General features: G+C 48.0%; 1 protein-coding gene across 1 annotated transcript; it reads right to left on the bottom strand.

Moving 5' to 3' along the window:
* Nucleotides 1–26,059: 26,059 nt before the first annotated feature.
* LOC112673179 (RNA polymerase II subunit A C-terminal domain phosphatase SSU72-like) lies at nucleotides 26,060–27,016 on the bottom strand. Its single transcript, XM_035712224.2, has one exon. It carries the CDS (start codon nucleotides 26,921–26,923, stop codon nucleotides 26,339–26,341), a length of 585 nt encoding a protein of 194 aa, XP_035568117.1. The 5' UTR covers nucleotides 26,924–27,016; the 3' UTR covers nucleotides 26,060–26,338.
* Nucleotides 27,017–71,477: the final 44,461 nt, after the last annotated feature.

Raw genomic sequence — 71,477 nt, forward strand, 5'->3', positions numbered from 1 at the left:
GAGAGAGAGAGAGGCAGACACAGGCAGAGGGAGAAGCAGGCGACTCGCAGGGAGCCTGATGTGGGACTCGATCCCGGTACCCAGGATCACACCCTGAGCCAAAGGCAGACGCTCAACCACTGAGCCCCACCCCCACCCAGGTGCCCCTTATTGTTGTTAATATGTTCACGTTCCTGGCATCGCTCAAACTTCAACTCACCACCCGCCCCGGGGGGTACCAGGGCAGGGGATTGTCAGGGGCCTCTGACAAAATGGGTGAGGAGGCTGGGCCCTAGGTCAGGGCCACTTGGGTCCCGGTTGGGCCCCAGCAGCAGATTTTCAGGGCTCCAAGGGCAGGACGGAGGCAGAGTGGGGGCGAACAGGCCCCGGCTCCCAGGGTCCCGCTCAGCCGCCTGCGCGGCCAAGAGCCTCGTGTGGGTCACGCCCCCTCCAGGTGCCTCTGCGTCCTCAGCTGTAAAATGGGCGTTCGGGGCGGAGAGCTCTAAAGCGCCCTCCTCACCTGCGCTGTAGTTGGTGCCTAGGGCAGGTCCCCGAGACCCTGCTTCTCCCGCGCCCGGGGCCCAGCTGCACTCTCACAATGAGAAATCTCTGAGGACAGGACCCCCCCCCCCCCCCCCCCCCGCATGTGCCTGCTCTGGATCTGGCTGCCACTTCCCATTTGCCCCTCTGCCAGGTTCTGAGGTCGTGTTCCAGTGGTTTCCACGCCCCCCGTCCCCGTTGGCAGCACAGGCTGGACCCCGGTTAGCCCTGGCTTGGGCTGGGCTCGGGGAGCCCAGGAACCCACCTGGCCCTCCAAGGCTGGTCCTTCGGGGCAGGTTCTTTTGTGTCGGGCTGGACCCGGGATAAATAGGTGCGATTAGGAGATCAAAGCGCTATACCACGGGTTTGGCCGGAGGGGGCGCTTTGATCTGCCCATCCCTTCGCTTCCCCCCCCCCCCCCCCACCAGCCCTTGAGTCCTGGCAACTCCAAATCTCCCTGCTTTCATTCTTGTCTTATCAAGCTGCTGCCTCAGCTCCCCGCACCGGGCGCGTCTTGCCTGTTGATGAGGAGCTGGGTTTTCCCTCCAGGTTGTTTACTAAATCACCAGTTCGAAGCCGAAGCCAGCGCGCTGCAGCAGGTCTGCAAAACCCCAACGGTTTCATTTTGAGCCTCGGTTGCAAAACCTGAAATCTTGATCTGCTTGTAAATGATGGGCGGGTGAATCACGCCTGCCTCTCGGGGTATCTAATTAGATGCAGGTCCTGCCTGGTCTCCCAGAACTTGGCCTAGTGAAGGGGGGGCGGGGGAGGATCGTTATGAGTCTTCTTTCTTTTTCCTTTGAAAGGGATTGGAATTCCTGTAACTGCTTATGGCTGTGAACCTGTAGAATTTTCCTCCAAACTTGAGTGATGGCTTCTACCGATTGTGCCGTAAGGGCTCAGAATGCACCCTCTGCCACTCGCCGGCAGCTTGTCAGGCTACTCAGGCTGCTAAGGACCCCAAACTAGAAGAGAGATGTGTGGTGAGGAGGTGAGGTCTCATCCAGCCTTCCGGGCCACATTCCAGGACCCGCCACCAATGCTGGCAGGCAATCGGGGCCTCTGCTGGCCTGCTCCCGCGGGGCTCTAGTCTTGCCTCTGGGACTTAAGCCCTGCTTACAGCTGATGATGCGCAGGGCGACTGGATGTCTGTGCGGGGAGAACTTCTGGTGAAGCAGAAGCAGCTGCAGGGGACATGGGGGAGGATTTCTAGGACACCCTCTCTGGGAGAAGAGAGATCACTATCCTAAGCTTCCCTGGGAGACTACAAATGGGTGGCTCTGGCTGCTTTTATGCTTTCACCTGCAGGAGGACCAGCCCTGGGGAAGCCTGCTTTTCCTAATCCTAGTGGAATTGACAACCTAGGTTTATGTATTCAGCAAATATTTAGCAAGTGCCTGCCCTGCGCTCACTAGGAGCTGGTCTAGGCGCTGGGGACGTATCAGTGAGCCAAATGGACGGGAGGTTCCACCTCTCATGGAGTTTGTGTTCCAGGAATGGAGGAAGGCAAACAAAAAATATAACAACCGAGAACATAATCTTCTCTCTTAAAAAGGTGAGGAGCACAATGGGAAGATGTTCAAGGAAAGAAGAAAGTAGATTGGCAGTAAGAGTTGGGGTGAGGGCTAAACTCGACAGAGTGGGGAAGGGGGAACAGAAGAGGTCACCCCCAAAATCCATCTCTCTGGTGTTAAGGATTATGGTGAGCTGATTATTTTTAGGAAACAACAGAGGCGGAAGCTCTGAAAAGCTACCCTCCTGAAAGACACATTTCCAGGTAGGAGGGAAATCTCCATTTGCAAGGGTGGCTCCCTTGCTGGACACGGGAAGAGAAGGGGGGAAGAGAAGGATGAACAAATCTCTAGAAACTCTGATCAATGGAGGAGACACTGACCTAAATCTGCATAATAGCCTGCATAAACTGAATGACGTCCCCAACCTCCCCAGATGTCCACATCCTCATTCCAGGAACTGTGAATGTGTTTGTCACCTTACTTGGCAAAAGGGACTTTGCAGATGTGATTAAACTAAGGATCTTCAGGGGCACCTGGGTGGCTCAGTGGTTGAGTGCCTGCTTTTGGCTCGGGTCATGATTCCAGGATCCTGGGATCGAGTGCCGCATTAGGCTCCCCACAGGGAGCCTGCTTCTCCCTCTGCCTGTGTCTCTGTGTCTCTCATGAATAAATAAATAAATAAATCTTTAATAAAATTAATAAATAAATAAATTAAGGATCTTCAGCCAGGGAGATTATCCTAGATTATCTAGGTGGGCCCAGTGTAATCACCAGGGGCCTTAAAACGGGGGCAAGGAGGATCAGTCACAGAAAAAGATGTGACAAGGGAAGCCGAGGTCAGGGTGATGTGGCTGCTGGCTCTGAATATGGAGGTAGGGGCCAAGAGCCAAGGAATGCAGGTAGCTGCTGCATGCTAGAAAAAAAACAAGCAAACAGATTCTCCTCTGAATTCTCCAGAAGGAATGCAGTCCTGCCAACACCTTGATTTGCAATATCTGACCTCCAGAGCTATAAGAGAATAAACCTGTGGTGTTGGAAGGCATTAAGGCTGCGGTCATTTCCTCCAGCAGCGATGGGAAATAATACTCCTCTGAAGGTGAGTCCAGATCCAGAGCTCCCTGGGGAGTGGGGGCAGGGCCACAGAGGCTGCAGCCTGCGTCTCCTTCTGTCCCATCCTGCTCTGCCCCATCCTGCTCCCCGCTTCCCTCCTGCAGACATCGGTGCCATGAGCCCCCTAATGAACACCGTGCACCGTGAGCTCCACCTCAGAGTTTGCCTCCTGGGGAACACGACCTGCTACACAGCCAGCATATATTTATTATAAGGCTTTGTTATGAGCAATTTCAAACAGACACAGAGGTAGTAAGAATAATATAATGATCTCCCACGATCCCACCGCCCAGCCTGGGCACTGGCCAACTCATGGCCAATCTTATTTGATCTCTATGGGAACGGTACCTGAAAGGGAGATGCAGAGCTCCTGCCCTGCAGACCTTCCCAGTCTAGGCAAGGAGTTCAGATGGTGTTCACATCTCTGAGGTCAAGAGAACGCCAGGCAGCAGACCCCACGTCAGCAAGTGTGGGACCAAGGACACAGAGAAGCAGGGTTAGAGAAAGACAGGAAAGGGGGCAACTAACCAGAACCGATGGGGCCAACCATGTCACCAAAGGGTGGGTCCTACAATCATGGGCAAACTCATCTAGAGTCCAGAGTCCAAGGCAGGAGGCAGGTGACATGAAAAGGGGGATCCCTGGGTGGCGCAGCGGTTTGGCGCCTGCCTTTGGCCCAGGGCGCGATCCTGGAGACCCAGGATCGAATCCCACATCAGGCTCCCGGTGCATGGAGCCTGCTTCTCCCTCTGCCTGTGTCTCTGCCTCTCTCTCTCTCTCTCTCTCTCTCTCTCTGTGACTATCATAAATAAATAAAAAATTAAAAAAAAAAAAAAGAAAAGGGACATAGCTGAATAGAATAAGCGACCATTTGCCTGTCTTTCTTTCTTTCTTCCTTCCTTCCTTCCTTCCTTCCTTCCTTCCTTCCTTCCTTCCTTCTTTCTTTCTTTCTTTCTTTCTTTCTTTCTTTCTTTCTTTCTTTCTTTCTTTCTTTCTTTCTTTCTTTCTTTCTCTATTTTTTTTAAAAGCAGGCTCATATGCCCATCATGGGGCTCAAACTCATGACCCAGAGATCAAAGAGTCCCCTGCTCTACTGATTGAGCCAGCCAGGTGCCCCCACTCAGGTGCCCCCACCTGCCTTTGGTTTATTCCATTGTCTTTCTAATGTTTGTTTGTTTGTTTAAATAGGCTCCCACTTGCTTCTACATGACTATTAATAATAGTGATGCTAGAATAGTGCCAGCTGCTGAGCTAAGCACTTCCTGCAGGTTATCTCACCCATCCACCCGGCACCCCAGAGGCAGATACTATTTTTATCTCCATCACACTGAGACTCAGTGAAGTAAGGCCATTTGGCCAAGGTCCCATGGATGGTGTATTTGCTTCCTGGGGCTGCTGTAACAAACGATCACATACTGGGGGGGGGGGTTATAATGACAGAAATAGATGGTCTCTCAGTTCCGGAGGCCAGCTGTCTGAAATCAAGGTGTCAGGCAGGGTGGTGCTCCCTTGGAAGGTTCTAGGGGAGGATCCTTCCTGGCGTCGTCCAGTTTCTGGTGGCTCTGGGTGTTCCTTGGCTTGTGGCCGCATCCCTCCAAGTCTCTGACTTCACATGGCCTTTTCTCTCCACCTATGTCCTCCCTGTGTCTCTTATAAAGACACTTGTCATTGGATCCAGGGGCCACTTGGAAAATCTAGGATGATCTTTTCTCAAGATTTCTTAAAAAGATTTTATTTATCTATTCTTTTTAAAAATTTATTATTATTATTATTATTATTATTGTTATTATTAACCTATTCATGAGAGACACAGGCAGAGGGAGAAGCAGGCTCCATGCAGGGAGCCCGACATGGGACTCAATCCCGGGTCTCCAGGATCAGGCCCTGGGCCAAAGGCGGCGCTAAACCGCTGAGCCACCGGGGCTGCTCTCAAGATTCTTAATTATATCTGCAAAGACCTGTTTTCCAAATAAGCTCACATTTCCAGGTTCCAGGGTTTAGGACACAGATATAGCTTTTTGGAGGCCACCACCCACTCTGCTACAGGTGAGAAGAGGCGGACCAGGGGTCTGAACCTAAGAAAGATGATCTGTTGTCTGTGGAACGTGATGCAACTTTACCGAGAAGAGCTGGAAACTCCTTGTACTGGTTTTACAATATGCCACAAGCTCTTTGACACTCCTCCCTTTGAAAGGTGGCATCACTGAACCCCACCCCCCTCAAATCTGGGCAGGCTTGTGACTCATTTGTCACCAAAAGAGTGTGACGAAGTGGTGCTGCGTGACTTCCAGTAGTGCATCAGAAAAGGCAATGCAACATTTGCTTAAAAAAAAAAAAGATTAATTAATTAATTAATTTATTTATTTGAGAGAGAGCATGCACTCAAGAGAGCATGAGCAGGGGGAAGGGGCAGAGTGAGAAGCAGACTCCCCGCTGAGCAGGGAGCCCAAGGAGGGGCTCAAACCCAGGACCCCAGGATCTGACCACCTGAAGGCAGATGCTTCACCTACTGAGCCACCCAGGCACCTCAGCCATCTGCCCTTTTTCCAGAAACATTCACTTTGGGAGCTCTGAGCTGCCCTGTGAGCCATCTGACTGCCCCGAGGCTGCCCTGCTGGGAGGAGGCCCAGGCCAGTGGAGAAGTCCCATGGAGGTGTTCTGATCACTAGCTGGAGCTGAGACAGCCTCCCCTACCTCCAGATGGTTCCAGCCCCCGGCTGTCCAGTCACTCCCAGCCACGGAGCCTCCCCAGCTGAGGCCTCAGAGCTCCTGGAGCAGAGACAAGCTGTCCCCACTGCCCCCTGTGAATTCCTGACTCACAGAATCTGAGCATAAGAAAACTGGCTGTTTTATGGCACTATGTTTTGGGGAGGTTTGTCACACAGCAGTAGTGATCAGGGCACCCCTCCGTGTCTAGAAAAAGCCCCAAATCGGGGGGGTTAGTAGTTCCTGAGAAGTAGATCTGACTCAGAGAGAGACAAAGAAAACATGTCCTGTCTGAACAAGCACACCCCCCACCCCCAATTCCCGGTGATTTCCTGAGAGGTGAGGGGTGGGGTGGGGTGGGTTAGGCAGAAAATTGAACCAGCTCATCCGGGCACCAGAAACCATCCCTCTCAAAGCCCACGTGCAGAGCTCTGCGGCCTGAGGCTGCAGCCAGGCCTGGGCAGCCACCAAGTTCTGCAGCTCCCCCCGCCAGAGCAGGGCTCCCCAACCCGCTGCAGCCACTACAGCTTCCCATGCAGCTGCTGCAGACCGCAGGCCCCGGGGCCCCATCCCTCCCTAGGTCCTGGCCACCTAACTGAGTGCCCAGTTAGGGAGTGGGGGCGTCTGGGGTCGGGGCCTAGCCTGCCCTACACTGGAGGGAATAGCAATGCCCCCCGCCCCCCGGGGTCCGCCTGCAGCCCTGGCTGCCAGTCACCAGAGCAGGCCCATTCATTTGCTGGATTGGATTTTGGGATTTTGTCATTTGCTATGCGGGGTTTTCTTTCTGACTAATTTGTTTACCAGGTTTAATTCTTCAATCATGTTTTCATTTTAAGAGATTTCAGGGTAATTATGAACTTTGAATAAATCCATCTGAGGCACCAAAGTGCTCTCAGCTCAGCTCTGCTAGGGTCTCTGCTGTTCCACTGCTACACTTGAGATCTGGTGTGAATAGGACCTCTCCTGTCTGCCCACTGCCCCCCACCCCCAACTCCTGCGATTGAAAACAGCTGGGCCTCTGGGAGCCAAGGTCAGGATTTGAGAAAAAGCCACAATTGAAAACCACACCAGGGTGGGGGTGGAATCAGGCCGGTGGGAGACCGAGGCTCCACAACCTGCCAGGATCCGGCCCCTCCCCACCCACCTCACCCACGCTCCCCCCCGCCCCAGGCCGAGGCAGGGCTGCCCCAGCATTGCCAGCTGAGCATTTGCCAAAGTGAGGTGCAGGAGTGCCTGAGAGAGGACCAGACACAGGCCAGAGGCTGGGGATCTAGTTCCAGTCTCATAGCCCCTGAGCAGTGGGGCCATGTGCAAAGTTTCTGAGCCCTCTGGAGAAAAGTAGAAATATATCGAGGATGAAGGGGAACCTGGGGGGTGCAGTTGGTCCATCTGCCTTTGGCTCAGGTCATGATCCTTGGGTCCTGGGATGGAGCCCCACATTGGGCTCCCTGCTCAGTGGGGAGACTGCTTCGCCCTCTGCCTCTGCCCTCTCCCCTGCTCCTGCCTCTCCCCCTCCTTGTGCTCTCTTTCAATCTCTCAAATAAATAAATAAAATCTTTTAAAAAATATTGAGGATGATGAGGACAGTGCCTATTCCCTCCACTTTGCAAGCTTGTCACAATGGAGCTGATGTGTGGGGGTGGGGGTGGGGAGGGGGTGCATTTTCTAAGCTAGATCACATGACACAGTTGAGAAGTGGCAGTGTTGTGGAACAAAGTCTTTTGGTTGTATCAGTGGGGTCACACTGGCAGGCTGGGGCGATGCGACACCCGAGCAACTGATATAAAGGCAGGAAATGCCACCAGGCTCCTAGATGTCTTGACTCCCTCACCATTTCTCAGCCAACACGTCCTGGCTCCTGGGTGTGCTGAGATGGTCATCTCTATGGAGTGTGTGAGCCTATGAACTGTGACTCCAAATCCCAGTTCCAGGCCCCAGTACCTTATCAACGCCACACAGGGAGGCTGCTGTGTCCTGCATCTTATCAGCATCAACAAATTAGGGTTGCCGAATTTGCATATCCGTATCAAACCTGCAGCCAGCCTGGGGTGGGTGGGTAGTGCAGTGTGCACGCTAATCATAACTAGGATCAATGGATTAGGCTTAGCTAATTTATACGCGGCCAATCACAGCCGAGGTATGAACAGCAAAGCTTCTAGGGGAACCAATCCCACTAAGGGAATTCTCTACCGCACAGTGTATGTAAGACGCTTTGCTTCATGAGCTTGATGGCACTTGCTCCCACCTCCAGGGAGAGGCTGTGTGGGGACCCCAGACTTGCCCTGACAAGAATCCAGCACAGGATCCTGTCTCCGGGGACGGCATAGGCAGCTGAGGGTAAGAGGGAGGGAGTGGTGGTACTGTCTTTAGTTTGGGTTCTCCTAGAAGCAAGTCTACACGAAGATTCGAGAGCAGGAGGGACTCGGGTTATGCCAGAAGGCAGCCAATAAAGGCTGAGTGATCAGACCAGGTAGTTGTAGGCAACTGTTCGGAGTGAATTGTGTTCCCTGCAAATTCATATATTGAAGTCCTAACCCCTAGAACCTCTGAATGTGACTATATTTGGAGATGTGGTCTTGAAAGAGGTGATGAAGTTAAAACGAGGCCATCAGGGTGGCCCCTAACCCAATCTGACTGGTGTCCCCATAAGGAGAGGAGGTTAGGACACAGAGGCACCCAGAAGGAAGACCATGCAGGGACACAGTGAGAAGGTGGCTGCCTGCAAACCAAGGAGAGAGCCCCCAGGAGAAACCAACCCTGCTGACCCCTTGGTCTGGGGACTTCCCAACCTCCAGAACCATGGGAAAGTAAGTTTTCTTGTTTAAATACCCCTGTCTGTGGTCCTTGGTTATGGCAGCCCCAGCCACGAAGTCATTTCCATCCAGGAGACCATGTGGAACATGGCTCCTAAGTTATCCCATCTGAGGGATGAGGCTGGGGTATTTATCTACCAACTGTGTCAGGCCTTAACTAGGAGCTGTTCCCAGGGGAGGGCATTAATTCCCACACCCCCAGGCTGCCACAGGGCCAGGCAGAGCAGCTTCAGTGACCAGTGGAAGCCCCCAGGTGATGAGGTTGCCACTTGAAAGTTGGGCATAAGAGTGAAAAGTTGTCATAAGAGTGAAGGGACCTGTGGGTGGCAACAACAGTGGCATGTACCTGTGAGAACAATATTGGATTTTCTTAAGTACCCCCTTAGAGGCTAAAGTACCATGGCCTCTACCCCAAAGGAATGTGCGTGTGTGTACACACGCGTGTGTGTTGTGTGTGCATTACTAGGAAGGTTGAATCTAGATAGAATGCACACTTTTATATTGGATAATCCTGTGTAATGATGTATGACCCTCTAATGAATATAATTTGCAAAGGTTACCTCTGGTTAGTTTCTATGCCAAAGCCAGTGGGGTGAACAGAATGTGTAGCATGGCTCACCGTCTTCTCAGACCCCAGTGGCTTTGGTGGCCTCTCTAATGGGGGCCTGGATGAATTCAGTGCCTCTTGCTAATTTTAGACTCACATTCTGGGCGCAGCTAGGGTGAGGGTGCTTTGAGTTAGGCTTCTTGGTTTTAAGCAACTGAGACTAATGATAGCCAACTTCAAGAGGCAACAGATTTCTAGAAGGTATGAGATAGTCCAGACTTGTGGGAAGGTGGCAGGACTCATAACTAAGAACACTCTTGGGGAGCAGAGGGGACTGACTTGCTAGCAACCCCCTCACACACAGCCTCCATAGGACACTTCCACTGCTGGACCCTTGCCACCATGAATGGTGTCATTGTCCCTGCCTCTTTATTTTATTTCCTTGAGATTCAAAGTCTCCGGCCCCTTGGCTGCTGGGGTTGGGGGAGATTTCAGGGAGGGGAACTAGGCTATGAGCTTCTCTAAATGGGAGGTGGGGGGCAGGCCATTTGTTTCCTCAGTATTACCCAAACCAGGGGATGCCTCCCAAATGGGTGAGACACTAGCCCTTTTTTCTTTTTTAAAGATTTTATTTATTTATTCATGAGAGACACAGAGAGAGGCAGAGACATAGAGAGAGAATCAGAACCCCTGTGGGGAGCCCGATGCGGGACTTGATCCCAGGACCTGGGGATCATGACAAGAGCTGAAGGCAGATGCTCAACCACTGAGCCACCCTGGTGCCCCGAGACACCTGTCCTTGCCGCGTAACACATGGTTAGGTGAAAATCCCAGAAAGGGGGGTGGGATTTATTTTTGTGAGTCTTGGCTCATTTGGGCCAGGCTAATGGAGATGGTGGGTAGACTGAATGTCAAGCCAGGTGTGGGGTGGTTGCCCCTGACCAGGGACCCCTGCGGAGATCAAGAGGAGCCATTGGGGTCAGAAGCAGGAAGACTGAGGATGCTGGGAGTTCTGCTGAGCTATTACTGCATAATAAGCCACTCCAGAACAGTGGTTTAAAACCATAGCAATCATTTACACTGCTCACACATCTGGGGCTTGACTGGGCTCAGCCAGGTTTTTCTTGATTAGGGGTCTCTTAGGGTACAGTGACATGGTGACCAGGCCTGGAGTCATCAAAGACTTCTTCACTCACAGGTCTGATTCTTGGGCTGGGGGCGTCCCATAGTGAGGGGTGGACCAGCTAGGGTTCCCCAGGCCTCCCTCTCCATGATCTTTCCAAGATGGCAGCTCAGGACAGCAGGATTTCTTATGCATCAGCTCAGGGCTTCCAAGAAAGAGAATCTGACAGAAACTGTATTGCTTTTTTTTTTTTTTTTAAGATTTTATTTATTTATTCATGAGAGACACACAAAGAGAGGCAGAGACACAGGTAGAGGGAGAAGCAGGCTCCATGCAGGGAGCCCGATGCTCTGGGATCGTGTCCTGGGCTGAAGGCAGACCCTCAACCGCCGAGCCACCCAGGCGTCCCTGTCCCTGTATTGCCTTTTTAAAACCTAGTCTCGGATATCATGTAGTATCACTTCTGCCGCATTCTATGCATTCCATGCAAGTCTGGAAGGCCAAGCCCATCTTCCAGAGGAAGGGGCTAAATTCCTCTACATTTTGATGGGAAGGCTGTCAAAGACTTTGGGGACATATTTTGAACCCACCACAGTGGGCAAGGAGATGGCAAGCAGACCCTTGGCTTGACTGTCGGACTGGACGAACACATTTCTTTCTTGATTTTCTAATTTGGCTGCTCGTTTCCCACGATGCAGAAAGGCCTTGGCTCAGATTCCCAGCAGCATGTTCACAACTAACTTGCTTCCACCTGGTGGGCTGGACCTACCGACTCCAGTTAATCCCGCTTCATCATTATGCCAAGAGAGCTCATTCCAACTGAAATTTGACTATTGGTTTTTAATTTTGGTGCCATTTTTCATGCTGATGGCTCTTCTGGCTGACAGTGAATTACCCTGGGTGCAAATTAAATACAATAGAATTGCTAATCAGGCCATTAGAATACGCTGACAGGAGGAAATCTACAAGTTGTCAGGACTGGGTGGGCTCTCCCCTGGCCTTTGGGGCAGAATTCGCTTGCCTTCGAATGGACCCGGACCTGGGACCCCTCAGAATATTGGAAGTGGACACCTGTAGTCTGCCGGAGGCACAGAGCAAGGCCTGAGATCCTACTCTGGTTCAGCTGGTTGTCTCTGCAGGAAAAATCTTGCCCTGGAAGTGCACATGCCCCTAGGGATTACTATCTAACGTTCGATACACTCTTCTCAGGCAAGGAAGTGTCTCGATTCAATTCTCAACTTCCAGACCCACGAGGAAGGCACCAAATATCTGGCATAATGAATAATGTTTTCAGATTTCTAAATTTAGGGGGAAGGTGAGAAGACAGCCAGCGGTTTTCCTCTTGTGTCTAATTCCGAGCAAAGATAGAAAGAGTTTATCTGTTGAAGACTTCAGGCTGCACATTCAGTCACAGTTTCTTTGTATTTTTGTGTTTTGTTTTGTTTTGCAATCCCTACAAAAATGACTGAGAGGAAATAGATTCAGAAGCCACTTCCTACAGGTGCCAATAGCAATGCCAAGAAGCGGTTTCTGTAAATCAGGAGGCGTGGGGCCCTCGGAGAAGGCTAGAATGTGGTCTTCAAGGGTGAAGAGGCAAGCCTGGACTCCCAGCAGTGATTGTGCTTGGGAAGAGGAGGAGGACGGGGGGGGGGGGGGGGGGGGGGGGGGGTGGGGGGGGGTGGGGGGGGGGGGGGGGGGTGGGGGGTGTGTGTGGGGGGGGTAGGTATTTACAAGTGAGAGGCAAAACCCACTGAATCCACACTAGCTCACACTTGCTGAAAGCCACCAGCCCTATCTGGCCACTCAAAATGCTTGCAACATTTCACCTTCACAACGGTCTCCTGTGGAATGGGTTATTATCACCATTCCCATTGAATAGACAGTAATCTTGAGGTTAGGTAACTTTCCTAGGGGCAGCCGACAAGTTAGTGGTAGGGCCAGTGTTATTAGATTGGGTTCAGCTGCCAGAGGCTGGGGGCGGGGGTGGAATACTGGCTTAGAGAAGATAGATATTCTTTCTTTCTTTTTAAGTAAGCTCTACACCCAATAGGGGACTCGAACTCATGACTCCGAGACCAAGTGTCACATCTTTTTTTTTTTTAAGATCTTATTTTATTTATTCATGACACACACACACACACACACAGAATGAGAGAGAAAGAGAGAGACAGAGAGAGAGGCTGAGAGGCAGAGACACAGGCAGAGGGAGAAGCAGCTCCATGCAGGGAGCCCGATATGGGACTCGATCCCCAGACTCCAGGGTCAAGCCCTGGGCCGAAGGCAGATGCTCAACCGCTGGGCCACCCAGGGGTCCCAAGCTATGCAACTGCTGATCCTAGGGTCCTGAGTTCAAGCCCCACAATGCGCATCGAGCCTACTTAAAAAAGAAAAGGTCAAAGAAGGGCTTCTCTCTATTTAAAGACACTTCGTGGAAGTCAAACCCCAAACTACTGCTCACTTCATATTGACCACACATGGCTTTTTGGGAGGCTGGACAATCTGGCTTTTATTCTGGGCAGCCATGGCCTAGCTGACAATCAGAACTTTTGTACTAAAAAAGAATGGATATCGGGGGTGGGGGTCAACTCAGCATCTGCCACGGCTGGGATTGAAACTCAAGTTAGAATAGCTCCTGAGGCCTGAGGCTTAATCACTCTGCTGTCTTGACTTTTCTTCATCTCGTGAAAGAAAGGGCAAGGCAGACACCGTGGGTTTTCCCCACAGCCCTTTTTAGATCATTTTTACAGTTTCTAGGCACCTCTTCTCTGACTTAAGTGCTTTTTGCTGCTAACAGCTGGCCCGTGAGACATGCCTCAGAGGTCGGCCCTGAGACTGCTGGGGGTGCTCTGCCCACATCTGGGAATTTGGATGGCGCCTACCAGTGACTGGCTGGGTGGGAGGGTGCCAGCCCAGCTCCCTGGCCTGGAGCCAGGACGACCACCAAAGTGTCATTTCCAGGTCGGCAAGCGGGCAGGGCCAGGCCAGGCCAGGTGTGCTCCCCTGCTTGGCTGCTTCCCGTTTTGCGTCCTGCTTTCCCCACTCCCTTAACTGGTCTCTCCTGGAAGCACTGCCTTCATAAATCACGTGCACACAAATTCTCGTCATGGTGTCTTAGTGGCCTAAGGGTTTACCCTGGAAAGTATAAATAGGAAGTGGGCCAGCACTTTTGAAGACAAAGCGGTTCTGTTGTCACATGCCCCTCCGCGACGAAGAGGCCAAAGTGACTGGCAAAGCCCTTGAGTTTGAATTAGGTCACACCCAGCCTTCCTGGCAAATCCCTAGCTGTGACAACTTGCACGAAGCTGGACATTTAATATGTAGTCCAATCTTCCTCCAAGCTGTAGGTTTTTAAAGAGAATGTGTATTATTAGTCAGGGTTGGGCCGGGAAAGCAGACGGCACTCTCTGCTTCAAATGGAAGCAGATTTCATTCCGGAGATTAGGCACTCATAACACAGCTGGAAGAGCTGGAAGAGCAAAGGGATGCCAGCTCTCAGATTTCCTCCAAACTTCCAGAAAGTTCGGAGGAAAGTGTGGTGAGCTGCACACCGCCCCATAAGACCCAGAGGTCGGTGGTTTTCAGGGAAGTGCCTGTGAGTTGCTGCGAAAATTTCTGCATGCTGTCCCCTTCGTGTCTGCCTGCTGGTTTTGGACAAGCGATAATAATTATGGCTTTTTGCCTCCCTCTGTCCTTCCAAGTCTTGTGCAAGAACGGGAGATGCTCTTTATCCACGAATTCCAGATTAGCAGATTTGCCCACTCGCTAAAATGTATTCATCACCCCCAAAGCAATGCTTATGGGTATGTTCACAGTTATTCACGAACTTGGACAGACCAGCACATCTCTCCTAGCTGAGGATGAACAAGGTGATGATGCTCTGACTTCTTGTTTTTGCTCTCCGACTGTAAACAAGGGCCCTTTTTCGGGACCTAAACTTGTATCTTCACTGGGAGCAATGGGTCAGTATCCACTAACTCGGGTCACAGCGACTTGGCATAACATCGCTACCATGAGTAATGATAGACTATTGGTAGAATCTAATTGGTGACCCATTTGGCTTAGAATGATGGAAAATGTAGTTCCCAAGCCTCCAGATGCTGCCATACTTGGGAGACCATAGAAGGGGGAATAATGTTAGGTTGCTGACAGACAATCCAGGACAGCATATTAAGCCATTTAATGCTGTAAAAAAAAAAATTTTTTTACAATTGCCTTAGAGTGTTTACAGTAATTAATTAGCATCTCCTTCAAATAATATTATACTATTTCACATGTGAAGACTTTATAAGAGAATATACTACCGATTCCTTGGGCCCATTCTACATTTTATTTTTTTAAACGTTTTATTTATTTGAGAGAGAGAGAGAGAGTGAGCATGAGTTGGGGGAAGGGCAGAGGGAGAGAGACAAGCAGACTTCCCTCTCAGTGGGGAGCCCAACTTGGGCTGATCCCAGGACCCCAAGATCATGACCTGAGCCAAAGCCAGATGCTTAATCAACTGAGCCACCCAGGTGCCCCCATTTTACTTTTCTATATGCTCTAAGCTCACAACGCATTGCCATCAGCATGGCAGCCAGGCTGATTTAGACAGTTATCTTTTAGAGCAACTCCTCAAAATTATATGAATTTTTATTTACCTTCATTTGTTCCATTTCTAGCTCTCTTCATTTATTTGTATAGATCCAAGCGTCTGCCCAATACCATATTCCTTCTTTCTATCACATTTCTTATAGTACACTTCTGCTGGCAAAGAATTCTCTCATTGTTGTCTTTGAGAAAGGACTCATATATGTATGTATGTGGTTTCTTTTTTAAAAAATTTTAGTTATTTATTCATGACAGACACACAGAGAGGCAGAGACATAGGCAGAGGGAGAAGCAGGCTCCCTGTAGGAAACCTGATGTGGGACTAGATCCCAGGACCCTGGGATCACAGCCTGAGCCGAAGGCAGACCCTCAACCACTAAGCCACCCAGGCATCCCTGTATGTATGTATTTAAATGGCAGTATGTTTATTGCATTTCATTTTCTCCCAGCTTTATTGAGGCATATTTGATAAGTAGAACAGTAAGATAAAGTATACAATATGATGATTGAATATACATATACATCGTGAACGGATTCCCCCCATCAAGTTTATTAACACCTCCATCACTTCGCATATTCACTTTTATTGCATTTTTTAAAAGTCAAAATTTCAAAACTGAAACAAGTGATTTTTTAAAAAAGATTTTATCTATTTATTCATGAGAGACACGCAGAGACACTGGCAGAGGGAGAAGCAGGCTCCATGCAGAGAGCCTGACGCGGGACTCGATCCTGGGTTTCCAGGATCACACACTGGGCTGAAGGCAGTGCTGAACCGCTGAGCTGCCCAGGGTGCCCTGAAACAATTTTTAGAGATCCTTTTGCTAATTCTCTTTAACTTAAAAAAATATATATATACATATATATTTAAGTGATCTCTACACCCAATGTGGAGCTTGAACTCATCACCTCAAGCTCAAGAGTCAGATGCTCTACTGACTGAGCCAGCTAGGTGCCTCATTTTGAAAAAATATTTTTGCTGCAGGGGCACCTGGCTGGCTCAGTTGGTTAAGCATCTGCCTTTGGCTCAGGTCATGATCCTGGAGTCCTAGGATCGAGCCCTGGTCATCAGGAAGTCTGCTTCTCCCTCTCCCTCTGCCCCTCCTTCCCACCCATTCTCTTTCACTCTCTCTCTCAAAAACATAAAATCTTTAAAATATTTTTACTGGGTATAAAATTTTGAGTAAACATGTTCGGTGTTTTTTTTTTTAATAAAATAATTTTTATTGGTGTTCAATTTACCAACATACAGAATAACACCCAGTGCTCATCCCGTCAAGTATCCCCCTCAGTGCCCATCACCCACTCACCCCCACCCCCCGCCCTCCTCCCCTTCCACCACTCCTAGTTCGTTTCCCAGAGTTAGGAGTCTTTATGTTCTGTCTCCCTTTCTGATATTTCCCACACATTTCTTCTCCCTTCCCTTATATTCCCTTTCAGTATTATTTATATTCCCCAAATGAATGAGAACATACACTGTTTGTCCTTCTCCGATTGACTTACTTCACTCAGCATAATACCCTCCAGTTCCATCCACGTTGAAGCAAATGGTGGCTATTTGTCGTTTCTAATGGCTGAGTAATATTCCATTGTATACATAAACCACATCTTCTTTATCCATTCATCTTTCGATGGACACCGAGGCTCCTTCCACAGGTTGGCTATTGTGGCCATTGCTGCTATAAACATTGGGGTGCAGGTGTCCCAGCGTTTCATTGCATCTGAATCATTGGGGTAAATCCCCAACAGTGCAATTGCTGGATCGTAGGGCAGGTCTATTTTTAACTCTTGAGGAACCTCCACACAGTTTTCCAGAGTGGCTGCACCAGTTCACATTCCCACCAACAGTGTAAGAGGGTTCCCTTTTCTCCCCATCCTCTCCAACATGTGTTGTTTCCTGTCTTGTTAATTTTCCCCATTCTCACTGGTGTGAGGTAGTATCTCATTGTGGTTTTGATTTGTATTTCCCTGATGGCAAGTGATGCAGAGCATTTTCTCATGTGCATGTTGGCCATGTCTATGTCTTCCTCTGTGAGATTTCTCTTCATGTCTTTTGCCCATTTCATGATTGGATTGTTTGTTTCTTTGGTGTTGAGTTTAATAAGTTCTTTATAGATCTTGGAAACTAGCCCTTTCTCTGATACGTCATTTGCAAATATCTTCTCCCATTCTGTAGGTTGTCTTTTAGTTTTGTTGACTGTATCCTTTGCTGTGCAAAAGCTTCTTATCTTGATGAAGTCCCAATAGTTCATTTTTGCTTTTGTTTCTTTTGCCTTCGTGGATGTATCTTGCAAGAAGTTACTGTGGCCAAATTCAAAAAGGGTGTTGCCTGTGTTCTCCTCTAGGATTTTGATGGAATCTTGTCTCACATTTAGATCTTTCATCCATTTTGAGTTTATCTTTGTGTATGGTGAAAGAGAGTGGTCTAGTTTCATTCTTCTGCATGTGGATGTCCAATTTTCCCAGCACCATTTATTGAAGAGACTGTCTTTCTTCCAATGGATAGTCTTTCCTCCTTTATTGAATATTAGTTGGCCATAAAGTTCAGGGTCCACTTCTGGGTTCTCTATTCTGTTCCATTGATCTATGTGTCTGTTTTTGTGCCAGTACCACACTGTCTTGATGACCACAGCTTTGTAGTACAACCTGAAATCTGGCATTGTGATGCCCTCAGATATGGTTTTCTTTTTTAAAATTCCCCTGGCTAATCGGGGTCTTTTCTGATTCCACACAAATCTTAAAATAATTTGTTCTAACTCTCTGAAGAAAGTCCATGGTATTTTGATAGGGATTGCATTAAACGTGTAAATTGCCCTGGGTAACATTGACATTTTCACAATATTAATTCTGCCAATCCATGAGCATGGAATATTTTTCCATCTCTTTGTGTCTTCCTCAATTTCTTTCAGAAGTGTTCTATAGTGTTTAGGGTATAGATCCTTTACCTCTTTGGTGAGGTTTATTCCTAGGTATCTTATGCTTTTGGGTGCAATTGTAAATGGGATTGACTCCTTATTTTCTCTTTCTTCAGTCTCATTGTTAGTGTATAGAAATGCCATTGATTTTGTATCCTGCCACGCTACCAAATTGCTGTATGAGTTCTAGCAATCTTGGGGTGGAGGCTTTTGGGTTTTCTATGTAGAGTATCATGTCGTCGGTGAAGAGGGAGAGTTTGACTTCTTCTTTGCCAATTTGAATGCCTTTGATGTCTTTTTGTTGTCTGATTGCTGAGGCTAGGACTTCCAATACTATGTTGAATAGCAGTGGTGAGAGTGGACATCCCTGTCTTCTTCCTGATCTTAGGGGAAAGGCTCCCAGTGCTTCCCCATTGAGAATGATATTTGCTGTGGGCTTTTCGTAGATGGCTTTTAAGATGTCGAGGAAAGTTCCCTCTATCCCTACACTCTGAAGAGTTTTGATCAGGAATGGATGCTGTATTTTGTCAAATGCTTTCTCTGCATCTAATGAGAGGATCATATGGTTCTTTGTTTTTCTCTTGCTGATATGATGAATCACATTGATTGTTTTACGAGTGTTGAACCAGCCTTGTGTCCCAGGGATAACTCCTACTTGGTCATGGTGAATAATTTTCTTAATGTGCTGTTGTATCCTATTGGCTAGTATCTTGTTGAGAATTTTTGCATCCATGTTCATCAGGGATATTGGTCTGTAATTCTCCTTTTTGGTGGGGTCTTTGTCTGGTTTTGGAATTAAGGTGATGCTGGTCTCATAGAACGAATTTGGAAGTGCTCCATCTCTTTCTATCTTTCCAAACAGCTTTAGTAGAATAGGTATGATTTCTTCTTTAAACGTTTGATAGAATTCCCCTGGGAAGCCATCTGGCCCTGGACTCTTGTATCTTGGGAGGTTTTTGATGACTGCTTCAATTTCCTCCCTGGTTATTGGCCTGTTTAGGTTTTCTATTTCTTCCTGTTCCAGTTTTGGTAGTTTGTGGCTTTCCAGGAATGCGTCCATTTCTTCTAGATTGCCTAATTTATTGGCGTATAGCTGCTCATAATACGTTTTTAAAATCGTTTGTATTTCCTTGGTGTTGGTAGTGATCTCTCCTTTCTCATTCATGATTTTATTAATTTGAGTCTCCTCTCTCTTCTTTTTAATAAGGTTGGCTAATGGTTTATCTATCTTATTAATTCTTTCAAAGAACCAACTCTTGGTTCTGTTGATCTGTTCCACAGTTCTTCTGGTCTCAATTTCGTTGAGTTCTGCTCGAATTTTAATTAACTCTTTTCTTCTGCTGGGCGTGGGGTCAATCTGCTGTTTATTCTCTAGCTCCTTTATGTCTAAGATTAGCTTTTGTATTTGAGTTCTTTCCAGTTTTTGAATGGATGCTTGTATTGCGATGTATTTCCTCCTTAGGACTGCTTTTGCTGCATCCCAAAGATTTTGAACGGTTGTATCTTCATTCTCATTAGTTTCCATGAATCTTTTTAATTCTTCCTTAATTTCCTGGTTGACCCTTTCATCTTTTAGCAGGATGGTCCTTAACCTCCACGTGTTTGAGGTCCTTCCAAACTTCTTGTTCTGATTTAGTTCTAATTTCAAGGCATTATGGTCTGAGAATATGCAGGGGACGATCCCAATCTTTTGGTATCGGTTCAGACCCGATTTGTGACCCAGTATGTGGTGTATTCTGGAGAAAGTTCCATGTGCACTTGAGAAGAATGTGTATTCAGTTGAGTTTGGATGTAAAGTTCTGTAGATATCTGTGAAATCCATCTGGTCCAGTGTAGCATTTAAAGCTCTCGTTTCTTTGGAGATGTCGTGCTTAGAAGACCTATCGAGGGTAGAAAGAGCTAGATTGAAGTCACCAAGTATAAGTGTATTATTATCTAAGTATTTCTTCACTTTGGTTATTAATTGGTTTATATATTTGGCAGCTCCCCCATTCGGGGCATATATATTCAGGATTGTTAAGTCCTCTTGTTGGATAGATCCTTTTAGCATGAAATAGCGTCCCTCTTCATCTCTCACTATAGTCTTCGGGGTAAATTTTAGTTTATCTGATATAAGGATGGCTACCCCTGCTTTCTTTTGAGGACCATTTGAATGGTAAATGGTTCTCCAACCTTTTATTTTCAGGCTGTAGGTGTCCTTCTGTCTAAAATGAGTCTCTTGTAGACAGCAAATAGATGGGTCCTGCTTTTTTATCCAGTCTGAAACCCTGCGCCTTTTGATGGGGTCATTAAGCCCGTTCACGTTCAGAGTTATTATTGACAGATATGAGTTTAGTGTCATCATGATATCTATTCAGTCCTTGTTTTTGTGGATTGTTCCACTGAACTTCTTCTTAAAGGGGAATTTTAAGAGTCCCCCTTAAAATTTCTTGCAGAGCTGGTTTGTAGGTCACATATTCTTTCAGTTCCTGCCTGTCTTGGAAGCTCTTTATCTCTCCTTCCATTTTGAATGAGAGCCTTGCTGGATAAAGTATTCTTGGTTGCATGTTCTTCTCATTTAGGACCCTGAATATATCCTGCCAGCCCTTTCTGGCCTGCCAGGTCTCTGTGGAGAGGTCTGCTGTTACCCTAATACTCCTCCCCATAAAAGTCAGGGATTTCTTGTCTCTTGCTGCTTTAAGGATCTCTTTATCTTTGGAATTTGCAAGCTTCACTATTAGATGTCGAGGTGTTGAACGGTTTTTATTGATTTTAGGGGGGGATCTCTCTATTTCCTGGATCTGAATGCCTGTTTCCCTTCCCAGATTAGGAAAGTTTTCAGCTATGATTTGTTCAAATACATATTCTGGCCCTCTGTCCCTTTCGGCGCCCTCGGGAACCCCAATTAAACATAGGTTTTTCTTCCTCAGGCCGTCGTTTATTTCCCTTAATCTGTCTTCATGGTCTTTTAATTGTCTGTCTCTTTTTTCCTCAGTTTCCCTCTTTGCCATCAACTTGTCTTCTTTTTTTTTTTTAATTTTTTTATTTATTTATGATAGTTACAGAGAGAGAGAGAGAGGCAGAGACACAGGCAGAGGGAGAAGCAGGCTCCATGCACCAGGAGCCTGATGTGGGATTCGATCCCGGGTCTCCAGGATCGCGCCCTGGGCCAAAGGCAGGCGCCAAACCGCTGCGCCACCCAGGGATCCCATGCCATCAACTTGTCTTCTATGTCACTCACTCGTTCTTCCACATCGTTAACCCTCGTTGTTAGGACTTCTAGTTTGGATTGCATCTCATTCAATTGATTTTTAATTTCTGCCTGATTGGATCTAAATTCTGCAGTCATGAAGTCTCTTGAGTCCTTTATGCTTTTTTCTAGAGCCACCAGTAGCTGTATGATAGTGCTTCTGAATTGGCTTTCTGACATTGAATTGTAATCCAGATTTTGTAACTGTATGGGAGAGAGGACTGTTTCTGATTCTTTCTTTTGAGGTGAGGTTTTCCTTCTAGTCATTTTGCTCAGTGCAGAATGGCCAAAAACAAGTTGTACTGGGAAAAGGAGAAAAAGAGAAAGAAGGAAAGAAAAGAGAAAAAGAAAAAAGAAAAAAGGAAGAAAAAAAGAAAAAAAGAGAAGAAAAAGAGAAAGAGAAAGAAAAAGAATGAAAGGGAAAAAAGGGTGGGGGAAGCAAACAGAAATCAAAAAGAAAAACAGAGAAAAAAAAAAAACCACGGGGGAGTATCTTCTGATTCTGTATACTTTAAGTCCCTTGACTTCCCCTGGAACTTGTCCGTCTAGCTGGTCTTCTGGGGGAGGGGCCTGTTGTGCTGATTTTCAGGTGTGAGCACTTGGGGGAGCTGCTCTGCCCCCTGCCTGGTGCAGGGCTCAGTGGGGGTTGTTTACCCCGTGAGGCCCCAGGAGGAACAGCCCCAGTGGCGGGGCCAGCTCTGGAGCCCTGGAGTCAGCTCCCGCAGTAACTCCGGAGCTCTCGGTCCGCAGGGCCTGGATGCTCCGGGGGCGGGGCCGCTGCTCTGCTCAGCTCAGGGCAGGAGCGTCCTCGCTGTCCTGGGCCTTCCTGGCCTCTGCCTGTCCCGGGGGGAGGCCGGATCCCGGGCTGTGTCCCCGGCGCCCCGTGCTCCGGGACCTGCAGTGTTGGATTCGCGCTCCCGGCCGCACAGCCCCCTCCGGCGGAGCCTCTTCCTCTGCCTGAGCCCCTCCGAGCTGCTCCCGCCCCGCAGCCCCCTCCGCGGAGCCGCCTCCCGAGCCCCCCCGAGCTGCTCCCGGGTCCCGCCATGCACGCTGCAGCCTTCAGGGAGCTCAGCTCAGTGCACTCTCCTGCATGCGCCGCAGGTGCTGTTACTGTCCCCGGGAGCCCGAGGGCACCCCCGCCCTCCTGGGGTCCTGCTCCAACTCCCTGCGAGCCCCTTTCCGCCCGGGAAGGTTGGTGCAGCTCCTGCTTCTCCGGGATGGGGCTCTCCTGTCTTGGGGACACTCGCCCCGGCCTCAGCCTGGCTCCTCGCGGGGCCCCTCCCCGTTGGAGGCCTTTTGTTTCTTTATTTCTTTTCCCCCGTCTTCCTACCTTGATAGAAGCGCGAACTCTTCTCACTGTAGCGTTCCAGCTGGTCTCTCTTTAAATCTCAGGCCGAATTCATAGATTTTCAGGATGATTTGAAGGTTATCTAGGTAATTTGGTGGGGACAGGTGATTTGGGGACCCTACTCTTACGCCATCTTGCCCCTCCTCCGGTGTTTTTTTTTAAGCACTTGAAAGATGTCACTGTCGTCTGACTTGCATAGTTTCTGATGAGAAGTCAGCCATAATTCCTACCTTTGTTCTACTGCACATGATAAGTCTTTTTTCTCTGGCTGCCTTTATAATTTTCTCTTTGTCTTAAGTTTCCAGCAGCTTAAATATGCTATGCCTATTTTGTTTGTTTGTGTTTTAATCTTTCTTCTATTTTCTGAACTTCTTGGATCTGTGGTTTGGTTTCTGTCATTAATTTTGGAAAATTCATGGCCATTATTTCTTCGAATACTTCTCCTTCCCCTTTCTCTCTCTCTTGGGAATTCTATGACATATATGTTAGATTGATGTCCCACAGCTCTTTGATGGTCTATTCTGGTTTTCTCCCCACTCTTGTTTTCTCTTAGTGTTTGAGTAATTTCCATTGACTTATCTTCAAATTTATTTATTTATTTATTCATTTGAGAGAGACAGAGAGTGAGTACGAGTTGAGGGGGAGGACAAAGGGAGAGGGAGAGAGAGCCTCTCAAGCAGACTCTATGCTGTGTGTGTAGCCTGACTCCGGGCTTGATTCCACACCCCTGAGATTGTGACCTGAATCCAAATCAAGAGTTGGATGCTTAACTGATTGTGCCACCCAGGTGCCCCTGATTTATCTTCAAACTTGCTGACTCTTTTTTCAGCTGTGTCAGGTCTCCTGATGAGCCACTGAAAGTGCATCAGTGTTTTTCATTTCTAGCATTTCCATTTGATTCTTATAGTTTTATTCTCTCTGATGAAATTACCCATCAGATCTTGCACATTGTCTACCCTGTCCACCTTTTCCAGTGTCTGGTGGCATCTGCCCCAGGCAAACAAGTGCTCACTCTTATCTCACCTTGGAGGCACTGGTCTTTCTTTAGAGTTCAGGTCATTTGGATGCCCTGTGATCTCAGAGCTCTGATGAGTTCAAGAAAAGTTGTGATTTTCAGATTATCCAGATTTTTTGTTGTTGTTATAAGGATGCTCTTGGGCAGGCCGGGTGGCTCAGCATTTTAGTGCTGCCTTCAGCCCAGGGCATGATCCTGGAGACTCAGGATCGAGTCCCATGTTGGGCGCCCTGCATGGAGCCTGCTTCTACCTCTGCCTGTGTCTCTGCCTCTGTGTGTGTGTGTGTGTGTGTGTCTCTCATGAATAAATAAATAAAAATCTTTAAAAAAATAATTTTTGGTTTCTTTTGGATCCTTTAAATGTACATATATAACCAAACCAAGGCACTGGTATTTACTTGATAGAATTTAAGAGGGAATCCTCAATCTCCCTAAGACTAACCTAAAAGCCGTGGTAAGTAGTGTAAATAACTGATCAAATGTAATATATACCTTCATTATCAACTGAATTGTGTCCTCCCAAAATTCATATGTTGAAACCCTAACCCCCAATGTGACTGTATTTGGAGATAGGGACTTTAATTTTTTTTTATTTATTTATGATAGTCACAGAGAGAGAGAGAGAGAGAGAGAGAGAGGCAGAGACACAGGCAGAGGGAGAAGCAGGCTCCATGCACCAGGAGCCCGATGTGGGATTCGATCCCGGGTCTCCAGGATCACTCCCTGGGCCAAAGGCAGGTGCTAAACCACTGGGCCACCCAGGGATCCCGGAGATAGGGACTTTAAAGAGGTAATTAAGTTTAAATGAGATGAAAGGATGGAGACAATCTAATCTTACTGGTGTTCTTTTTTTTTTTTTTTGAAGATTTTATTCATTTATTCATGAGAGACACACACAGAGAGAGAGAGACAGAGAGAGACAGAGACACAGGCAGAGGGAGAAGCAGGCTCCTCGCAGGGAGCCCAATGTGAGACTCCATCCCAGGTCTTCAAGGTCACGCCCTGGGCCAAAGTCGGCGTTAAACCGCTGAGCTACCTGGTCTTCCCTGACTGGTGTTCTTCTAAGAGAAGAGACACAAAGGATCCCTAAGCACAGAGGTAAGGATTCTGGTTACCAATGACAGTGTATGGGATTTCCTCCATACTACCAAGCAATTCTTGGAACCCAGCTAGGTGTCCTACAGTTCAACTTTATTCTGACACTATTTGGAGACAGCATCAGATCCCATAGGGTTAACCCATGAGGTTAAGTCCCCCCAGACTGCCCCCACCCAACTTCAGATGCTGCTCACAAGCCCAGGTGTCACCTACACTTCTGGCCAAGTGGCCGTAGGTTGGAGGTTCCAACATCCCCTCCTTGGGTTCAATTACTTTGCTAGAGCAGCTCACAGACTTCAGACATTTTACTTACTAGATTGCTGGTTCATTACAAAGGATACGAAGTATGCAAATCAACACCCAGATGAGATCCCAAACAAAGGAGCTTCTGCCTTTGTGGAGTTTGAGGCCCAAACAAGTGGCAGGTGATATATTCTGATTCACCAACCTGGAAGCTCTCCAAACCTTGTCCGTTTGGGTTTTTATGGAGGCTTCATTACATAGGCAAGATTGATTAAATTTGAGGCCATTCACAATTGATTGAGCCTCCAACCCTCTCCCTCCTACAGTGGTTGGGGCTGAAGGGAAACAGAAAGTTCCAACCCTCCAATCACATAATCAGGTGCCCTGGCAACTAGCCCCTACCCTTAAATGGAGTCCCAAAGGTACCTCATTAACATAAAAACCCACACCATTATGGCGCTCATGACTTAGGAAACTCCAATAGTTTTAGGAGCTCTGTATCAGAAATGGGGATGGAGATCAAATATATATTTCTTATAAACTTATTATATTATACTTATTATATATTTTATACTTATACTTATTATGTTATAAACTTATTATATAAATATATTATAAATATATATAAAATATATATTTCTTATTATATCACAAGAGGAGAGGCCAAGTGTGGATGCCTGAGAGGGTGGCCATCTGCAAGTCAGAGGGGCCTCAGGGGAAAGAACGCTGCCAGCATCTTGATTTGGGACTTCCAGCCCCCACAACTATGAGAAAATAAATTTCTGTTGTGTAAGCACCCCCATTCTGTACTATTTTCTTACGGCCACCCAACTAGACTAATATACCCTCAATGCACATGTGGTAGATTTTTACCATCCCCTACCCGGCTGCTTTACTACCCTATCCTCTGCCCCCTCCACATGCCACCTGCCCTGCCCCCCTCCCCTACTACCCCACTCCCCCTGCCCTATCCCCCCCTTGTCCGATGCCCGCCCTCCCCCCACCCCAGCAGCTGCCCCCTACCTCCTAGGCCAACTCTTGCCTTCCCCCCACCCTCACTGCCTCCCCCTGCGCATTCTGCCAACACCACTCGCCCACCGTCCCCTCCACCCTCGTCTGATCCTTCCCCTCCCCCCCTTTTTTTTTACCGACAGCATATATTTAATTAGACAATTGTAGGCTCTTTTTTAATGAGATAAAGCCCAATGCTTTATCCACGGTACTTGCACGTTCAAGAAAGTTGTGGGGGTGGGGGGGCAGAGGGGAAGAAATCACAACGAAAACCGCAGATGTATGGGACAGATGTACTATAAAGCACCGTTTACTTTTTTTGGGGTTAAAGGTAAATAACAGTCCATGCCCACTCACAACTAAAAGTGGGAGAGAAAAAAAAACTCGACTTCTTAATCTGGCGCTTTGGTTTCTGCTCATTTCATACATCTAATTTATTGGGTGCTAGTAGTCACTAGCAGACAATTAAAAGGAAAACGAACACAAGCAAGTTGGGAGTATGAGAAGGAAAAGCCGGCTTCCTGAGTGTGGGCGGGGCGCCCCACGCCAGTCCGGGCTCATCAGTAGAAGCAGACAGTGTGCAGAAAGGCTCTGCCGCTCTTTTCCTCGAACTCCTGTAGCAGTTCATCGATATCGTTCTCCATGTCGTCGGTGTGCTGGATGCACTGGCATAGCTCGCAGATGAGGAACGCTCCCAGAGTGGCCTCTTCAAGGTTGTCTTGGATGTCAACGTTGATCACATGCACCGGCTGGCAGGTCTCCTGCTCTCTCAAAGTCAGATCTTCCACCACTTGATCGTACACTCTCTCTTCACAGGTAACGATCAGATCAAATACGTCTCTGCAGTTCTGGAACCTTTCTGGGTGAGGCTTGATCCTCTTGTTTCTGTCTAGCATATGTAATATGCCGTTCTGTGTGTAGAGATCTTTGTCCTTCCGAAGGAGGTCATTGTACATCTGATCATACGTGGTCTTGAAATCGTAAACATTTGGTTTGTCAGGCGCTGGCCCCGGGAGCTTCACATGGGTCCCCGTTCCAAAAGACCGGACGCTGAATCCCCGCTTGTTGAGGATGTTGTGTGCCTCCATGCTTCTGTTCTGGTTGCTGGAGCACACCACCGCCACTTTCAGCGGCACCGAAGGCATAGCGGCAGCCGCCCCAAGGGCTAAACGAGACTACCCTGGACTCGTGCTTCACAGCTGCACTTCTTCATGACTAAGACATGGTGATTGTGGCGTCCAGAAGTCGCGGTGCAAAGGCGGGGCTTCCGCGACCTATTGCATCAGGACGCACGTGGGTGTGACGTGAGCATGTGTACGCACGTGGCTCCCACTGTTCACAGCGCCGCGCAAAGTGTCTTTGCAGTGTCCCTTTTATCAAGAGGTAGAATTATTTTTCTACTCTTTAAGTCTAAGCTGGCCTTGGTGACATGGGTGCGGGGGAGGGGTCTCAGTCTCAGACTCAGGAGGCCTTGCGTCTCCCGGTTTTGTTAGAGGGAATTTCCAGCTACCATGTAAGGAAGCCCAACCTATCCTGCGGCAGAGAGAGACCACTTTGAGGAGAACCAAGCCCCCCAGACACATTAGTGAATCTTGCCAACACCGTGAGGAGACAGAGATCCAAACATCCTACTGATCCCCCAGCTAATTTGAACCACTGTAAGTCATCTGTGTGGATATTTGGGTTCTTTAGCCTTAGGCAACACCATGTGGAGCAGAGATGATTCATACACCCACCACACCTCCCCTTGCCCCAAATTCTTGACCCATAGAGTTGTGAGAAATAAAACGATAGCTGTTTCAGACTCCTGAATTTGGGGATGTTTTTGTTAGGCAGCAAGAGCAAACTGAGATAGCCGAGACTTCCACTTGCTCCAGGGCATCCCTTCTCTGTTTTGTCCTCTATGAATGGCTCATTTCTCTGCCAGATACATGGCCACCTAAATCAAAATAACATTTCTCAACTTTCCTTGCAGTTAGATACAGCCATATAATTATATGATCAAGTTTTGGCCAATGGAATATAAATAGAAAGGGTACCTCCAAGGTCCAGGGTAGCATTTTTTTTTTTTGAGGCCTTGATCTTAACAATATATCAGAGTTTATTAGAGACTCTATTGTAATTGGAGAGACAAAAACACTTTGTAGGACAACCGTCTTCACTTCTCCCTTACCTTTATGAGATAAGGGTTATTTTAGCACATGGTAGGAAAAAATAAGAGCAACAGCAACCAAAACAGTGTACTTCAGGCAAGGCTTCAGGATCAAAAAAAAGTTAAAGTAGAAAAAGGATCTCAAAACGATATAGCATGAGAATCAGAGTAAAGGTAACCCTCAGGCAGTGTTGGTGGGAATGCAAACTGGTGTGCCCACTGTGTAAAACAGTATGCAGGAGCCTCAAAAAATTTAAAATAGAAATGCTGTGTGATCCAGTAATCCTACTTCTGGGTATTTATCTGAAGAAGGTAAAAACACTAATTCAAAAAGATATCTTCGGCCCCATGTTCATTGCAACATCATTTACAATAGGCAAGATATGGAAGCAACATAAGTGTCCCCTGATGGATGAATGGATAAAGATGTGATGTGTATATATATCGTACATACGCACACATATATACCTACACACACACACAATAGAGTATCATTCGACCATAAACAAGAATTAAATCTTGTCATTTGTAACAACATGGATGGACCTCAGGACCTTGGGGGCATGAGGCTAAGTGAAATAACTCCGGGAAAGACAAACACCATATGATCTCACTTGCCCATATAATCTAAAAACAAAAACACCAGGGGCGCCTGGCTAGCTTGGTCAGAAGAGCATGTGACTCTCCATCTCAGAGTTGTGAGTTCAAGCCCCATGTTGGGTGTAGATATTACTTAAAAATAAAATCTTTAAAACAAACAACACCGCGAAATTCATAGTACAGATTGGTGGTTGCCAGAGGTAGGGAATGGGGGTGTGTGAAATGAGTGAGGGGGGTCAAGAGGTACAAACCCAGTTACAAAATGAATAAGTCCTAGGGATGTAGTGTACAACACAGTGATTATACTTAATAATACTGTGCTGTATATTTGAAAGTTGTTAAGAAAGTAGGTCTTAAAAGTTCCCATCACAAGAAGAAAATTCTAATTATGTCTGGTGATGGAAGTTGATTAGACATATTGTGGTGATCATTTCTCAATATATGCAAATACTGAACCATGTTGTACACCTGAAACTAGCATGTCAGTTACACCTCAGTAAAACTAAGGTATTTTTTTTGGTTTTGTTTTTTTCGTTTTTTTTTTATGATACAGGGAGCTCCAGTTGGAAAGACTGCCTTTATTTAACCTGCTAGTAATCTAACATTTTGAGTGCCTCGGCAAATATGTTGTGGTGAATCTTCTCACTGAAAGTTGATTTATTTATTTTAAAATTTGTTTTTATTCATGAGAGACACAAAGAGAAGGCAGAGACATAGGGAGAGGGAGAAGCAGGCTCCAAGTAGGGACCCCGATGTGAGACTCGATCCAGATCCCGGGATCATACCCTGAGCCAAAGGCGGACGCTCAACCCCTGAGCCCCCCAGGAGTCCCTGAAAGTTGATTTAAATCAAGACTTGGGCCCTTTGACTTTGGGCATGGAATGCTCTCAGTGTAATAACAGGTTTGGTACTTGCATCTCCATTGCCTACTTGCAGGTTATGGTTGTGATCTTGCTATAGTAGAAACTACTAAGATCTTTTTGCTGAATTCTGGCTTCAAATAAACAATCCTTCCAAGTATGGTAGAAAGTTGAGAGGTATGCTTAAAAGTCTGGATGAGAATGGTTGGCATAGATGCCTGCCTAGGGCTCCTCATCCTGTTAGCCACTAAGCCTGTCCATGCTTTATCTCTTAATCCTGTCACCTTCTCTTTCCCCATGACTACTTCCCTGTGTTCAGCCTTTATCATTTCTCTCCAGGGCTCCCTGACCCTGCCCTCAGTCCTGTCCCTCGAATCCATTCTCTGCTTTGCAGCCATAATGATTTCTCTAGAAAGTGTATCAGATTCATAACATTCCTGTGCTTAGAATCTTAGCAATAAAACCCTAGCAAGTCTCCCCAGTCCTTTCATAGGAAGTAGAAACCTCCTTCAGACTCTGTGTGATCTAGCACCACTTCTTTTCCCTGACTCATCCTGGTTCCTCTTCACATGCCTGCTGTGCTCCAGCCACCCTGGATGACTAGAAAACTCCTGAAGCAGTCCAGCTGTCAAAGCCTCAGGGGCTCTTGCCTCGCCTGCCTTCTAGGTAGGCCAACGCTTTGCTGCCTTTGTAAGACTCAGTTTATGCATAGGACTATCTCCTTGAGGAGGCCCCTCAGATTAAGGCCTTCTTTGTGTTCCAAGCATGCCAGTCATTATACTTGTCAGGCTGTTTTCTTATGGTCAGTCTTCCTCGAAGAACTGTAAAATGCTTGATTTAAGTGTAGCACCCGAAGCCGGTGCCCCGCCCCCCATACCCTATCAGCACTTTTCATTTCCAGCCATTTACAGATCTCCAGAAAGCTGCTCCAGGAGCCCTAAGGCAAGCCCTCTAAAAAACAGACAGGTACTGGTATTGGCAACAAAAGCTCACTGAGGCCAGGGGGTATTAAAAAACAGTACAGAGGTATCAGGGAAGCCAAGAGACAGCACCAACATTGGCAACAATGATTCTTAGTAAAGAACAGGAAATTTGGGGATCCCTGGGTGGCTCAGCGGTTCAGCGCTTGCCTTTGGCCCCTGGGGCATGATCCTGGAGTCCCGGGATCGAGTCCCGCGTCGGGCTCTCCTCATGGAGCCTGCTTCTCCCTCTGCCTGTGTCTCTGTCTCTCTCTCTTTCTCTCTATGTCTATCATGAATAAATAATAAATAAAATCTTAAAAAAAAAAAGAACAGGAAATTTCCTTGACCTCCTCACCCCTTCCAGAGCATCATGGATGCTCCCCTTCCATGGCTTCTCTCCATCTTTGTTCTTGCTGTAAGTTCTGTGGGGACAGAGACTGTGCAACTTTGTCCCTCCAGCAATCACCCAAGGCCCTGTACGTAGTCTGCCTGGATCATTGTTGCCCAAGGGACAGAAGATTGAATGTTTTGTCCAACAAGAGTATAAGCTGCAAATGCAAGGGCCAAGGTTGAAACAGCTCTCTGGGTATAAAGCAAAGGTCAGGACAGGGACTAGGGCCTCAGCTGGCTCCGGAATGATTGTTTCAAACCTGGAGCCAGTTTGGTAACCTCTCCATTAGCCACCAACTCAGCTCGAATGAGTGATGCCTTCTGAGGGTGTGAAATATTGGTAGCTATTATTAACTTTGTGTGTATGAGGATAGGGTGGGGGCTTAGGGAGCAAAGGTGCTTCTCAGCTTCCCCCCAGGAGAGCCCAGATGGTTCTAAGCTTGGAGGAGAATGGGGGCCAGAGGGAAGGGGACTTTCAGGTTAGGGAAGAAATTTCCAGTACAGAGCTGATATGATTCTGAAAGTAGCCAGAGGAAGATTGTGGTGAGTGGATTCACCCCTGCTGTGGCGGCTGTTTGGGTACTTGATATCTTTTTAAATCTTTTGTATTTGTTTTTGAAGATTTTATTTATTTATGAGAGACACAGGACAGCCCGGGTGGCTCAGCGGTTTAGCGCGACCTTCAGCCCAGGATGTGATCCTGGAGACTCAGGATCGAGTCCCACATCGGGATCCCTGCATGGAGCCTGCTTCTCCCTCTGCCTGTGTCTCTGCCTCTCTCTCTCTCTCTCTCTGTGTGTGTCTCTCATGAATAAATAAATAGAATCTTTAAAAAAAAAAGATATTTATGAGAGACACAGAGACACAGGCAGAGGGAGAAGCAGGCTCCCTGCAAGAAGCCCAATGCAGAACTCAATCCCAGGACCCTGTGAACATGCCCTGAGCCAAAGGCAGATGCTCAACTGCTGAGCCACCCAGGTGCCCCTCTTTTTCTTTCTTTCTTTTTTTTTCTTTTTAGGTCTGTTACTTTCCTGAAGCAAGAGGGCCCTGGGGACTGACTCTCGGTAATTAAAATCACATGAGATTGGTCTAAAACACCTGGAAAGTCATTATTAGTTTACAGTGAAAATGCAGTCATTTATTCATTTATTTATTCCATGCATATTTATTAAGTGCTGACCTAAGTCAGGCTGGTCGTGTATAACCCTAAAGTTTTTTCTGGCAGTTATCGTAGAGTCTTCAGGCAGAGACAAAGACTACACCGGTTATTTTAACAGAGAGAATTTATTTTATTGATTTATTTTTAAAGAGTTTATTTATTTGAGAGAGAGAGTGAGAGATCACGAGCAAGGGGGTAGGGCAGAGGGAGAAACTGACTCCCTACAGAGCAGGGAGCCCGATGCAGGCTCCATCCCAGGACTGTGGGATCATGACCTGAGCTGAAGGCAGATGCTTAATCAACTGAGCCACTCAGGCGCCCCCTACAGAGAGAATTTAATTAGAGAATATTTAGCTAGGTATAATCGCTGAAGAACCCAAAAAGCAAAACAGGAACTCTAAGGCATCATGGAGGTAGTAATCTCAGACAGCAGCTACCACTGGTGGGGGGAAAAGGGAGAAAACTGTAGTTACTGAAACCTAGAAGCTTGGTGGGGGGAATCACATGGGGCTGAAAATCAGATGCCCCAGGAAGGGGCACCTGCCAGTGTCTGAGCTCAAAGCAGGAGAGTCTCATTGAGGTGGGACTCAGATCCCCAAAGAAGGGATGCTGGCTGGTTCTGCGGAAGTCAGAAAAAGTGCACAGTAGATTTCAGTTGCTGTTACAGGAAGGAAATGCTGTAAGAAACGGGGAGGATGCCATTCACAGGATCAGGAAGCCAACAGAAAGCCCCAGGAAGCCAACAGGAAGCCAGCAAACGCTTAGAGGAAGAAATAAGTCCCTAGTTCTTCCTCTAGCTTTGAATCTTCCTCTAACCCCCCCCCCCCCCCCCCCCCCGTGGGCAGAGCCTAGCAGGGAGCCGCTGGCTGAGCAGAAATGTGTGTAGTCCCAGCCCCAGCACCACAAAGACAGGGGTGGGGGGACACAGTATCTCAATAACTGACATCTCCAAGGAAGTTTGAGGTGAGTGAGGGTGAGCTAACCCCTTCCCCCAACCTCTCTACTAGTTCACACAAAAGCAAGTCGCTGCCCAAATTCTGTTACACGCAGAGACGTTTATTAGGCATGTATTCATTAGCAACCAGGCACAAAAAAGTCCTTGCAACCTGTTCTGTAGGCTTGAGGGAGTCCCAGCTCTCAGCCTACCACTTGCGTAGCAGGTCCACTCAAGGCAGATGCAACATTCTAGAAGTATCAGGGAACCAGAAATTCTCCAAAACTAAAGGTCGGATCAGACCTCAGGTGCCACCTCTGAGGTGCAGGCTGGAAGCGTTGCTAGAGTCTAATAACCTCTTCATGTAAAGGCAGGGAGCATCTCGAACATATTTAAGCAAAACCATAGATCTTGAATACCTTGAATTTCACCAAGAGCCTATTTCTTGTTTTCTTTTTTTAAGATTTTGTTTATTTGAGCGAGAGCGAAAGAGATCACAGAGGGAGCAGGAGAAGGAGAAGCCGACTCCCGGCTGAGCGAGGAGCCCTTCTTGGGGCTTGATCCCAGGACCCTGGGATCATGACCAAGCAGAAGGCAGATGCTTAACCGACTGAGCTACCCGGGTGCCCCACCAAGAGCCCATTTCTAACTTTCGTCATGCTAATTAACAAGCCACCAATTTCATCAATGAAAACCCACTTCTGACTTTCATTTTGCTAATTAGCAAAACCTCAGGTATTGATGAAGCCCTTGTGATCTTCCATTTGGATTCGGCCTTTCAGAGGCAAAGCTAGCTGACTAGCTGGGGAGGGGATTTTTGATGAGGGGCAAAAGGTTGCCCCTGGAATGGAAGCATTAGCTAACACTGACATAATAGCACAATGTTCAGGTACAAGTATTTCAAATACTCTTAGAAGACATCATAATAAGTTTAGTTTTTTAAAAATGTTATCTATCTATTAATTATTTGTAAAGTAGGCTCCATACCCAATGTAGGGCTTGAACTCGTGACCCTGAGATCAAGAGTACATGCTCTACTGTTTGTGCCAGCCAGGTGCCCCATAAAAAGTTCCATTTGTACCATGTGCTGCCAGGATTTGGTAGTGGGCCAGCCACAGTCCTCACTCTGAAGAAACTCACAGCCTGGAGACAAAGAATAAAGCAGTGATTGCAGTGCATGCCAAGAGCGCCACTGGGGGTCTGCCTGCCTGGGCTGTGCACTCTATTGTCAGCAAACCTCCCCTGTAGGTTGAGTTTTCACATAAAATACAGGCTGGGGGCACCTGGGTGGCTCAGTCGGTTAAGCAGCTGCCTTCAACTCGGGTCAGAATCCTGGGGTCCCGGGATGGAGCTCTGCATCAGGGAGCCTGCTTCTCCCTCTCCTTCTGCCCCAACGCCTGCTCATGTTCTCTTTCTCTCTTCCTCTATCTCTCTCAAATAAATACAATCTTAAAAAAAAATACAGGATGCCCAGTTCTGTTTGCATCTCAGATCAACAATGAATAATTTTTTAGCATAAGTACTCATATTTTATTTGCTAAATCTGGCAACCCTACTTCTCGGCAAAGCGAGGACAGCCGCAGAGGGCAGAGTTTGGCTTGGTGAGCGTGAATCAGTCAAGACAGGAGATGGTTTTAGGTTCTGTGCTAGAATTATCCATTTCCCTTGACCCCTGGACAAGCCCAAGCGTTTTGGAGGTCAGAGGGTTTGTTTCTCCAAGCAGTGCTCGTCCCAAGCCACATGTGGTCTCTCTGAGCTCCCTTTTCATCGCAGAGTACAACCCTTCTGCCAGGACGGTCTTTCTCAAACAGACCCCCAAGGAGCTGGCTACTTTTTTTTTTTTTTTAAGATTTTATTTACTTATTCATGAGAGACACACGGAGAGAGACAGAGACACAGGCAGAGGGAGAAGCAGGCTCCCTGCAGGGAGCCCGATGTGGGACTCGATCCCAGGACCCCGGGATCACGCCCGGGGCCGAAGGCAGGTGCTCAACCACTGAGCCACCCAGGTGCCCGAGCTGGTTATGTTTAAGTTCCCATAATGGCAACGCCATTTTGCTTCCCTCTTCCAAATAGGTCCCCCGAATGGTGTTGGTTTGCTCTCGGCCTTCATTTCCTTTTTCCACTGGTGGATGATCTCATTTTCCTTTTAACACTCAGAGAGGTAAAGAAATTTGCACAAGGCTGGCCAGCTGGAACTTAATCTCACCTCTGGCTTCAAGGCCTGTGCCTTTTCTACTGTCTGGTGTGGGTCTGTGTCCTGGAAATTCCCCATCACAGGGAAGTAGCTGTTGGGTGAAGTGGAGGACACAGGGCTTGGAGTTACAGGACTTGGGCCTGGTTCAGAAATGGCAACATCAGGGAAGCCTGGGTGTCTCAGAGCCTGCTTCTCTCTGCCTATGTCTCTGTTTCTCTGTATCTATTATGAATAAATAAATAAAATCTAAAAAAAAAAAAGGAAATGGCACTATCAGAGACAAAGTCAGGAGTGTGGGGAGGGCTGGGCTGTTCAAGCCTATGGTCATCTGGAAGATTCAGCGGTGGGAGGGCAGGTTCATGATCCATCTGAGACATCACGATTTTCAAGTCTACCAGGCTGGGGCCAGATACCAATGGCAGGGCAGGGGGCAGAGGTTCAACAAACATAGGCTCTATGGCCAGCCAGGTAGGAACCTGAAACTTTGTTTCCTAGCTGTGTTCTAGGGTGACTAGATAATCTCTCTGATTAGCAATTTTCCCATATCAAGATGAAAATTGAGGCACCTGGGTAGCTCAGTGGTTGAGCATCTGCCTTTGGCTCTGGTCATGATCCTGGGGTCTTGGGATCGAGTCCTGCATCCAGCTCCCTGCAGGGAGCCTGCTTCTCCCTCTGCCTGTGTCTTTGCCTCTCTCTGTGTGTCTCTCATAAATAAATCAATAAAATCTTTTAAAAAAGAAAATTATGCTATCTACCTGTTGGGGTTGTTTTAAGAATTAAAGATAATATATGTAAACATCTATTACGTAATTGTTATTCCATATGAAATAGTGCTGCTGGTAATAGTGATGGCGGTGGTGATAATAGTGGAGGTGATGGAGGTGATGATGATGTGATGGGGTGATGATGATGGAGGTGATAGAGGTGGTGATGATGATGGAAGTGATGGTGGTGGTGATGATGGTGATGGGGGTGATGATGATGGTGATAGGAATGATGGAGGTGATGATGATTGATAGAGGTGATAGAGATGATGGTGATGGGGTGATACTGATGATAGGTGTTAGTAGTGATGGTGGAGGTGATGTTGATGGTGGCAACAGTGACAGTAGCGGTGGCAGCAGAGCTTGCAGCTGTTCACATTACCTTGATTAGTTCAAGATAGTGAACTCTTGTAATTTATTCTGAGGAGGGACTCAGGGACTGAGGGACTGGACCAAGTATTTATGTTACTATTGTTTTTAATTTATCTATTCCTTTTTAAAAACTATTTTACTTATTTATTCATGAGAGAGACAGAGACAGAGAGAGAGGCAGAGACACAGGCAGGCTCCATGCAGGGAGCCCGATGTTGGACTCGATCCTGGGTCTCCAGGATCACAACCCAGGCTGAAGGCAGCGCTAAACCACTGAGCCACCTGGGCTGCCCTTTTCTATTCCTTTTAATTTGCATACCCCACTCTTGTGATTTACCCTTTTCTATGGTCAGTTATTCTTTCAGTTTAGTGTGTATATTTAATTTGTATTTTCTCTTAGAGAATGTATATTTCTTTATGTATGTTTCTTTTACTTTAAAATTTTTTTAAAGATTTTATTTTTTTATAAGATTTTATTTATTTATTTGAGAGAAAGAGAGAGCATGAGTGTGTGTGTGGGGAGGAGGAGGCGGAGGGGAGGGAGAGGGAGAGGGAGAAGCAGACTCCCTGATGAGCACAGAGCCTGACGCAGGGCTCAATCCCAGGACCCTGAGCTCATGACCTGAGCCGAAGTTGACACTTTACTGACTGAGCCACCTGGACACCCCTAAGGATTTTATTTTTAAGTAATCTTTACACCCAATAGGGGACTTGAACTCGCAACCCAGAGGTCAAGAGTTGTATGCTCCACCAACTGAGCCAGCCAGGTGCCCCTCTGTTTCTTTAACTTTTAAAATCAGCTTTATTGAGGTAGAATTCACATGCGAAAATGTTCCTATTTTAAGTGAACATTTCGCTGAATTTTGACAAATGTGTATACTCATGCAACTACACCAAAATCAACATATTATTGATCACTTCCATCACCATGAAAAGTTCCCTATTTGCAGTCAGCCCCCTCCCTCAGTGCCAGCCCAAAGCAACACGACTGCTTTTTCTTTTTTTTTCCCTTAAATATTTAATTTATTTATTCATAAAAGACACACAGAGAGAAGCAAAGACATAGCAGAGGGAGAAGCAGGCTCCCTGCAGGGGGCCTGATGCGGGATCCCAGGATCCGGCCTTGAGCCCAAGGCAGATGCTCAACCACTGAGCCACCCAGACGTCCCAGTACACCCCTTTTTAAATGACCATCTAGAGATTTCCACCTGCTGGGACAAGTCTCATAATTCTCCCCTTCCTATTTTCTCTTTATTTCCCTTCTATCGCTATTGGCTTTATTCACCTTATTTTTTAATAACTGTTTAAAACTTTCCACCTTTTTGGGAAGCATCACAGGACTGTTCCTGGCCTTTCCCCATTAGCTTGTTAATTAACCTAAGGTTTCTATTAGCATCTGTAAGACCCCTGAGGGGAAGCTGAGGCAGCAAATTCGATGAGGCTTCCCGAGCTGTTGTTTGGTTCTGCAGCAATGAGGTTCGGTGGGGCGCTCCTGTGAAAGGGGCCCCCTCAACCATGGCATTTACCATGACTCGGGTAATGGGCCTTTTGGGCGGGTTAATATCTCGCTTGTCATAAAGCCAGTCCCCACGCCTTGCATAGGAAGCTTATCAGCTGCTCCATCGGGGTGTTGCACTTGGCATTCATGTGGGGGTTAAGTACAGTCCCCTTTCCAAGGATTAACAAGGCTTAGGGTGGCTTTTATCCAGTCCACCGGGCTGGCTGTTCCCTGGGGAATGTCTGGATCACATACAGCCACCTGCGAGTGTTCCAGAGCGATCTGTGGGTCCCGCCTCAACCCGAACCTGCTGTTCCACCGGCGGCATTCAGACCAAACACACCGCCCCCAATCAGTTACTCCCCCAATCCGGCTCAGGAAGGCTTCCTCAGGAAGCTGAGGATACTGATTAGACAAAATGAAAACAACGCTTTCACACTTCTCCTTCTTGGTTTTGTCCTCCCCCAACGCTGGCTACGTTCTTGGTGATCGGAGGTCTTAGAAGTACTTTCGGTTGTGCCTGCGCAATTTCCTCTCGGGGGAAGCTGCGAAGCTAGTGGCTGAAGCTCAGACCCACCGCAATCTGGGTTTGGATTAGCGTCAAAGTCTGACCCGGCCTTCTCTTGTGCTCCAGCTGTTACAGATCACGATGACCACAGGATCGAAATGTTGCCTTTTTCTTATTCGTATGCATTTCCTTCTGCATCCTGTGCACCAACTCCCTGGACTTGGAGCCATCCCTAAATTCCACTGGTGGCTTCGACCCTGCTCCACACCATTGGTGAGCACGGAGCCATCCAGGAATCAAAGGTTCCTTATCGTTTACCCTTCCCTCCTTTCTCTTGCCAAACCACATGTTTCCGTGAGCCAGGGCCATTCTAGCAAATACCATGTCACTGACACCAACTAAAGAGAAAAGACTTCCCCTATCCAGCTTGTAGGGATAACCCCAGTTGTGTGTTTCTTCCCTGTTACCAGACGACACTTCACTTCTGACACTTCTGGTTACCAAATGTGTGGAGGTCCCCTCCCTGCCCCCGCACCAAGCGATTATCTGTGGCGCCAGCTCGGTGTCCTACAAATTGAACTCACCTGTGACACGGTCTACGCAGAGCCACCTTAAGATCCCACAGGGTAAGGGATCAGTCCTACAAGACTGCTTCCCCTCCCCGCCAACTTCAGACCCCAGTCCAGGTCTAGGCTGTCATCTGTGCTTCTGACCTACTGGCTATATAGATTGACTTCCTCCTCGGGTTGGATTAATTCACCAGAACGGCTCACAGAACTCAAGAGAAACATTTTACGATCTAGATCACTAGTCTACTACAAAAGGGGAGAACTCGGGAACAACCAGATGGAAGGGATGCACAGGGCGAGGTAGGGGGAGAGGATGAGGAGCTTCCCCGCCCTCTCCAGGCCCACCACTCCCCCCACATCTCCACGTGTTCGCCAACCCGGATATTCTCCCAACCCCAACTTTTTGGGTTTTTACAGAGGTTTCATTACAGAGGCGCGACTGCGTAAATCATTGGCCATTGGCCACTGAACTCAAACTCCAGCTGCCCCCCCTTGCCAGAAATCAGGGGGTGGGGCTGAAAGTCCCAACCTTCTAACCTTGGTTGGTTCCCCTGGCAACTAGCCCCCATCCTTAGGTTACCTGTGGACTTTGCAAAGTCACTTCATTAACATAACTAAAGACACCTCTATGGCTCTCATCACAGGAAATTCCAAGGGTTTTAGGAGCTGGGAACCAGAAACTCAGGAAGATCAAATATATATGAGAAGTATTTTGGTCCTGTGAATGACCAAATACATATTTCTCATAAATCACAGTATCACCAGTTCTTAAGCCTCATTCACAAGTAGTCTTTGATTGAGACATTTTTTTTTAAGGTTTTATTTTTAAGTAATCTCTACACCTAGTGTAGGGTTTATAACCCTGAGATCAATGGATCAAGAGTCACACGCTCTACCAACTGAGCCAGCCAGGTGCCAGGATTGGGAGCCAGTTTTAATTTTTCACACGTGGCATGCCATCTTTCCCCCTCACCTCCACACAGGTGAGCTCCAAAGCCTTGGCTGTAACATGAGCACAGGTGGTTTGAAAAAAGAAATAACTTCGTTAGAATTTGTTTGAACTTTTTATTTAAGTATGGCATACATACATAAAAATTCTCAAAATCATAAATTTGATGAATTCATTCATGGCCTATCATCGATTAATTCTGCTTTTGTGTGTGTGCGCGCTTCATATAAATGGAATCATGCTTAATGTACTTTCTTATGTCTCCCGTTTTTCACTATCATGTTTATCAGATTTATCCACACTGTTGTGTCTAATTCTAGCTTGTTCATTCCTGTTGCTGTATGTATTCCATTGCATAATTATACTACTAGTACTATACTAGGTGTACAGTATAGTGATTCAACACTTCCATACAGCACCCTGTGCTCATCATGACAAGTGGCCTCCTAAACCCCCATCACCTATTTAACCCATCCTCCCTTGCACCTCCCCCTGGTGGTCATCAGTTTGTTCTCTATAATTAGGAGTCTGGTTCTTGATTTGTCTCTCTCTCTTATTTTTTCACTTTGCTTATATTTCTGTTTGTTTCTTAAATTCCATGTATGAGTGTAATAATATAATATTTGTCTTTCTTTGGCTGACTTATTTCACCTAGCATTATGCTGTCTACTTCCATCCACATCTTTGCAAATGGCAAGATTTCATTCTTTTTTAATGGCTGAATAATATTCCAGTGTGTGTGTGTGTGTGTGTGTGTGTGTGTGTGTGTGCACATCTTTATCCATTCATCAATCAATGGACATTTGGGCTACTTCCATCATTTGGCTACTGTAAATAATGCCGCTATAAACATAGGGGTGCATGTATCCCTTTGAATTAGTGTTCTTGTATTCTTTGGATAAATACACAGTTTTTTTCACCAGCAAAAATGAGTTTATTCAGGAATAGTAGACATGCAAGTTATGGCAAAACGAAATATATTTTTTGTACATTTTGATACATAACCTTTATCAAGTTAAGAAAGTTTCTTTACATTCCTAATTTGCTAAATTTACTCATACTAAGCCATAATTGAATTTCTGGGATAAAAACTTTATCATGATGGATTTTTAAAAAGATTTTATTTATTTATTCATGAGAGAGTCAGAGACCTAGGCAGAGGGAAAAGCAAGCTCCCTATGGGGAGCCTGATGTGGGACTTGATCCCAGGACCCCGGGATCCCGACCTGAACCAAAGGCAGATGCTCAACCACTGAGCACCCAGGTGCCCCTATCATGATGGATTTTTAAAACAAACCTATTGAATTCAGTTCCTAATATTTTGTTTGGCATTTGTACATCTGTGTTCATCAATGGAAAAGCCTTATAAGTATTTTATTTATTTATTTATTTATTTATTTATTTATTTATTTATTTATTTATCTGAGAGAGCAAGCTAACAGAGGCAGAGGCAAGAAGAGAGGGAGAATCTCAAGCAGACTCCTCGCTGAGTGTGGAGCCTGATGCAGGGCTCAATCTCATGACACTGAGATCATGACCTGAGCAAAACTGAGCTGGGCGCTTAACCAACTGAACCACCCAGGCACCCCAAGCATTTTAAGTATTTAAAAAAATTTTTGTCACTAACTAGTTCTTGAACTAAGATAGACTGGCCTCAAAAAATGGGCTGGACAGCTTTCACTCTTTTTCTAATCCCTGAAACAATTTGTGTAAAATAGGAATTAAGCATTGCTTGAAAATTTCATAGAACTCACCTATAAACCCACCAGCGTTGGGCAGCCTGGGTAGCTCAGCGGTTTAGCACTGCCTTCAGCCCAGGGCCTGATCCTGGAGACCCGGGATCGAGTCCCACATCGAGTCCCACATCGGGCTCCCTGCATGGAGCCTGCTTCTCCCTCTGCCTGTGTCTCTGCCTCTCTCTCTGTGTCTCTCATGAATAAATAAATAAAATCTTAAAAAAAAAATAAAAAAACCCCACCAGGGTCTGAAGTTCAGGGGGAAATGATGTCTCTAACTACCACTTCAATCTCTTCAGACTTGGTGGCTTGGAATTAGTCATCTCCTTCTTGATGAGATTTTGACATTTTATATATTTCTAGGGCATATTTCATTTTTGTTCTTAATTTTATTAGTGCAGTTACAACGCACCTGTAAAGAAGTGTAAAGAAGAAAAATTCTTTTGTAATTATCACTTTTGTGTCTGAAGTTACTTCTTCCTTATCTTCTTATATTTTATTTATTCACATTGTATCTCTTTTGTCCTTGATAATGCTTGCCAGAGGCCTGTTTTTTAAAAAAATTTTCATAGAACCAGCTTTTGACTTTTAAAATAATGTCCATGGTTTTTGTTGCTGTTCTTTATTTTACAGAGTTCTTCCAGGATCAAGCCAAACATTTGCATTTGCTTTCAATAAGAGCTTAACGTGCAAACTGAAGGTCAACTCCAGTTTCGATGTATCAATAATTGGTGACTACATCTGTCACAATATGGTCTCACCAGAGCTGCAATTATTCCAGAAAGATGGTCAAATTGTTACCTTGGCCATCATCATTGGCCAATCCATCAGGGAATAGTTCACAGGAAAACTTGAGAATAGAGTCTAATATTGAAATGACAGCAATATTGTTGATACATGCCAGGACTCAGGAGGATTTGCAGTTTATTCAGCAAATGCACCTCCTCCTCCTTGGGAAGGGCCATGACATCCTGGCCAAAAATTCTGCAGGACCAGTCCAGAGATAGGACTTTCTGACTGTGATAGACTCCTTTTCAGAATCACTTGATATGCTCAGACCTGTGCTGTCACATGCTCAGATCCTCAACAGGCGATTCCTAGCCTGGGCATTGCAAGTCACTTATCTTTGGTAATAGATCCAGCTTTGCCAGAGTTGAGTATAGAGGATTTACGGACAGGAACCTCATCCCATTGTCACCACCCTCCCCCAGGTCCCCAGATAAGTGGACAGATGATAAAGCTGGTAATGTGTGCTAAGGATGCTGTGAAGTAGATTACAGGAAAGATGAGCCATAAGACATGCCAGGTTCCTCACTGCCCAAAATGTCACACACTGTTCGACTTTTACAGCCAATCCTGCTGAATGACCAGGGGGAATGTCCTTGAAGAATAGCCTCAGTTGGGCAGCCGGGTGGCTCAGTGGTTTAGCACCGCATTCGGCCCAGGGCGTGACCCTGGAGACCCGGGATCGAGTCCCACATCGGGCTCCCTGTGTGGAGCCTGCTTCTCCCTCTGCCTGTGTCTCTGCCTCTCTCTCTGTCTCTCATGAATAAAATAAAATCTTAAAAAAAAAAGAATAGTCTCAGTTGCCTCCACATGGATAAATAAGTGTGATGTCTGAGTGCCACTCTGTCTGTAACTATATTTCACTTGTTTTTACCCTATGAGTTAGCTTGTGGGGTTAGGTCAAGGGTGGGGTCTGCGGCTAGAATAATTAATGCCGAGACCCTCAGAGTGCAGGTGGGTCAGTGTGGCATCGTCCAAATGATTTGTGGTCAAATCTCCCTCTCAGGGTAATCTGACGAAGACAAACCAATAAGAATGTCTTCTTGAGAGTCATCGATGTTGCTTTTTCAGAGACTCACGTGGAACTGCTCAAAGCTGTAAAGATGGGGGCACCTGAGTGGCTCCGTCGGTTGAGAGTCTGACTCTTCATTTCAGCTCAGATTGTGAGTTTGGGGTTGTGAGATCAAGCCCCATGTCGGGCTCTGTGCTGGGTGTGGAGTCTACTTGAGACTCTCTCTCCCTCTGCCCCTCCCACCCTCACCCGACCCCTGCTTGTGTGCGTTCTTTCTCTCAAAATAAATAAATAAAATCTTTTAATTGATTTTTTTTTAAAGCAATGAGGATAGAAGCAGTAACTCCCCGGTCATTGCAACTATACCCAGTATTTCACTTGCGAAGTGCCTAAGAGGACTACTATAAAAAGATTGTAATGGGCCAGGTTTCCTGGGATGACAATATGTTTTGTGGTTTTTTTTTTTTAATTTTTGTTTTTTTAGATTATATTTATTTATCTATCCCAGGACCCCGGGATCACACCCTGTGCTCAGTCACTGAGCCACCTACGTGCCACTGTTGTTTTTAAGTAGGCTCCGTTCCCAGAGTGAAGCCCAACACGGGGCCTGAACTCACGACCGTGAGATCAAGACCTGAGCCAAGATCAAGAGCAGGATGCCTCCCCCATCCCAGGCTCCCCCAGGAAAGTACTGTCAATCAGTCCATTTTACAACTGAGAAAATGGAGGCTCAGAAGATTGAAACCCTGCTCTGTGGGGGGATGGCAGAATCTGAAACTTCAATGCTGCCTCCCCTGGCGGGCCATCTGGAGTTGAACCAGATCCAGGCCCTGACCTCCAGCGTGTAAACAAGTAGGTGTAGAACTTATATTATTTCTCTCAGGTTCCCCCAGGCCTCCTCTCCTGGGAAGCCCAGACCCTACCCCCTCTTCCGTCCCCAACAGCTAGGGTAACCCAAGTCCAGGGTTGCCCGGGACCCAGAGTTTTCCGGGCTTACGGACTTTCAGTGCAAAGCTCAGGACAGTCTGGGGCTTGCCAGGACTGTTTGGTCACGCATCTGCTCGCTGTTCCTCTAGCCTTCCCCCCCCCCCTTTCTCCTTCAATGGCTTTGCTCATTTTGTGCATGGCATTTGTTTGACCTCATTGTCTCCTTGGGGGCCATGAGTACTTCTCGAGCACCCTCTGGGAGCCCAGCACCAGGGCAGGGGGAGATTAGAGGCTGCAGTGAAGGTTTGGAATGTGCATTTTTGGATAAATGCCCTCTGGATGCCCATAGTCGACCAGAACATCACCCCCAAACAGACACATCATTCACATCTACAGGCTAGAACATTCTGGGCTCGGCTAACACCTGGGGAGAAAGAAAAAGGCAATCTCTCAGGCAGGTTCCCCATTCAATTCATTCATTCATTCATCAAATACTCGTTGAGCACCTATGTGCCTGGTTCTGCTCTAGGCAGCAATGAACAAACCAGATCGAATCCCCAGCTTGTGTTCCCTGGTCTCCTAGAGCATTTGTCTCCCTGTCTCCCTGGTTTAAAAAAAAAAAAAAGGCAGTGTTGAAAGTTTTCCATATACTTCAACCCCCAACACCCAGCATGGGATATGCTACACAGAAGATGTCTGATAAACTTCAAATCAATCAATTGGAATGATCTCGGGTTCTGATTGGTAATGCCATAAGTTCCATCTTGAAAGGTCCGCTAACTTAAATAAGATCTCCCCATTTGAAGTCAGGTGCACCCCAAAGGGACAGGACCCAAGTGAAGGTGACTGCAGTTGGACAATGCAGGTCTGTGATGGGGTGGGGTGCCATGTCAAAGCGAAGGGGACCTCAGGGAAACCTAGAGGAGCGGGGCCTGCACATGGTCCCAAAGAATCAGGGTCCGAGCAGCTGGTTAAGGGACCTTGGAGGACGGTGAGCACGTAAAGAAAAAATGATGGCAGTTGTTAAAGATGGTGGAAGACTTTATTCAGGACCATTCCCATGTGCAAGGGGGTTTTGCACTGGGGGAGAGAGATCGCTTTGCTTTCAGATACAGCAGGACAGGTGGAGAGTTCTGGCCAAGGAGTAGGGTGGGAGTCACTGGAATGACCAAGAGGAAATATCAGCGGTAAAGGGGATTCTGGCAAAACCAACTTGATGGGATTTTTGCTGAAGGCAGGCCAGGGTGATGGGATTTGACGGTGGGAGGTGAGAAATTTGACCAGATAGCAAGGGTGGGGGATTTTGGCTGGACTGATCGGGCTTCTTGCTAAAACTGGATTAAGTGGGCAGAGCCACTGGGCCAAGGACAGAGCCCAAGGTTGAGGCCTAGTCAGAGAGAGTTCTTGGAGGAGCCTGACTCAAGTTTGGTCAAAGGAGAGAGTCTTTTTTGGTCACAAAGAAAGGCATCTACAGCTGCCACTCTCTGCTGGCCCTGAAGCGGGGGACTAGGAGGAAGATGCTGGCAGGGGAAAGAGCTCAGGATTTTCTTCAGAACAAATCCTGGTCCCACGCTGAACACGTCATCAGGAAGGACCGTGAGTCCTGGGATTGACACGCTGGTTTCATATTCAGTTCCATCATGTGACCTTGGGTGAGTCATTCGGCTGCCCCATGCCTCACTTTCCCCATTTGGCAAATGAGTGTAATGTTGCTGACCTTGGAGGGTTGTTCTTAGGATCATCTAGGGCAGTGGTTCTCAGCAGCATTACCCCGGAACTGGTTAGAAATGCAAATTCTCCGTGTACCCTAGATCTGCTAAATCAGAAACCCAGCCGCTTTAACAAGCCTCTAGGGGATTCCAATGCGCTCAAGTTCCAGAAACACAGTGCTAGGTCAGGTCAGCACAGGAACAAACCCCTTGTAGGTGAGCAGTTCTTTTTCTCTGCCCTGATCACAGAACCAGGGGAGCGGATTTCAGGCCTACCCTCTGGGTGCACAGTAGAATCACCTGGCCTCTTCCCAGACCAATTACTTCAGGCTCCTTGGGGGTGGGGGATGCCAGCCATCAGCCACTTTTAAAGCTCTCCAGATGATGCCACGTGCAGCCAGCTAGCTGGTATCAGAGCCCCCCTGGAGGGCTTGTTAAAGCACGGCCAGCCAGCCCCACCCCCAGAGTACCTGATTCCCTAGGTCTGGAGTGGGGCCTGAGAATTTACATTATTGTCTTTTTAAAAAATTATTTATTTATTTGAGAGGGTGTGGGGTGGGGAGGGGCAGAGGGAGAGAGAGAATCTCAGACTCCCCGCTGAGCCCAGAGCCTGTCTCAAGGCTCCATCCCACCACCCTGAGCTGAAACCAAGAGTTGGACATTCAACCAACTGAGCCAATCTGGCACCCCAAGAATTTGCATTTCTGGCAAGGTGCCAGGTGATGCTGGTGCTGCTGCACTTGGACAGTACCTTGAGATCCACTGCCCAGGGGTTTAGATGAGAATGGAGACGAGCAGGACTTGAGGGGGCTTGGGGAGAAATCCCAGCTTCCTCCTTGCTCCGCCCGGCCCCCCATGCTGATTTCAGCTGAACTTTGCTGGCACATCCATTGTTTTCATTACACTCTGCACCAGAGCCATGAGGTAGGCTGACATGTGTGGAGCAGTTGAGCTGTGGGCTGGGCCTGCCTCGCAGCAGGAATTATTCCCACCATCTCGGCAGATCCCCAGGAAAATCAATCAAGAGGAGCCGATAGTACTAGGGTCCCTTGGGTGGTGCATGGAACCTCCCAGATGACCCACCACTGCCCCGGCCCTGGCCGCGGCCTCCTTGCCTGCATTTTCTCAGAAGCAGGTGCGTTCTTTTACTTTTTCATTTCCCTGGCTCCCAAGCGCCCCTAGTGGGGAGGGGAATAGGGAGCCAGGAGGCCGAGATGTTTTCTATGGGGTTTTCCATGGATCTGAATTTATTCATTCATCCGACCATCATTTTATTCAACAAGTATATGTGGCAGTGTTAGGTGGGCAGGGAGTCAGTCTTGTTTTGTCACTGCTGCATGTCCAGAGTCTGGCACATAGGAGGTGCTGAAGAAAAATTTGTTCGGGGATGGGGGACCAACTGTAGGCTAGGCGCTTCTACCAGGAAACGAAGGCACAGTCCCTGCCCTCAGTGCCCAGAGCTGCGTGTGTAGGGCAGAAAGATGCTAAACCAGTAACTACAAGCTGTGATGGGTATGGTGACAGCCCAGGGTCTTTGAGCATTTGTCCGAGGCCCCGTACCTGGTTCTGGAGGTCCAGGAAAGGGCTTCCAGGGGGGAGGTGTGTGTCAGCTGAAATCTGAAAGATGGACAAACCAGGGAAGAAAGACAAATGAAGGGAGAGGACTCTCTCTCCTAGGATGTCTGAGGACGGCAGAAAAGTGGTGCAACCACTTAGGAAAACTGATGGAATTGTACTCTTTATTGTACTCTTTACACGTGAATGACACGGACACCTGGCTGGCTCAGGCAGTAGAGTGTGTGACTCTTAATCTCTGGAATCATGAGTTTGAGCCCCACATTGGGTGTAGAGCTTACATTTAAAAAAAAATGTGAATCATACCTTTTAAAATGGTTTGAATGGTGAATTTTATGTGATACGAATTTTACCTCAGTAAAAATCTTTTTTTTTTAAGATTTTATTTATTCATGAGAGACACACAGAAAGAGGCAGAGACACAGGCAGAGGGAGAAGCAGGCTCATGGCAAGGAGCCTAATGTGGGACTCAATCCTAGGACCCTGGGATCACAACCTGAGCTGAAGGTAGATGGTCAACCGCTGAGCCACCCAGGTGTCCCTCAGTTGCCAGATCTTAATCCCATGCTGCTTCCAGTCCTGCTGCTTTCCAAAGCCCATCTACTCGCAGGCGGGGAGCCTGTGGCCAGTAGGGGGAGGCCAGGGCTCTGCGGGGAGCAGGAAGGCTGTCCCTGGGGGACCTCCCCCTCTTCCTCCAGCTACGTGACCTTGGGCAAGTCATGTCGTCTCTTGACCCTGAATTTCTCACCTGAAAAATGGGGCCTTGGCTTTCATGTCTGAGGTACATGTGTCACATCCCTTCCTCTAAAAATCCTTTGCATCTTGAGCTGCTGCCACGATGGGAAGAGAGTTTCTGGCTCCACTCACAGGGCTTGGAGATGAGGGGCTCCTACTGGGTGGGCTTTGCTGTCCTGTTGCTAAAGTGACCAAACGATTCTTCGTGAAAGGAAGACAATCCCTTGTCTTTCTGGATCGTCGTCTGCCAGGAGAGGCCCAGGACAGGGAATCCATGAACCAGGGCTTCCAGCCTTGCTGCATAACTTGGAACTACTTGTACTTGTGTCTGGATGAATCAAGGGAACTCGGTGCTTTAATCACAATGAGAGGAGACAGCCCCAAGAACACGGACACCCAGACGGACAGATGGGGCCAGCAGCAGAGGCAGATGAGGCCCAGGCCTGTTCCAGGCGCCTCGGATGGGAGTGGAGGGAGCAGTGGAAGAAGGGAGCTGGTTCCTGCCCCTCTGGGCGCGGCAGGAGCTGTTTGCCTTACGAGGGGACCTGGTGGGAAGCCCACCCTCCAAGTGTCCCCCGAGGGACTGGCTGGTGGCTCCCATGGGTGTGCCTCGGGCAGGGCTGGAGCTCAGCTGTCTGGCCTCTCCCTTGGAGAATTTCTCTCTCTCAGCCCTCCATCTCCCAAAGTGGGCTTTCTGAGGCCTGGCTGTGTTCCTGTCACACACACAGTCTTTCGCCAACAGAAAAAGTCACAAAAAAAAAAAAAAAAAAAGAAAAAGAAAAAGTTACAAGGCTTGGCCTGCCGTGTAAGGCCTTGTCCAGTTCAGCCACACCCATGTGTCCGGGCTTACCTTTCCCAGGCTCAACGGTCGGGAGAAGCCGGCTCCTTGCTCCAGTCATCCCAGTACTGGCCTCCCCCAGAACATGGCCTGGCTGAGGCGTCCACCTCGCAGCAAAGGCTTCCCAGCACACCCTCCCTGTGTGGTCTTGGACTTGTGCCCTGGGTTGCTCCAAACCCTGTTAGTACCTGCTGACCCCTAGACAGCCCCCCAGCCTGGCACCCCTAGGCCGTGTCACCTGCCTGTTTTCTCTCCTTGACCGCTGCCTGCATGACCGACAACAGGCCACGCTGACCCTGTCGCTGGCGCAGCCCATGGCGGTGCCCTGCCCAGAGCAGGCACCCGGGGAATATGGGATGAACGAGCGGATTTTTCTAGTAGTGACTTTCAGGGCTGGGAACTGTGGTTCCCAGACTATCAATGGAGAAATGGAGATTAGAGAATTTCTTGCTCAGGTCAGGCAGCCGGCCAGATGCAGAGCTGGTCACCTGAGCGCTGATAAATCACCCTGCCTCCCCAGAGACTCATGAGAAAGTGCGCTAAACAATCCTGCAGTAGCATCTGCCAATGGGGGGCAAGAGCATTCGAGTAACATTTGCCAGTGTAGCTGCACAGCATTTGGGAGACTTTTGAAGTGTGTGTGTGTGTGTGTGTGTGTGTGTGTGTGTGTGTGTGTGTGAGAGATGTGTGAGTGGTACGTATGTGCCTGCGTGTGGAGTGTGTGTATATGTGTGTCTTCTCTTACAAGGTGTATGTATAGTCGTGTGTGTGTGTGTGTGTGTGTGTGTGTGTCCTCCCCAGAATTTCTCTCTTTTCTCTTTCTTCCCCTTCACTACCTCATGGCCTCTGAGAATCTCGGCTGAGAGTTTGCTTCCTGAAACTTAAAGCAGTTGAAGAAATCCTCTCTGCCCCCAGGGAGCTTTAGGAAAGCCAGTGCAGGGGTGAAGCACCAGGGAGAAGCAGAGAGGAAAGAGAGGCTTCCCCATGCTCCTGGCTGGGAGAGCTGGGCCCTCCAGGGAGGGGAGGGAGAGAAGCCTATGAGTCTCAGAGCTGTGGGAGCGAGGCCTGAATGGTGGTTAGTCGTAGGTGTCAACTTGGCTGGGCCACGGGGGTACCCAGCATGAGGTCAAATATTCAGGATGCTTCTGTGAGGGTGTTTCTGGAGGAGACTAGCAGTTAAATCAGTGGACTTGGAGTAAAGTAGAATGTCCTCCCTAACATGGGTGGGCCTCATCCAATCAGTTGAAAGCCTGAGTAGAAAAAAAAGACTAGCCCTTACCAAACAAGAGAGACTTCTCCAGCAGAATTCTCTGGACTTCATCTACATCATCAGCTGGTTTTGGTTCTACAGCAGATAGCCTTCAGACCAGACCGCATTGTTGGCTCTTCCTGGGGCTCCAGCCTGCTGACCCACATTGTAGATTTTGGACTTACCAGCCTCTATAACCGCATAAGCCAATTCCTTATAATACATTTTTTTCTCCCTCTATATACACATTCTCTTAGTTCCGCTTCTCTGAAGGAGGTCTAATACAGTCTGCTTCCTGCCAGGGCCTATGTTGGTTCCAGCATCTATGCCTCAAGGCAGGAGAGACAGGCCTGCCTGGTACCCAGTGTAGCAGGAGGGAACTTAAAACCTTGCCCGGAGCTACAGTTCTTTGGGGGCCTTGGGACTGGAGCCACCCTCCCTAAACTGAGAAGCTGGTCTTCCTCTTGGAGCCCTCTCTCTTACTCCGTCACCTTGCAGCATGGCTCTAGACCCAGAGCCTGGGGATGGATCAGGCCTCCTGTTCTGCTCATCGTGCTGGGCCCAGATGTCAGCAGGAGGCAGGGCTCTTCCCTGTTCCCGGACGGGCCGGCCCCGTCCTTGTTGCCAGGGAGCCTGGGAAGGCATGGGATGGTGATCTTTCTGGACATCCAGGGGCCCAGTCACCCTCCATCTTAGCCTGCTTGGGCTGCCCTCGCAAAATACCACAGACTGGGTAGCTTAACAGAACTATCTTTTCTCATGGTTCTGGAGGCTGGAAACCCAAAGTCATGGTTGAGTTCTGGTGAGGGCCCTCCTCCTGGCTTGTAGATGGCAGCCTTCTTGCCGTGTGCTCACATGGCAGAGAGGGAGCTACAGCCAGCTGTCTGGCATCTTCTCTTATAAGCATACCAGCCCCACTTTATCAGGGCACCACCCTCATGAACTCAATGAACCTTAATTACCTCCTTTTGGCCCCATCTCCAAATGGAGTTGCATTGGAGGTTAGGGCTTCAACATCCAGACTGAGAGGGACGCGAGTTGGCCCATATGACCCTTGCAGATGAATCCTTTCCCTCGAAGGTCTCTGCCTGGTCACTAATACCGCTGGGCTCCCCAGGCCTTCACCCGGAGAAACAAGAAAAGCCTTGAAAGGCGATCTGGGTACTTTGTGCTCAAACCACTCGGAAAGCACTAGCAAGCCCAGTCTGTCTCAGGTCCCACTCAGGCTTGCCCCTAAGCATCGCACTCCCAGGACCCACGCTGATTAGCAGGGAAATCACTGGGGACACGGCAGGTGCTACAAGGGCCAGGAGCAAGACTAGGGTTGGGGTCAGGCCTAGGTCAGGGGTATTTTTGTCAAGGGACTTGAAGTTCCTGCTAACCCAAGATGGGGAGCAGAACTCTGTGTGTGTGTGTGTGTGTTTGTGAGAGAGAGAGAGAGAGAGAGAGAGAGAGGAAAGGAAGGAAGGAAGGAAGGAAGGAAGGAAGGAAGGAAGGAAGGAAGGAGGAAGGAAGGAAGGAAGGAAGGAAGGAAGGAAGGAAGGAAGGAAGGAAGGAAAAAGGAAGGAAGGAAGGAAGGAAGGAAGGAAGGAGGAAGGAAGGAAGGAAGGAAGGAAGGAAGGAAGGAAGGAAGGAAGGAAGGAAGGAGGAAGGAAGGAAGGAAGGAAGGAAGGAAGGAGGAAGGAAGGAAGGAAGGAAGGAAGGAAGGAAGGAGGAAGGAAGGAAGGAAGGAAGGAAGGAAGGAAGGAAGGAAGGAAGGAAGACACATGGCCAGGAGGGCAAGAAGCTCAGGTCACACACCAGCTGTCTTTGTAACCTCGGGTCACCTCCGTCTGTGGGCCTCAATTTCCTCTTCTGCAAAAAGAAGGCCTGGATTAGATCACCCCCCAGGCCGCTTCTAACCCTGACATTCTGTGATTTTTCTAATTTCCTTCAGACTCCAGGGGCCTGCAGACCCCATGCTAAAGTGCATGAATAAAACATGGGCGTCCTCAAGCTCGAAATATCGCAAGTATTTGCTCTGGATTTGTTCTCACTCCACTGTGTGGTAAGCAGCGTCCAGCTGGGGCCCCACAGCCTCCTGTTTGGATTGTTCCAGTATGGCTGGGCTGCCTCAGGAGGCCCATGGTGTGTGTGCGGGAGGAGGTCCAACCATCCCAGTGAGTGAGCGCCTCCCTGCGCCTTCCTTTCCTTGATCCTCCCCACATGCTTTGTTCCCAGGTCACGACCCCAAACCCAACTCACCAGTTCCCCTGTGCCCCACCCGCTCCCCAGGTGCTCAGGTCTCTCATGGCACCTCATTGGGACCATTTCCCTTGGAAGTCTGCCCTGGCCCCTTCACATGGTACATGACATCCATCTGGATCCACACTGGGAGGCAGCCTATTGCCAGCAGCCTTCTGGAAGGGGCATATCCTACATCTCTTCTGTTGGAACTCAACAGACATAATTTTTTCCCTTATTTTTAAGTTATTTTTTATTTTTAATTTTTAAAAATTTATTTATTTATTTGTGAGAGAGAGTGAGAGAGAGAGAGCATGAGCCAGGGGAGAGGCAGAGGCAGAGGGAGAAGCAGACTCTTCACTGAGCAGGGAGCCCGACACGGGATCCAAGCATCATGACCTGAGCCGAAGGCAGATGCTTAACCAACTGAGCCACCCAGGTGCTCTTTAAGTTATTTTTTTAGAGTGAAGTTTTAGGTTTACAAAAAAATTGCACAGAAACTACAGAGAGTTCCCATGTCCCTCCTCATTGCCTCCCCCACTGGCCCCCCCTCTTATTAACATCTGGCCTTGGTGTGGTACCTTTGTCACCACTGACAAGCCAGTATTGGTGCTTTGTTATTTAGTGAAATGTGGGGTTTAGATTAGGGCTCGCGTCTTGCGTCGCACAGTTCCATGGGTTTTGCCAAATGCATGATACCGTGTACCCACCGTTATGGTACCATTTGGAACAATTTCCTTGCCTTCACCACCCCCAGTGCTCTCCCTATTCATCCCTCCTTTCTTCCTTTCCCCAACCCTGGGCAACCACTAGTCTTTTTACTGTCTCCATAGTTTTGTCTGTTCCAGAATGGTCACATAGTTGGACTCATGCAGTATGTAGCCTTTTCAGACTGGCTTCTTTCACTTAGTAACATGCATTTAAGGTTCCTCCTTGTCTGTTCATGGCTTGATAGCTCATTTCTTTTTAGCGCTGAACCCATTGTCTGGGTGGACCGTTCAATAGATAACCTTTGTGATTGATGGATTGGCGGAGAAGACCAGAGGTATGCGATGAACAGTCACCCTCCAAACATAAAGTGTGTAAGAAATCTGGATTTCAGGACAGTTCTAGGTGGTATATACAGTGTGTCCCATAGAGAATATCCAACATCCTGAGAGTTGAATTTAGAGTGTTAGCTGTGAGGCAAACTACCTTTATTACAGAATGCTTCTTTCTTAAATAGTTGCATTTAAAATAGGATTCGATCAATGATTTTTCTACAACATTTCAGGCATGCGTTCACACTAGAAATCAGCTAAACCATATTAGACATTGTGAAAACAGGGACACTTTGGAGAGTAAAGGGGAGGTGCTATTAATAATTATGCCCAGACAACAGGTGTAAGCCAGGACTATCCCAGATAATATATAGTCTTTCTATTTATAACTGGTTTCTGTCTGTTTAAAATAGCTGAGGGAATGCAGGATATTTTTGTGTTTCTCCAAAAAAATTAGATGGTGTATCATCTAAGGTTACATGAGCAGTGGTAACACAAAGTGGCGAAGCTTAGCTTATTTTTCACTCACATAAAGTCCAAAACATGCATTGCTGATTGACAGGGATGGGAGATGGTGGGGGATGGGGGCTCTGCTCCATGCAGACACTCAGGGATCCAGGCAGATGGAGCCCCTGCCATCTTCCACATGTGTCTTTCAAGTGGGCTGACCACTAATATTTGGGAGTGGAGGGTTTCCCAGGCTGTGGACTCTCAGTGCTAAAACTGGGATGGTTTCTGGCCAACCAGGACAGTAGGTCATTTATATCCAAGGTTGCTCTGAAGATTGACATCCAGCTGCTAGGAGGGGGGAGGGGGAGGAAGATTGAGAGAGAGAGAGAGAGAGAGAGAGAGAGAGAAGAATGGCATGGCTGGCTTTTCTGGACCAGGCCTGTCATCACTTCCACCTACTTTCTATTGACCAGAACAGTCACGTGGCTGCACCTAGCTGCAAGGGAGACTGGGAAATATAGTCTAGATGTGTGCCTACAGCTAGAAGAAAATGAGTTTGGTGGCAAGCTACTACGGGGCCCTTAGACTGAGATGGACTTTTATCCTAGCTGACATGTGTCTGGGAGGGACGGGTACCTCCCTTTTGTGAATCTAAGTCTCATTTGTCTAGCAGTCAATGGTGTTCAACTCGGGGTGTCCTTATGGCCCAGGCCTCTGCCAGGGGACAGTCTCGAATACTCCAGGATTCTGGGAAGGTTAGGGGCATGGCATAGTGGAGGTTACACCTGGCAGCCACAGGAACTCACTACAAGGGAATCAGGTTGTGAGCAGGGAGGTGCCACATCAGAGGGTCTGGTCATGCTGCAAATGGAAAACTTGTGGTCTGTGAAGTCAATACACTCTTGCACCCATGTCGAATATGTAGCAATATAATTGGTCTTCATTGTGACTGCTTTTTCCAGGCCAAAATTGTCAGTGGGTTGTTTGGTGCAGCTGAGCACCTCCATGGCCACATTCTTTCTAATCCTTAGCTCTCATAGCATTCCCAAGAAGTGGGTTAGGGCTGTTAGCCCCATGCTGGGGGCAGTTTCCATCTGCAGGGTGACACCACATGCTTGACTTGTACAGGTCTGTCCTCCCCTGGGTACCCTCAATGTAGCCAGGGACAAGGTATGGAGGGCTGATTTCAAGTGCCTGACTCCAGGGCCTCAGATACAGACAGTCTCTGGCTGTCTGGGTGAGAGGCAGATTGTTCCGGAAGCAGAGAAGGAAATGATGCTACTTTCACTCACTTCCCTGTCTGGACACCTCCTGTGGGGTGGCAAGGCTGGGAGCTGATGTGAGTGGGCATCAAGAAGATCACCCAGGGCAACCCCAACTGGAAGGACCTTGGTTTCTGCAGTCCCCACCCAATGGACCAAGGGTTCTTTTTTCAGAGTGTGGGCTTGGAACCCAGGCCTTTCTTAACTCCTTCTTTGGGGGTCACAGACTCAGTTGGCCACTGTATTTGTTTTCTGTGGCTGCTGTGACAAATAACCACAAACTGAATAGCTCACAGTTCTAGAGGCCAAAGTCCCCAAGCGGTATCACTGGGCTAACATTGGGTATCTCTGGGAGGCTCTGGGAGAGCCCGTTTCCTGCCTCTTCTGGCTCCTGGTGGCTGTGGCCTTCCTTGGCTTGTGGCCACATCACTCCTGTCTCTGCTTCTGTAATGTCCCTCTGCCTCCCTCTTCTTATAAGGATGCTTGTGGTAGCATTTCTGGAACATCCCAGTAGCCCTGGATAAGCTTCCTGTCTCCAGATCTTTCACTTAATCATATCTGCAAAGTCCTTTTTGGCCATAGAAGGTAAGATTCCAGGGACCAGGACACTGACATCTTTTTCTTTTTCTTTTTCTTTCTTTCTTTCTTTCTTCTTTCTTTCTTTCTTTCTTTCTTTCTTTCTTTCTTTCGGGATGGCATTATTTAGCTTCCCACAGTTGCTTTGGCAACAAGTACTTCAAATGGTGTTAGAGCATTTCTGGGTATGTATCAGGGTATGAGGGGATGAGAAGGAGGACACCTGCTCCATGCTTCATGCTCCTGATCTCATTTAATTCTTCCAGAGCTGAGAGGGTATTATTATCAGTTCCACTTGACAGTACAAGACTCAGAGAGGTTGAGTGATTTACTTATATAACACAGCAGGTGAGGGACACCTGGGTGGCTCAGTGGTTGAGCGTGTGTGCCTTCGGCTCAGGGTGTGATCCCAGGGTCCTGGGATCGAGTCCTGCATCGGGCTCCCTGCAGGGAGCCTGCTTCTCCCTCTGCCTATGTCTCTGTGTCTCTCATGAATAAATAAATAAAATCTTAAAAGATAAAACAAAATAACATAGCAGGAGAATGATGAAACTGGACTGAGACAGGGCTGTCTGACTCCAGAGCCCGCGTTCTGCTATGGAAACACAGGAGATTCTACGAGGCCTGGACTCCATTGGACTGCAGACGACCGAGCACTACGACCTTCTCCCCCATGTAAGAGAGCCTGTCCTTTTTGCCTGTGTGATACTCTGATTTATAAGCAGAAATATATATTTGGTTTTCATTCCAGTTTCTGATCCAGAGCTCCTAAAACCCTTGGGGATGTTGAGAGTCTTTTGTTATATTAATGAGGTGACTTTTAGAGCCTCCATGTAAGGCTGGGGGTTGGTTACCAGGGGAACCAGCCTTGAATGGAGGGTTGGAAATTTCAGTCCCAGCCGTGACCTCTGGGGAGGGGAAGGGACTGGAGATTGAGTTCAATCACCAATGGCCAAAGATTTAATCAATCATACCTGTGTAATATAGCCTCCATAAAACTCCAAAAGGACAGGGTTCAGAGAGTTTCTGGATTGGCGAGCACGTGGAGAAGTGGGGGGAGTGGCGGGCCTGGAAAGGGTGGGGAAGCTCCTCATCCTTTTCCCCTACACTATGCATCAATTCCATCTGGCTGTTCCCTGAGTTCCATCCTTTTGCAATAAATTAGTGAGCTAGTGAGTAAGATGCTTCTCTGAGTTCTGTGAGCTGCTCTGGAGGAGGAAGTCATGGGAGAGTCCAATCTGTAGCCCAGATGACAGCCTGGACCCAAGTCATCTGACGTAGGAGGAGGGCACTCTTGTATGACCGAGCCCTTACCCTATCTCTTACCGCTCTCTCCGGGTAGACAGTGTCAGAACTGAGTTGAGTTGTAGGACGATGCCCAGCTGATGTCAGGAGCATTGCGTGGATGTATGGGGAAGCCCCCATCCAGCACAAGCATTGGAAATTGGGTCTGGGAATCCAAAAAAGCCTGTCTCTGGGATCACCCGTTGGCTTTGGACTAACATAGCTTGACCACAGGCCTGAGTGCACACGCTGCAGACCCAATCCCCGGAGAGGCCCCTGTACCTTTTTTAGTGAGCCCCTTTTCACTGACATCATCTCTTGGTTTTCACAGATACTTCTCTAGTCATCCATCCCCTCATTTCAGGCTCCTTCCTTCATCTCCAGCCTGATCAAAACTTTGCTTCTTTTCATCCCTAGTGTTCTGGAAAGTTCCTGTTCTCTTTATCGCTGTGTATTTGGTAACTTTTTCATCTATAGGAAAATTGGCAAAAGGCCATAACAGTCAGTATAAATAAGGCGTAGATGCAGGGTAGTGGCATACTTCTTCACACAGAGACACACATTTCTGAAACTTATTTACTAGGCTCATGCCTCAGATGTGAGGATGATAGGAGTGAGGAATGAGGAGTTTTAGTCTCTGCTTCCCTTCTGGACTTTCTTTACACCAAATCAATTCTTCCTGGTTTTTTTTTTTTTTTTTTTTTTTTTTTTCAGATCAGTGAATAAATAAATCCAAGCCATCTACCACTTCTCTTTTTTTTTTGGTGAGAGCTAGGGATGGAGAAGCAAGCTAACTTTTGCATTTTAGCATTTGTGGCCTTTTGGCAAATAGTTTATCAGTTGTTAGAACCCATAGGTAATTAGGAGCTATGCTTAAGCACACACGCACATGCAAAGGCACACATGTACACACCTATATACCTTGGCTGACTAAAAAATCCCATGCAGTAGAAACTGTAGAGTTGGGAAGCTGCACACTGCAGGGTCCTCACACCCTGTTTTATTTATTTATTTTAAAGATTTTATTTATTTATTTGAGAGAAAGAGAACACACAAGAGAGTACAAGTGGTGGAGAGGCTGAAGCAGGTTTACCATCTAGCAGGAACCCTGATGCGGGGCTCAATCCCAGGAACCCGGGATCTTGACCTGAGCCAAAAGTAGCTGCTTAACTGACCAAGCCATCCAGCCCCCCCCCCCGTCCCCCCAAAAAAGGGTAGGCTAGGCTAGGCTCAGGGGCAAATCAACCCTCGGCATCTCAGGGGCTGAGTGCAATAGCTGATCTCTGGCTCAGATGAAGTCTGATGCAAAATAAATAATAATTATTTCTTTGCTTTCTCACCCCTATTCCTTGCTCTCTGCATTTAATGGGAGCCACCTTAAGGCATCTGGGAATTCGTGGAATGGCCACACCCTTAGTCTGGTCTTCACTTTGAGTCATTTTGAAACTCAGGTTTCTCCAATCCCATCTCTCACTTATTTGCAAAAGAAAATTTGACGGAATATTTTGTTCTGTGTAACATGCATCGCTATCTTATCGACCTCTAATATCATGTTCCTCACTTCTTGCTGTCTGACCTTAGGGTTTAGGTTTTAATTTCAGCAAACCCTCATTTCTGATACCAATTTCTATTAGTCAGGATAGGATAGATTATGCTGCAGAAACAAATTAAGCCCCGAATCTCTGGGGCTCAAACAAAGGTTTCTGTGTTGCTCATGGGAAGTCCAGTGTGCGTCAGGCCACTCTCCAGGGCAGTGTCTAGGATCTCGGATGCTTCTATCTTACCATCTTGATATTCAGCCTTCCTGCTTGTTGCCGAAAGTGAAGGTTGCACAAGATGTTTTTAATGGCAGAGCCTGGGAGGAGTGCTATACATTATTTCCACTTCCAACCCATTGGCTGGAATCCTATCATATGACCTCAATCTAACTTCAAGGGAGGCTGGGAAGTGTAGTCTTTCCGTGACCCCAGAAAGAAGAAAATGAAACAGGAGTTAGTGAATATATAAGATTATTCCTTTCACACTCCCTTTTTGAGGCTCTCTGCTCTTATTTATCTATCCCTGCCCAGGGTCTAATGCTCTGTCACTTATCCCCTATGTCCCATGCCTCTCTAGAATTTGCACTAGGAATATAAATGACTAATAATAGCCTAAAACATGACCCCTCTTCTAGGCAGTTGCGTGATAAAGTGAATTTTAAGCTTTGGTCTAGAGGGTTAATGCTGTGATATGGGATTTTCAGACATGAGTAGGCTAGTAGGAGAAATATTTTTAGGGTTTCTGAAATGACAGACTGGGCAGGTCCTCTGTACCATCTTTTGTGTGCCGTTCTGCTATACCCAGGGAGATATTTGTGAGATATTTTGGACTCAAGGGACGTCAGGCTAACAGTATGAGTGGCCATGTTGTTAGATGTGATCAGACCATTAAAGCATGATTTTCATCTGGCCATCTAGAGGTTATTGATATGAAGTAGGGAGAAATTATTGTCCACTCCAGCTGATTTGGAATCAGCTTTCAAACCATCCATCTACCATCCCTCCCTTACTCCCTCCCCTCTGCAGAATGAAAGAGGCTCGATCCACAGTGGGTCTGTAATAGGCCTCACGAAGGACAGGGTTGGGGTGGGTGGTGATGGGCTGGGGTTTCCCCAAGATTCTGGGGGCACTGAGGTCTCTTGTGTTCTCACTGTCGGACTCTAGCTCACCCATGGCTGTCTTGGCTCATCCTGGCTCCAGCCTGAGGACAGAAAGCAGCTTTCTGAGCACCTTTCTCATTGACTGCACCCAGCCCTCAACACACACTCCAGCCCTGTGATGCCTTTACTCTGTGAGCACCTAGTTAGACTAGAACTACATTTCCTAGAATTCCCTTCTGTGCCAGATGAGGGTGGGCCGCAGAAGCCACTTTTAGTGAGCCAACCTCACTCGTGTCGCTGCAGAGCTGCTGGCTCACATTTTGGGCCTTAGGGTACAGCCAGGCCCATAGCTACATTATATTTTTCTGGATCTTCTCCTTTGGCTTCTCCAGATCCTGGGGCAGGTGCCTCTGCAGCCATGGCAGAGGGTGCCAGCTTTTCCTGTGGGTGGCCCATGCCATAGAGGTTGGAGGCAATGAAATGTGGGTTCTAGCTGCCATGGTGGGTTCCAGTGTCTTTGAGCTTCCCCACACTAGCCTCCAAGATGCCCCCAGCGAGTCCTGCCTCCTGCTTTTTCTCTTCCTGAATCCTTTCTTCTACATTGTACCGAGTTAGTCTGTCTGGCCAATGTGAGTGTGAGAGAAACAATGGGATGCCACTTACGAATTAGGTTATAAAAGACATGGCACCTTCCATCCTAGCCTGTCTCCCTCTTTTTTTCTAAGATAGCTTGATCCAAGGAAAGCCAGCTGCCAGTGTCAGGAGGATACCTGTGGAGGGATGTGATAAGAAACTGAGGCCTTTGGCCAACAGCCAGTAAGGCACTTGAAGCCTCCCAGCAACAGATATATGAGTGAGCTGTCTCTGAAGCAAATGTTCCAGCCCCGTTTATGTTTTCAGATGACCTCAGGCTCCAGCTGACACCTTAACTGCAACCCCGTGACAGACCTTGAACCAGAACCACTCAGCGTAGCCGCTCCATTCCCAACCCTCAGAAACTGTGAGATAATAAACGTTTGTTGTTTCAAGTCACCAAATGTTGTTGTAATTTGTTACATAGCGATAGATGACTACTACAGCGTCCATTGTTTTTATCTCAATTGCTGGCATGCCTTCAAGCCTTCAGTCCTTCTCCCAAACGTGGGCTAACAGTTTTATACGGGCAGCTTAACCAGCGCCCACAATTGTGTCAGGCCCAATCCCACGATAAACCCTTATTTTGTATCACTCAGAGTGATTCTGCTTCCTTGATCAAACCTTACCTGATACCACAAGAAACTAAAAGGAGAGATTCCTCAGATCCCTCATCATTGGTTTTCCTACCACTCTGGTCTCAACTTTTGATCAGAACCACCCTAAGAGCTTAAGAAAAAAAAAAAAACAATGCCTGGATCCTATTTCCAGAAATTCTGATTTAATTGCTCTGCGCCATGGCTTAGGTATCAGGATCTTAGAGCTGCCAGGTTCTTTTAATGTGCAGGTGAGATTAAGAGCCACTGGTCTAGTCCGGCTGACTCTACCAGTCCTGCTAGGTCTCCACTTCTTTAGCCTTCCTTGGGCTGGGAGATGGGCACCCAATCTAAACACCCATGGTAACTTTTAGTTGGGGACTCCTGACACCTAGAAGTTGATTTCCTGACACATAGGAAATCATCTCACTGGTGGTGGTAGTTCCAGCAAGACAGTTTCCATGGTGGCAGGGCAACTTGGCAATGGCCCCTGGTGTGTGGGTTCTGGTTCTTTAATTCCATCACCATCTCCATCAATGCTGTGAGAATTACCCAAAAGCTTCTTTCTTTTTTTTTTTTTATAGAGAGAAAGAGAGAGAGAGAGAGCATGAGTCAGGGGAGGGAGGAGGAGAGGGAGAGAGAATCCCAAGCAGACTCCCCACTGAGTGCAGAGCCCAATGTGGGGCTCGATCCCACTACCCTGAGATCATGACCCAAGCTGAAATAGAGAGTTGGACGCTTAACGGATTGAGCCATCCAAGTGCCCCTACCCAACAGCTTCTGGACTGTATTTCTTTCTCCTTACATTATGGGACCTTTAAGATCTATTCCAACCCCGAGAGTCTGGATCAGGTAACTAAATTTCACATTAACTTCCCCAGTGACCTTAAGGGTACCCAGCTCCTCTCCGGCAGTCAGTTTCCTTATCTGTCAAGGGGAGGGCTGTATTAGATGAGCTCCAGACCCTTTGTCTTGGGTTGGGTTGGGAAACAGGCTCTGAGATGGAAATTTGTGTGCAGATGGTTTCTGGGGGAGTGCTTCGAGGATCAACATCTGTAAGAGGGAGTAGGGAAGCAGGAGTGAGCAGAGGAGGGGCTGAACTATGATGCCCTTTTGATGCCCTGAGAGCCTCGAAACTGGTATGGTCCTTCAGAGTGGTCCTGAATTGAGGCAAGGGGATGAGCCTTTGTACCCCAATTGGCCAGTCATTGAGTGTGGTCTGCTCCAGGGAGAAGAGTGTAATTTCGAGTGAGGCAGCTTTCTTGGGCACTTCCTGGAGAGGGAATCAGTTGAGAGCTGTCAGTAGCTGACACCCCGGCAGCTGGAGGAATGAGTCCCTCCATCTTGAAGAAGTGGAGGTGGGGTGGGATCTGAACAATGCACCCCACTGAGTGCTGCACCCTTCCAGCTCAGAGAGCCCATTATCATAGCCTTAACCCCAGGGTGACCTAGGAAGAAAGGGGTGGATCTCTTACTCCCTTCAGCTAAGCATGACATCAGACACCCCAGGAGAGTAGCTGGAAGGTTCCAGGAGACCACAAGCTTGATTAAAGCACAACAACTCTTCTTAAAACCTCCCTCACCATTAGCAGAGGGAAAGCCAGAGGGAGGTGTAATGTCAACTTACTCCAAAGAAGCAAGGCCCCAGGGAAAAATTAAAAGCCACTCCTGGAGGAAGGAGTGGCTTCCAGAAGGAAAATCTCCCAGGTATCACACTCAACTCCCAGGAGCACGGAAGATAACGGAGCTGCAAGGGACTGTGGTCGCCATGGTAATGGCATCTTGGATTCCAGCTGAATGAAGCTACTGGCTGGCCTGTCAATCACACAACGGCTGCATCTTCAGTGGGAACTAGTCTCGGGCCAGCTGGGGTGGGGAGGAGAGACCACCCTCCTGTGCGCACACAGCAGGCTTGTGGGCTTGTTGATGTTCAGGTGTGTGTCTTCGCATATATGATTATAAAGGCATCTGTGCACATGTTTGCAGACATTGTGTGGAAAACCGAGTCCAGTGGTATGTACGTGTGTGTTGGGGCTGGGGCTGGGGTCTGCATGCTGGACCCACAGCCCGTGAACCTGGGGCAGAACAGATTGCTTCATGTAAGAGACATGATTTTAGGGCTTCTTCACCCTTCTTCAAAATATCAACAACTGTCATTGTCCACTCAGCGTTTGAAAGCCATTTGTTTGAAGAAATATTCTATCTTCCATAGTCTTTTTTAAAATGCAAAGAATTATTGGGACCCCTGGGTGGCTCAGTCAGTTAAGCAACTGACTCTTGATTTCCGCTGAGGTCATGATTTCAGGGTCATGAGATCGAGTCCCGATTTGGGCTCCACGCTCAGCAGGGATTCTCTCTCTCTCTCTCTCTCCTTCTGCCCTTCCTCCCCCTTCCCACCCCCCTAAAAATACAAATAAAATGCAAAGAATTATCAATTACTGATGGACTTCAGTAATTAGCCCACTAATGGTGGGCTTCCCCAAAAGCTAGGCCAAGAAGCAGAGAGAAGATGGAACTTACCTAGTGTCTCTCACCCAGTAGGTGCCCAGTATGTTGGTCCGCATTTATGAATGCATAAGTATGTGAATAAATAGCTGGCTTTGGTAAGAGAAGGGCAACCAGGAGACAGAATGGTCTCATGGGGAAGTGGAAGTGTTCCTGATATTGGCCTCAGTCAATTCAATTCCATTTCCTGAGCACCTTTCTTGTGCCAGGCATTCGGCTGGGGGCGGATGGTAGGTGGGGCAGATTGGAGCCTTCCAGAAGTGTAGTCTATCTATCAGGGATGGGGGCCTCCCTTCACAGGTTTCCTTGGTGCTGGGCCGAGACTGCCATCCTTCAGCAAGGCTGGAACCCCAGCCTCTTTCCTTGGCCTTCTCAGGCTGCCAGGTCTGGTCCTCTGTCGTAATCCCCTTCAGAGCCTGTCAGAGTTTCAGTCACATTCATCCATGAATCCTGGCTCTTAGTTTGGCTAAGCCTCTGGAAGCAGATCCCAGGACAGGGATGTGAGTGCAGGTTATACATTCAAGGGTGATCCTGGGAAACACCACTAGGGCACTTGGAGAAGCAAGACAGGGAAGAGAGGGAAGCCAAGAAGAGAGTGTGTTATGGGACAGGTCCCACTGTGGGCATGGGGCTTAAGTCCTACTGGGGCCTAGAGACAGTGGAGGGCCCACCTCCCAGAACTGTCCCCCCGACTCTGAGGGGTGAGGAACCTACGATAATTCTCCACCAACTCCTGTTCGTCCTAGGCTGGGGGCTGCTCCCAGGAGACTGACTCCTTGTGTCTTCAGCCTGCCTCACTCACTAGCCAGAGAAAGCCCTTGGAAGGGGGCAGGTGGCAGGTGGCAGGTGGCAAGTGCTCTTGACCCACAGTGGTTAGGATGGACTAGAATGACTACTGCCGAGGGGTAAGGGCGAGGCACCGCCAGTGCCTGCTGCACCCCGTGTGGCCTTTCCAGCAGCGTGACCAGGGCAGCTGGTCCTCTCAGCCACAGCTTAGCAGGGCCCCATGGTGACAGATCAGTTCTCGGACCGGAGGTGGGTCCGGGCCGGAGGAGAGCCAGGGCTTCTGAAACGTTGGCTGGGCTGCAGGAGACAGAGATATCTGCAGGGCTCTTGGCTCCCATCACCCCCTTTCCTTCTGCTCCTGATTCTGGGCTGGGAACCTTCCCTGGACACTGGCACGCAAGCCTGGCCTCTGAGCTCCGGAACTCCGCATCTGCCTCCCTCAAGGCCCGCTTCCCTCCTTGTCCTCGCCGCCTATGTGGGGGTGGGGGAAAGGCCCCTGGATCCTGCACCTGCAGCCTCCCTGCTCTGAACTGAGAGGAGACCTTCCCTTTCCAGATTATAATCTGCTCCCTCCTCTGCCCTCCTCCAACAAGTGAACTGAGGACGGAACGAGGGCCAATCAGGCAGCGTAGCTTCCCTTGGCTCATCTTGAGTCGCTAACTTTCCTATTCCATCCTGCTTAGAGTCCCACCCACTTCCAGACTCTCTGGATGTTGAGTTCAATTCAACAGCTGCTGGAGGACTTTCTGTGAGTTCAGGTCCATGCCAGGCAAGGGGAGATAAGAAGGAAGTCCAGGCAAGCCTGTGACACCTGCTGCGGGGGCCACTTCATCTCTGTTCCAGACGTGACTTCTTCTTCTTATTTTTTTAAAGATTTTACTTATTTATTCATGAAAGACACACAGAGAGAGACAGAGACATAGGCCGAGAGAGAGGGAGAAGCAGGTTCCCTGCAGGGAGCCCGATACAGGACTCAATCCCAGGACCGCAGGATCATGCCCTGAGCCAAAGGCAGATGCCCACCCACTGAGCCACCCAGGTGTCCCCAGACATCTTTCTTTGCCTTTTGACCTGTCTGAGCTGGAGCTCAAAAGCCCTCATGATCTGGGCACATACTGGGTTTCTAAACACCGCCCAGAAGAACTGCTTGCCCCATGGGAGCCTTGAACTGGCCTGAAGTGGAGCCGCGGGTCAACGAGGAGCGTCTACAGGAGGCCTTTGGGACAGGTGCACTGTTCACTCAGGCGGGGAGGGGACTGCACGGTGTCTGCCAAGGCTGATGGGGAATTTCCGGCTATTTCACCATCTGCAGGCCCTGGTCCATTGCCCCCTGTGGTCAATGTGTGCTTTCTGTTTGGCACCCCGATGCCGTGGCATAACACATACCCTCCCCCCCCCCCCCCAGTGCTTTGGCAGACACCCTGGCAAGCTCTGCCTTGCTTCTCTCTGAGATGAAGAAAGTGGGCTGTCTTCTATTTCTACCGCGAGGGCTCCTGCGGGTCCTGCCACCGAACCCAAGAGAAGGGCTTTGCCCACAAGTCAGCAGTTCAGAAAGGAACTTGCAGCCTGTGTTGATTGTAAAGTAAAAAGTCCTCTGACTTCCTTGCCACAAAGATCTTGCCGGGATAGCATTGAGGGCAGAGGACAAAGGACAGCAAAGGCTCACAGGGACCTGGAAATCCCGTCGTGCACTCTCCTTCCTGTCCCACCAAGGATCAAGCCTGTGAGATCAAGATGTATGTGGCCGGAGAATGCAAAATCTTTAGGAAGCATTGTGGAAGGGGGAAACATGTCTATAATTCTTTCATACAATCCTTCTTCCTCAACCGCCCACCCGTCCCCTGCCACGCCTTTCCTGGTGCCCAGCAACAAATATCTTACTATTTTTTTCTTCTTTTTTGAGAGAGCAAAAGAGAGTGTGCATGTGTGTGTGCTTGAGCAGGGTGGAGGGGCAGAGGGAGAGGGAGAGAGGGAATCCCCAGCAGGCTCCACCCTCAGCACTGAGCCCATTGAGACCCTAAGATCATGACCTGAGCCAAAATCAAGAGTTGGATACCTAACCAACTGAGCCACCCAGGTGCCCCAAATGTCTTACATATATTTATAATGCTGTCTAGTTTTCTCAGTACTTTCACACACATCATTTCCCCACCCAAGCTAATTGTGAGGTCTGTGGAGTAAGCATTTGATTCCCATTATAGAGATGAAGTTACCCACTGAGGCTCAGAAAGCCCCAGAATAAGCCCCTGTTTCAGTCAAGATTAGATACAGGACTCAAAATAGCTGTGACTTAAACAAATGAAAGTTTTTTTTCTTTGCCATCAGAGTCGGGGGATAGGCAATTCTGTTCCACAAAGTCACAGGGATCAAAGATCTATCTATTGCTTTGCCAAACCCAGGATGGAGTCCTCACCTTCATGCTCCAAGATGGCAGCTGGAGCTCCACTCATCACATCTGCATCCCAGGCAGCAGAATGGAAGAATGAGTGAAGAATAAAAGTGAGGAGAAGAAAGAATGTCCTTTCCCTTTAAGGATACTTTCTGAAAGTTGTACTTGCCACTTCTGCTTTCACTCTAGCATTTAGTCACCGAACTGCGAAGAAGGCTGAAAAATGTAGACTTTGCTGCAGATGATCATGTGCCCAGGTGAAAATCAGAGATTCTATGCCCATGAAAAGGGGGAGAACATATACTGGGGGAGAGAACTGGTCTTTCTTGCTACAGAGACTTTGCCAGCAGAGGGATGAATCAGCCTTTGAATCTAGTTTTTCTGACTCCAGATCCTGCCTTCTTTCCCCTCTGTGTCGTGTGGTATCTCCTATGTATAAGAGATTCCCAGAGCCATAGAATTTCCTCATTGAGAAGGACTTTGGGGGTCCTTCTGTTCTCCCCTGGTTGCATGTCTCAGTTAGCTCTAAAATATCTTAGAGTAATGGCCATTGCCTCTCTGAAATGTCTCATAGGCCAGTCCACTTGGAAGTAGCTCCGAGAGTTAACAAAGACCCTTCTGTGAGTGGACCCAAGCCAGTTCCTCTGGTTCCTCTGACCATTGGTCTTCATCCTGTCCTATAGTACCTGTCCGAGTAGAAAGCGCCTACTCTTTTCTTCCCTCCTCTGCAGTGAAGTCCTGCAGATGTTTGAAAAAGATCCTGATCACTCCTGATTCTCCTGAGTCTTCTCTCTTCCATGTCCCACCAAATAGTCCTTGGCTGGTCCTTGACTTTTCTTTTTTTAAATATTTTATTTATTTATTCATAGAGACACACAGAGAGAGACAGGCAGAGGCACAGGCAGAGGGAGAAACAGGCTCCATGCAGGGAGCCTGACGTGGGACTCAATCCAGGATCCCCAGGATCAAACCCCGGGCTGCAGGCAGCGCTAAACCGCTGCGCCATGTGGGCTGCCCGGTCCTTGGCTTTTCTAGACATCCTCCTAGTGAGGGCTGCTTCTCTTACAGTATAGTTTCCACACTAGGACACACTCCCAAAGAGGAAGGGGATGTCCCCGAAGACTGGAGCTACAGGGCATGCGGCTCTCAACCACTTCAGCAAGAAGGACTTGTGGAGTAAATGCAGGGGTGACTGAAGGTGTCTGTGTTCTACATTCTCTGTAAAATGCATGGTAAGGATGGGGCCAGACTAGAGGACCCCACTACTTTGACATCTGGGATGCTTCTTCAGAGCTTCTTTTGTCTCTGGGATCCTGAGTGTTATGGACTACATGTTTATGTCTCCCCCACCCTGGAATTTTAGGATGAAACCCTAATCCCCAGTGTGATGGCATCTGGAGATGGGGTCTTTGGGAGGTAATAGGTGGTGAGAATGGAGCCCCCATTAGAGGATTAGCACCCTTAGAAGGGACGCCAGAGCACTGTCTCAGGCTTTCTTGTTTTCTCTCTGTCTCTCTCTCTCTGTCCTGGAAAATAAAGAAATTGGGTTCAACCACTTCTCAAGTCCTCTCCGGCTGGGATTGTGTGGAAATGGATGGGTGAGAGGCTCCCTAAAGCTAATGGAAGAGAAACTTCAAGGGCTTTGTCATTGTAATGTCTGGAATTCGAATCCAGGCTCTGCCTCAACAAGCTGTGTGACCTTGAAGAAGTTGCTCACCCTCTTGAAGCCCAACTTGGCTCTATGTGTAAAATGGGTTAATTCATTTTTTTAAATATTTTATTTATTTATTTATTTATTTATTTATTTATTTATTTATTTGTTTGTTTATGAGAGCCACAGAGAGAGAGGCAGAGACATAGGCGGAGGGATTAGTAGGCTCCCTACAGGAGTCGGGACGCAGACTGCATCTGGAATCCCAGGATCACGCCCTGAACCCAAGGCAGATGCTCGACCGCTGAGCCACCCAGGCGTCCCGCTACTTCACTTCTTGAGCGCCCTGTGAGGGCCAGAGTCCTGCGTCAAGTTTCTAGGCATCCGCAGTGCTTGCTGTGTTTCGGCTTTCGGTGGGGAGCCAGGGTCCTGCTCGAGCTTCCCCTGGGGCCAGGAGCTGCCTCCTCTCGCCCTCTCACCCATCACTGTCCCTCCCGATGACCACTGAGGCTCCAGATCATACCCGAGCCCCCGAGGGAGCCAACTAATGAGTCCTGGCAGAGAGGACAGGACCACCCGCGGAGGCCGCTCAGCAGGGACAGACGCCTCGTCAATGGATATTAAGCATTCACCAGACAGTAGGGTGGAAAGGGTGGCCACGCCTGAATCAGAGCGGGGCCCCTGGGTGCTGAGGCCATGCAAATGAAGTGCAGCCCCGAGCCTGGGCCACCACCCCTGAGGCGGCAGTGGAGGGTGCTACCCTGAGCCTGCCCTGAGCCTCGAAGTGCCTTCCAGTGCAGGCCCAGCCAGATGTCCCCTCTGGGCTGGGAGCTCCGTGACACTTCCAAGTTTCTTCAACCAGAGCCAACAGGACTCCTGCCGCCAGCGCCAGGTTGTGGCGGGCTTTTCCCTCTCCTGCCCTGATTCTGGCTCCCCTTGATAGAGCTACTTAGCATCAGCTGCTGATCTGAAGGAGCCTTGGGCCTCTGATGACACCCTGCTGATGACTCAGAGCTGAACTAAGCTTGGAAGTGCTAATTGAGCGGCTAGGGCAGGGCAGGCTGGGGCTGTCCTGTCCTCTGCCCTCTGAGAACCTCAGGTTTGGGGCCTGTTGTGGGCTGAATTGTGTTCCTCCTTCAATTCATACACTGAAGCTTGAGCCTTCATTACTGCAGAAGGTGACTGTAAGTTAAAACAGGTCATTGGGGGGCACCTGGGAGGCTCAGTGGTTGAGCATCTGCCTTTGGCTCAGGTCCTGATCCCAGGGTCCTGGGATTGGGTCCTGCATCAGGCTCCCCACGGAGAGCTGCTCCCTGTTTCTTTCTCTGCCTCTCTCTCTGTGTCTCTCATGAATAAATAAGTAAAATCTTTTAAAAAATCCTATAAAAATGAATGCTGTTGTTGTTTCTAAGTGGGCTCCACATTCAATGTAGGACTTGAACTCACAACCCTGAGATCAAGAGTCACATGTTCTATCAATCAAGCCAGCCAGGTGCCCCAAAAGTGAATGTTTAGAGGAGAAAAGAAATAACAAATTCCAACATTGAAGGGCTCATGAAGGCCTCAAGCTTCACAAAATCCAGAAAAAAATATATACTATATTTAGTAATTAACTGCCTGAAACACTTCCATGATTCTTCTTTTTCTCCTCTTTTGGGCTTCGTGGCTTTGATTGCTTCTCATATGGTAACGATTTTTTAATATCGTTTTCTATAGAGACAATAGAAAGATCTTTCCGTCTCTCCTGCAGTGTGCGTGATCTCCCTTTTATAAAATTATTGATAGCGCTGTGAAGTTTCTTTCGGGTTCACAGGTTGTCATTGGTAATTAGTTTCTATTGTAATGCAATCCTGGAGTGACATTTTGAAGCATCCCTCCGTCTCCTTTGTTTGTTATGGCTACTACTGAGATACTTCTATCTTCCTGTCCTATTTGAATTTTGGTATGATTAGTAATTCTAAAAACACACACACACACAATTAATGTGAAATTAAGGTGTCCATATTAAGCTGCGTAATTGCATAATGAAATAAAATGACTCTTAAGCTACATGCGTTGACGGGCTGATGAACATAGGAGTTTTGTCACTGGAGCACTTGTTTCTTTAGGCCCTTTTGGTACATCAGTGGCAATTTTGTGTGCTGCTTTTTTCTGAATCCATCAGGCTTCACCAGGATGAGATGTGTCAGATACGCTACAATGCAACCTGAAATACTGGGATGCATAAAGCTTCTTACTTGCTCTTTAAGCAGACGGACTCGTGTTTGTAGAGTGTTCCTACAAACACTCGGATTCCAATAAATCCTATTTTGTGCAATTCCCATCAGAAAGGAAATAAAGCTAAATGGCGCGTTATTAATTGCAGACGCTGAATTATTGAGTATATTCCTGACAGAAGCGAATTTCCACTCTGACTAGGCATCAATGAGAACGGGATTCGTCACTTCCAATTTTCCACATCTGATGAGTGGAAGATTTTCCACAGACTCACTTCTGGCACCCTGCATTGCAGGCTTTGTTTCTCTCCACTGTCTACATACTTGGAGGGGCTGGGAGCCATAGGATTCTGTGACAGATTGTATTTTTCAAAATGGTCATAATAAGGTCTCCCGTCCACATGCTCTTCTCACAGCAGATGTCGGCCTTCCTCTCACTGAGGCATAGGGCCCATCCTTCCCCTTGAATCTGAGGGGGTCTGGGACTACAGCCGAAGTGATGCTATGTGACTTCCAAGGTTCGGTCATAGAGAGTGATACGGCTTCAACCTGTCCCTCTTGGGACACTTGCCCTCAGAACTCAGGTGCCAGGATGTGAGGAAGCCCAGGCTATATGGAGAGGCCACGGCCAGCTGAGGTCTCAGCCAGCACCCAGTGTCAACCACCAGATATCTGAGCAATGAGCCTTCAGGTGATTCCAGCCCCCAGCCTCCAAGCCACCCCAGCTGACACCATGTGAAGCAATGACAGGCTGTCCCACAGATCCCTGCCCACTGCAGATTTGTGAACAAAACAAACGATTGCTGTTGTTTTAAGCCACTGAGTTCTGGGGTGACTTGCTATGTTGCAATAGATGCCAAGAACAGACATATTTATATTGTGAGACGACATGTGGCATGCATCCTCAAGTCCCAGTACTGGACAAGTCAACCCTGAGGACAGTAAGAGTGTTCCCAAAGGCCATTGCTA

The sequence above is a fragment of the Canis lupus genome, chromosome X, assembly GCF_003254725.2.
Source record: "Canis lupus dingo isolate Sandy chromosome X, ASM325472v2, whole genome shotgun sequence".
Classification (NCBI taxonomy): domain Eukaryota; kingdom Metazoa; phylum Chordata; class Mammalia; order Carnivora; family Canidae; genus Canis; species Canis lupus.

Bases quoted from the DNA above. Each gene is read 5' to 3' on its own strand.
- LOC112673179 (XM_035712224.2), bottom strand. From the start codon at position 26,923: ATGCCTTCGGTGCCGCTGAAAGTGGCGGTGGTGTGCTCCAGCAACCAG.